The sequence below is a fragment of the Dipodomys merriami genome, unplaced genomic scaffold (assembly GCF_024711535.1).
Source record: "Dipodomys merriami isolate MVZ:Mamm:240054 unplaced genomic scaffold, mDipMer1.0.p SCAF_22, whole genome shotgun sequence".
Classification (NCBI taxonomy): Eukaryota; Metazoa; Chordata; class Mammalia; order Rodentia; family Heteromyidae; genus Dipodomys; species Dipodomys merriami.
In genome coordinates, this window is record NW_027203604.1 from 19,201,513 (window position 1) to 19,265,000 (window position 63,488).

At 42.3% G+C, this 63,488-nt stretch overlaps 1 protein-coding gene across 1 annotated transcript; it reads left to right on the forward strand.

Annotated features, from left to right (window-relative positions):
• Positions 1–24,803: 24,803 nt before the first annotated feature.
• On the forward strand, positions 24,804–45,934 carry LOC138834840 (cytochrome P450 3A9-like). Its single transcript, XM_070033606.1, has 13 exons — positions 24,804–24,943; positions 27,070–27,163; positions 28,037–28,089; positions 28,883–28,982; positions 29,623–29,736; positions 29,959–30,047; positions 30,820–30,968; positions 31,873–32,000; positions 33,582–33,648; positions 35,766–35,926; positions 39,046–39,272; positions 42,176–42,338; positions 45,051–45,934. The coding sequence occupies exons 1-13, from the start codon at positions 24,861–24,863 to the stop codon at positions 45,144–45,146; spliced, it is 1,524 nt and encodes a 507-aa protein (XP_069889707.1). The 5' UTR covers positions 24,804–24,860; the 3' UTR covers positions 45,147–45,934.
• Positions 45,935–63,488: the final 17,554 nt, after the last annotated feature.

Sequence of the window (63,488 nt, forward strand, 5' to 3'; positions counted from 1 at the left end):
ATGTCTGTAAACATGTTTTCTTGCATCTGTTGTATTCCATATTGAACTCTAAAGATAAATATGGTTGACAGACCAGGATGGGATCTCAGGCCTAAAAGAGCTTGTTAGTTTCTTGTGGTATTAGAAAGTGAACAAGGTTCCTCTTTTCCTCTTCAGGTCATTCCTTTGCACTCCTGGGTCTTTTGTTCTAAAGCCATTAGGTGGAGTAAGCAAATTGTCTCCACCTTGGGGTGGAAGTCAAAGCTATGGTGGCTCAAAGTCGGGAATTTGGGATGAGAAGGCATGTTTATGGAGGTAAGTCTGGCCTGAGTGTGGGGGTCCAAGTAAGGTGATAAACGGTGGGTAGCCTCTCATAAGCAGCCTTTGCTTAAATGGGGTGAGGAGAGGAAGGTATCCATGAGATGGAGGTAGTAGGTTGAAGTTGACTAAAAATTTACCATATAGCTGGGCACCAGTGACTCATACTTCTAATCCTAGTTACTCAGTAGGTTGAGATATGAGGACCATGGTTCAAAGCCAGCCTGAGCAGAAAAGTCCTGTGAGACTCCTATTGACAGTGAACAAACAACAACAACAACAATAACAAAACCAACTTAAGCTGTGGTTCAAGTGGTAGAACACTAGCCTTGAGCAAAAACAAAACAAAAACCCAAAACCTCAATAACAATGCCCAGGCCCTTGAGTTCAAGTTTAAGGACAGTTGCACATACAAGCACACACACACACACACACACACACACACACACACACACACAAAGATAATAAAAAATAATAAAATAATGTCATAGATTGGTGATATTTCAGAGTTAAAGAGGGTTATAAAACCCAAAACCATTTGAGAAGTACCCACAGCTAAGGAAGCTAAGGAGATGAGACATGGAGACATGCTTGGGCTGGATGCTTCTGCTACACAGGACATTACTGAGACAGTAGGGGCCAGTGATTTGAGTGAGGACTAGAGGGCAGTGTTGCATTAGTGTTCCTTTCCTGCTTCTGAAAGGTTGCTTTGTGGAGATTTAGCAGAATGGCCCTGTTTGTAGGAAGTTAATGTGTTCTACAACTTGGGGGACAATTTACTTTCTGATCTTTGAGGGAAAGTCTTTTCTTTGAACAAACTGCTTGTGGTTTTGTCATTCTTCAGGGAGGAAACTGGTACACAGCTATATGTTATTTATTTTTCAGACATCTTTTTAGTTAATTGGTTCATTATCTTGAAGTGGTTGGACAGAGGAGTTAAGATTCAGCATGTCACTTTGGGAGTACAATGCATCTTATCAGAGTCACCCCTTGTATTATTTTCCACCATCTCTCCCAACCCCAGCCATCCTCTAAATTTACCAGATTTCATTCTCATATACATTGATTATTCCGAAATGCATTCATCCATTCTTCTCCCCACGTATCTCCCCTTCCTCCCTTTCCCCTCACCCCTTCTTCCTAAAATACATGTTCCAGTTTCTTGATATTTGTTTTGTTAAACTGTTAAGTTGTTTAAGGACTTATTCCACTTAACTTCTCCCCTGTATCTACCCTATATCTACTTTAATATGTGTGTGCATATGTTCATACAACCCTGTATATGTTTATATATATATTTATATATTAGTTTTAACTTCCACACTTGTGAGAAAACATGAGTCCTTTGTCTCTCAGAACCTGACTTCTTTCACTGTGCATGATTTTTTCCCCTCTGCAAATGACAAATTATCATTCTTCCTGATAGAGAAGTAAAACAGTGTCTTTTCCTCCACTTTGGCTTCCTGTCTCCCACCTTGGCCTTGCAGGTCCTCTTCAGTCCTCTATGGAGACAGCACCCCACTGTCACGGACAATGTGAGCTTTGAAGTGTGGCGTTCCTACATTTTGAATCTCAGCTTTGGGCCAAAGCTCTCAAGTCTGTACTAAATAGTGTAACTCAGCCCACAGGTTTGGGCTGAATTTCTGCTTCTATCTGCCCGTTGAATGAGAATACTATTGAACATGGATTAGTCCCTGCCTGAGACAGGGATTCTTTGCCTGTGGTTTCTCAAGAGAATCCTCCCAGGAGGAGAAGGAGAGGAGCTTAGTAGGGCCAGGGCCCAAGGGAAAAGCTGGGTAAAGAAGATGTTGTCTTATGGGACATGAGTCAGCCTCACCCCATGGCAAGCTCTTTAGCCACAGTTGAATTCAAGTTCACTGTTAAGAAAACAGGGCCCATGTAAAGACTACAGACATATAAACTCTTACTTGAAGTGACTTTTGTTTAGTCAAGGATGATTCTCTAGGAAGTGGCACTGTGGCTCAAGTGGTAGAGCGCTGGCCTTGAGCTGAAGAGCTGAGGGACAGCACCCAGGACCAGAGCTCCAACTCCCACAACTGACAAAAAAAAAAAAGGATGACTCTCTAAAATATGGACCCACCATGAACTGTGGGCAGTTAATACTGTGACTGGGATAATGGTCCTTACGTAGTCAAAGGAATCTGGTGTCTTCTCTACACACATTGATAAGCTTTGTTACATTGAGAAAATCATCCACTACCTTATAACATTTGTGGTATGTCACCTCCCCCATCTCCTGGCTGAGACAATGCTATAGACTGTGACACTTGATAAAAATCTGATGATCATGCCCATAATCCTAGCTATTCAGGAGGTTGAGATCAAAGGATCACTGTTAGAAGCTCAAGGCCTGCCTGGGGAAGGAAAGTCTGTGAGACTCTTATCTCCACTTAGCCACCAAAAGCAAGCGTTGGAATCAGAGCTATACGTCAAGTGATAGTGCACTGCCTTTGAGCACAAATGCTCAGTGCCCATATCTTGAGTTCAAGACCCAGAATCAGCACAAGAAGAGAAAAAAATGTCTGATGATTGTGTAATGTGTTTAAGACATGGACCAAGTGTAATGAGGAGGCCTCGAATATCCAATATTCATTTCCAAGACTAGATTCCAGCATTGTCAACTTCAGATTCGATTTCTTTTTAGGAAATAACGTTACAGAAACTTTCCATGGAGGTTTAAATATGAAATTGTTGGTGCTACAGAATCACTCAATTCTCTATCATTAATTCAGTCCCTTCCTTCCTAGCTCAGCCATTGTGGAAGCCTTAACTTAAGCCCATGTCCAACCACAGGAAAGTGCTCCAATGGATGTGAGCTCATTATATTTTAGGAAGCTTCCACAGAGACTTTTCCTTCTAAATTTTGTTTTCTGTCCATGTAAGTGGCCATCTCTAAGAGCCGACAGCAGCAGTGTGCTCCAGGGAGAGCTAGTTTTCTATTCTTAACCTGCCCACAACTGTCTGATTATAATGTGAACTTTCTAAGTTTTCAGAGGTCAGTAGAGGTCTTGGTTTAATGTTCTACAAGGATTATGTCAGTCAGCCAGGATAGAGAAAGTACAAGATAAATATTATGACTGCCAGCTGTCAAGTGTTGGCTTTTTAGGGTAGCCAAGTCTGCTGAGATTACTTCCTGCTCTTCTGCAGTGAGGTTTGCTGTTTCCTCCAGATATCCTGTCTCAGTCTCCCAAGTGCTGGTATTACAAGTGAGACTACACCATACCAGAGAAATTCACCCCTTGATATGGTTAATATATGCTAATGAAACCTTTGATACATTTTACAAAAATGATCCAAACATTTTTTATACTATCTGACCTTACCTTTCTCTTCCAAAACAACTTATTTTTACCTGTTATTTTCCTTGTTTATTATTCTAAAATATGATGTGTTTGGAAAAATGGGCTAGAAATCAATGTAGGTAACTGTTTTATTTTTCTATTTATGTAAGTTACATTTTATCATATATATATTTATATAATATATATATTTTTTTGTCAGTCGTGGGGTTTGAACTCAGCCTGGGTGCTGTCTCTCAGCTCTTCAGCTCAAGGCAAGTACTCTACCACTTGAGCCACAGCTCCACTTCTGGTTTTCTAATGGTTTATTGGTGATGAGTCTCACAGACTTTCTTGCCTGGGCTGGCTTTGAACCCAGGTACTCAGATCTCAGCCTCCTGAGTAGCTAGGATTATAGGTGTGAGCCACTGGCACCCAGCTAATATATTTATAAAGTTACATTTCTTCACTTTCAGGTGTTGTCCAAAGGGGTTACAATTTTGTTTATGAATACCATGCATCTTGATAAACAACACCCTTTCCATCATTCTCTCCCATCTCTCTCATCCTCACCCATTCCCTCACTTTTCCTAGTTTCATAGGATATGATGACATTCTCCTCCTTCAGTTTTCCTAGTTTTATAGGATATGACTGCATTCTCCTCCCCTTCCTCTCTTTATTCATTGATCTACACCTACAACTCAAGTACCAGCTTCCTGGTATTCATCCAAAGCAATCTTTTAAGATTTATGAAGACATTTTGGCCTCATATATGGCATCTTCTAGAGAATATTTCATGGATACTTGAGGTCTGTTTGTTGTGGATTAAGGCCTCTGTTTCCTAATTTGCCTTCTGTCTTGTTTTTCTGTTGAAATCTTCTACCATGATTGTGTAAACTAACTAGAGATTTTTCTATTCCATCCTCTTAATTTCCTTTTTAATTTTTCCAGTGCTGGGGTTAAATTCAGTGTGTTGCACGTGGGAGACAATCTATTTAAAATGAGAGATTACTAATAGATGCAAAGTTACTGGTTACTATTGTAATTTTGTTCTTTGTTCTCTGTGTGTAATAACTTTTTATCCTTCAATCCTTACCCCCTATCCTGCTGTGTATTTTGTTGATATTTTCTAGGCCATTTTTAAATTTCTTTCTCATTGCCTATTGTGTATATTTGGTAGATATTTTCATTTTGGTCATTATGGCCAACTACAGGAAACATTCTATACTAACAGTATTTTAAATGGATTATTATTGTTATTTATTTATTTTTTGGGGGTCTGGTTGTGGGGCCTGAACTCTGGGCCTGGGTGTTGTCCCTCAGCTCTTTAGCTCAAGGCTAGTGCTCTACCACTTGAGCCACAGAGCCACTTCTGGCTTTTTTCTTCTTGCTTAAGTGGTGCTGAGGAATCGAACCCAGGGCCTCATGCATGCAAGGCAAGACTCTACCCCTGAGCCACCTTCCCAGCTCTATTATTATTATCATCATTATTATTATTATTGGTCAGTCTTGGGGCTTGAGCTCTGGGCCTGTGTGCTGTCCCTAAGCTCTTCAGCTGAAGTCCAGTGCTCTACCACTTGAGCCACAGTGCTACTTCCAGTTTTCTGGTGGTCATTTGGAGATAAGAATCTCATGGAATTTCCTGTCTGAGCTGTCTTTGAACCATGATCCTCAGATCTCAGCCTCCTGAGTAGCTGGGATTATAGGTGTGAGCCATGAGTGCCTGGCTTTTAAATGGATTATTTCTTAACTTCAGTTGTTTCACCCTTCTTCTTTATGCCTATGATGTCCAAACTTGCATCTTTATTGTGTACTCATTAAAGAAACATATTTATTGCTTCTATTTTTTCACATTAAAAAATGTAGCTATTGCCAGGCACTGGTGGCTAACACCTGTAATACTATCTACTTAGGAGGCTGATGTTTGAGGATGGTGGTTCTAAGACAGCCTAGGCAGGGAAGTCTGTGAGACTAATTAACCACCAAAAATGCAGAAGTGGAGTTGTGGCTCAGTGGTAGAGCAATAGCCGTAAGTGAAAAAGCTCAGGGACAGCGCCCCAGGTCCTGAGTTCAAGCCTCAGGACTGGCACAAAAATGAACAAAAGTGGAATGCACATGAAAATTACATTATATTTAGTATTATTCACGTATTTGGTATCATTAGAGAGCTGTATGATTTATATGGTTTGAAAGAATCTGGCTTTTGTTATTACTAAAGAAACTTTACTAGCATTGAGTTTTTATCAATTAAAGTTTCCCAGATAATGCAGTGAGTGTAGATCTACTACTTTTTAGGAAGATTTTATGTTTACTGGGCATACAGGTGTCAGCCTTTACAAAAATGAGAACTAGTAGAGTTCCCAAATTTCTTCTTCTCAACCTGCCTGAACATAGTCTGATTGTAACTTGAACTTCCTAAAGTTTGTGAGGTCAGTTAAGGTCTTTGATTAATAGTTAACAAGGATTATGTCAGCCAGACAGTGTTAGGATATGATCAGATAAATGTTATTAATCTGTGTGTGTGTGTGTGTGTGTGTGTGTGTGTGTGTGTGCGTGTGTGCGTGTGTGTGTGTGTGTGTGTGTGCGCGTTTGTGCGCGCGCTCGTGCTTAACAGCCAGTCCTAGGGCATAAACTCAGTGCTCGATACTTTTTATTTTCTCTCAAGAGTAGTACTTGTGCTGGGAATGTGGCCTAATGGTAGAGTGCCTGCCTAGCACACATGAAGCCCTGGGTTGATTCCTCAGTACCACAGACACAGAAAATGTGGGAAATGGTGCTGAGGATCAAGTAGTAGACCACTAGTCTTGAACTGAAGAGCTGAGGGACAGCGCCCAGACCCAGAGTTCAAGCCCTATGACCAACAACAGAAAGTTAAAAAAAAGAGTACCACTTAAGCTAAAGCTCCATTTCTGTTTGTGTGTGTGTGTGTGTGTGTGTGTGTGTGTGTGTGTATGTGTGTGTGTGTGTGTGTGTGTGTGTGTGTGTGTGTGTGTGTGTGTGTGTGTGTGTGTGTGTGTGCGCGCACGCGCGCTTGGGACTAATTGGAGATAAAGCCTAGTCTGGCTTTGAACCATGATCCTCAGATCTCAGCCTTCTGAGTAGCTGGGATTATAGGCATGAGGCACTTTTGTCCAGAAAATGTTACATTTTTGACATGAAAGTAATTATCTTTTTAGGTTATCTTTTGCCTGATTATGATTATTTTTTCTTTTGCTACATTACTGTCAGAGGATTGAAAATGTCCAAGTAATGTTGGCATCTCTAGCAAATACCAGCATAGCCCCTTCATGGAGTGTGCCAGCACATATTTGTAATCTACCAAAGGTAGCTTGATTACAACATGAAGTTCTTGAACTTGATGTGGTCATTGGAGTTCTTTGTTTAATATTCAGTGAAGAATAAGCAAGGGAGACAGGGCCATAGAGGACAGAAGATTCCTGTTCTTACTGATGGCTTCTTGTAAATGGCAAAAGATTCTAGCTGGCTGATTCCATCATCTGCCTTTTATATCTCTTTTCTTTATCTGCAGTGATGGAGGTTTTTCCACTCCATGCAAACAATGTGAGTACCTAGAAGCTAAGGACATGAAGTTCTAAGAAGCAGACAGGGAAGCCACACATCAAAGCAGCATTCCATTGTCAAGTGTATTGGTGATGGCTCTGGAGTCGGATGCCAGGGTCTGAACCTCCATGATGACTGACTGATTCTCCATAATACTGTTTCATTTGTCCATTTATTGCCTCCAGATTCAGAGGTGTTCTGATTTCTCCATTCCCACCCTCCTCCATTCTCTGCCTTCTCCCATGCCCCCTTCTGGTTGTCAAAAGAGTAGTGGCTCAAGTTGGGCACTGGTGGCTCATACCTGTAATCCTCTGCTACTCAGGAGGTTCAAAGTCAGCCCAAGCAGGAAGTCCATGAGACTCTTATTTCCACTTATCCACCAATAATAAAGAAGTAGAGCTGTGGCTCAAGAGATAGTGCACTAGCCTTGAGTAAAAAGCTCAGGCTTCACCAAAGCCCCGAATCCAAGTTTCAGGAATAGTACAACACACACAAAAAGTGGCCATTACAAGTGGCTGGGAAGGTGGCTCAGTGGTAGAGAGCTTGCCTTGCATGCATGAAGCCCTGGGTTCGATTCATCAGCACCATATAAGCAAAATGAAAAAAAGCCGGAAGTGGCGCTGTGGCTCAAGTGGTAGAGCGCTAGCCTTGAGCCGAAGAGCTGAGGGACAGCGCCCAGGCCCAGAGTTCAGGCCCCACAACCGGACTCCCCCACTCCCCCCAAAAAAAGTGTCCACCACAGCTCAGATACAGACTCATCTAGATTCCAGTCAGTGTATGAATAGATAGACATTTTGTGCTATAAATATACAATAGAGTATTATTTATGTGCAAAGTGCTATTTGGTTGATAACAAAACGGATGGAACTGGAGGACACTGTTAAATGAAATATACAGAAAGATAAATTCTTCATGTTCTCTTTCACATGTGGATGCTAAAAAACGTGTACCCAAGTGCTGGTGCTCAAAGTGCTGGTGGCTCATGTTTATAATCCTAGCTACTCAGAGTCTGAGATCTGAGGATCATGGTTCAAAGCCAATGTGGGCAGGAAACTCCATGAGACTCTTTTTTTTTTTTTTCGGTCCGGTCATGGGGAATGAACTCTGGACCTGGGCGCTGTCCCTCAGCTCTTCAGCTCAAGGCTAGCGCTCTACCACTTGAGCCACAGTGCCACTTCCGGCTTTTTTCTTTTTACTTATGTTGTGCTGAGGAATTGAACTCAGGGCCTCGAGCATGCAAGGCAAGCGCTCTACCACTGAGCCACCTTCCCAGCCCCTCCATGAGACTCTTATCTTCAATAAACTACCAGACAAAAGCCAGAATGGAACTGTGGCCCAAGTGGTAGAGCACTAGCTTGAGTAGCTGAGGATTACAGGTATGAGCCACCAGTGCCTAACTGGAGCCACTGTATTGACACCCAGAACGATGCCAAGCAGTATTTGCTGGAAGATGGAAAGACGGGTAGGAGGCTGGAAACAATACCAAACCCCCACAATATCCAAAACACCCTTAGCATAAGCTCTGGATTCCTGTAACATAGTGGGAAATCAGAGGCTACAGTTACCTGCTGTATATGTCATAAATAATGGACATTTTGATGGGTCAAAACTCTGGATAACCAAGAATTGATTTCTAATATCTCTTCTGCCTATGCAATGCTGTATATTAACTTACAGCTGTTTATGGAAGACTGATTTTGCAATGACTGACACGCACATCCTTGGAGCCCTGTCTACTCAGCACTTAATGAAGCAGCATTACACAACAACAGGTATGGGAGAAAAATTACTGAAAGCATGATTTCTTCCTGTGCCAATTGTCTCGCACACATGATGGTGTCCTGGGCTGTCTTTTTTCCTCTCCTTTCTTACTTTTCTGGTTGTTAACTGGAGCTATTAGTCTCACCAACTTTCCTTCCCAGTCTGGCTTTGAAGTGCCATCCTCAGGTCTCAGCCTCTCCTTAGTAGCTGGGATTCCAGGCATGTGCCACTGGTACCTGGCTCAACCTCAGTTGTTTTGAGCTGGTTCTCAACATGCTGGTTCCCCCTGAAGTGACAATCCAGTCCCTTCCCTAATTGCTGTGGCTCTCTGATAACAAGGTCAATTGAAAATTTCAGCATTTGCCTAATGGGAATGAACCTTATTTGCCTCCTCTCCCAATTTACCCCATACCTAGTATGACAGCACTCATTGCTGGGTCCTTTGGCTCCTGTAACAAGTTACATTAAATGACAGGAATTTATTTTGAGCATCAATGGGTCAAGACACAGATGATGAATCTTTATGGGTCAAAGTAAAATATTAGCATCTTTTTAGGATGGGCCACGTGAGCATCTTCTAGCCAATGAGGCTAGCCAATGAGTCAGCCAAGGATCCTGAGTAATGTTTCCTTTCACCATAAGAAATACCGCTGGGAAAATTCCTTGTCTTCTCACCTTCCCTTTCTATGTCTTCACATTTTTGTGTGAAGATGTAATGCTCAGAGCTACAGCAGCCATATTGCAAGTATGAGGAAAGATGTATAATCTATAAAACAGGGGCTGGTGATTCTGTCTTTCTCCAAAAGCCAAGATAGACCCAAACTAACCTGTAGTGGGCTTGAGACCTACATGCTTAAAAAACAAAAATCTTTGTAGAGATGAAAGTAGCCAGCTAAATGTCTGACTCTTGGCAGTCATTCTATAAATAGTCATTTTATGTCAATGTTCAATCAGCATCTCAGAGAGGACAAAGTTACAGAGTAACACCAAATTGCACAATATAGTTTGTAGTTTCTTTTTATCAGCAAGAGACATAAGTTCAAGTTATTTTGCTGAAAATGTGGTCAAGTTTGGGAGTTGGTTCAGTGTGGACTGCTGGCCTTTTATGGTCTATTGAACCAACTATGTCACCACAGGTGGTCAGGGTGGCAGCCTTCATAAATGTGTCAGGACTTAATTTCCTGGCCTCAAGTTCGGGCTCAGCTTGTAGGAACACTCACACATTTGGGAATACCAAACCCTACATTCTCTGATGCCCTTAGGATCTTGAAGTTCTCTCCCTCCCCCCTCCAGCCCAAGCCCAAATGTTCTTCCCTATTTCTTTTCATCTAGGGTAAGATTCATTTTAAAATATATGATAAAAGGAAGAAGGAGCCAGGCGCCAGTGGCTCACGCCTGTAATCCTAGCTACTCGGGAGGCTGAGATTGAGGATCACAGTTCAAAACCAGCCCAGGCAGGAAAGTCTGTGAGACTCTTATCTCCAATAAACTAATAAAAAAAACTGGAAGTACTGCTGTGGCATAAGTGGTAGAGTGCTGGACTTGAGATGAGCTCAGGAACAACTCCCAAGCCCAGTGTTCAAGCCCCACAAAAACAAAAAACAAAAAAAAAAAAAAAAAAAAAGGAAGAAGGCTCTCAATGCATTTAGTGAACTATTTCATGCACATAATAAAAGTCTCAGATTTGTCAGAGAGCCACCAGTGTCCTAATTTACCCTCAGGCCAACCATGCTCTCCACCCTCTAGGCACTGGGGTTTCTTTCTCTTATCAAGAACAAGTTGTATTCTGTTTCAAGGCCTTTGCCTAGTAAATTCTGCCATGGGTAAATCTCTTACCCTGGCTGTTCATAGAATAGATGCCTTTGTTTTTTGTGAAACTGGGGATTTGAAAGTAGATCCTTATCACTTATTCAGCAGGAGTTCTACTAATTAAGCAATACCTCTAGCCTGTATTGGACAGATTATTTATTTATTTATTTATTTATTTTATTTTTTATTTTTGTTGGTCATGGGTTTTGAATTCTGGGCCTGGGCACTGTCCCTCAGCTCTTCAGCTCAAGGCTAGCATTCTCCACTTGAGCCACAGCACCACTTCCAGTTTTCTGAGTTTATTGGAGATAAAGTGTCTCATGGCCTTTCCTGCCCAGGCTGGCTTTGAACCATGATCCTCAGATCTCAGCCTCCTGAGTAGCTAGGATTATGTGGGTGAGCCACTGGCACCTGGCAGTTTATTTATTTATTTGTCAATTGTGGGGCTTGAACTCAGGGCCTGGGCAATGTCTTTGAGCTCTTTTGCTCAAGGGTAATGCCCTAACACTTTGAGCCACAGCTCCACTTCTGGTCTTCTAGTGGTTCATTGGAGATAAGAGTCTTGTGGACTTTCTTGCCTGAGCTAGTTTGTAACCTCAATTCTCATATCTCAGTCTTCTGAGTTGCTAGGTAGCATGAGTCACTGGTGTCTGGCTCTCTCTTTCTTTCTGTTGATACCAGTTATGTGGATGAGGAATTTAATAAAGGGTTAAAAGCTATTGTCTTTGTGGCTACATTGTGTACTATATTATCACTACAGTGGGTATGTTCTAGAAGCTTCATAGAGTAATATTAATAATCCCCTGTTCATGTGTGTGTGTGAGCACACATGTGTGTGTATGTGTGCTCGTCTGTGCCTGTGTGCGTGTGTGTGTGTGTGTGTGTGTGTGTGTGTGTGTGTGTGTGTGTGCTGCTATTAATACTTAAACTCAGGACCTCATACTCATTCTTGACTTTTTTCACTCAAGGCTGGTGTTCTATCACCTGACTTACACCTCCACTTCTGGCTCTTTGTTGATTAATGGGAAACAAGAGTCCATCAAATTCATCTTCCTAAGCTGCTTTTGATCCTCAGATCTCAGATGTGAGCCCCCAGCATCCATTCAGCAGGAAGAAGTATTAATCTCTCCTCTATAAAGTATTTTGTTGCAATAACACATTAGCCATGGGACTGGGAAGGTGGCTCAGTGGTAGAGTGCTTGCCTTGCATGCTTGAGGCCCTGGGTTCCAGCTTGCCTTGCATGCTTGAGGCCCTGGGATCAATTCCTCAGCACCACATAAGCAGAAAAAGCTGGAAGTGGCACTATGGCTCAAACAGTAGACTGCTAGCCTTGAGCTGAATTGCTGAGGAGCAGTACCCAGACCCAGAATTCAAGCCCCCTGAATGCCAAAAACTAAAGAAACCAAAACAATAGCCACTAGTAGTGAACAGGGCTCCGTTTCTAATCTTGGTAACAGGAAGGCAGTATCTCACAATCCTGCTTGGCAGTGCCCAGTCAGACCAGTGAATGGTGGCAGGAATAGCATCAGAATTCCCTAAACTTTCATCTTTTTTTTTTTCAAAGGGATTGATCCTCCAGCTTCCAGGGTCTATCTTTTGTTGATTTTCACGCTTCATGCAATTTCCTCCTGTACCTGAAGAGTATGATAGTGTAGAAAAGGAGCTGTGTGGCTTCCACTATACTCTGGGTATCATATCTAAACATGACATATGTACACTTGTCACTGAATCGAGAATGAAAAATGTGTGTGTGTGTGTGTGTGTGTGTGTGTGTGTGTATGCCTTTTAAATTTCTTAAGCAGAGCTATGGGTTTTATTTGGTGATTTGTGGAGATGGCCATCACCGAAGAGTAACAAGTATGATGGTAGAGATGTCAGGCTGCTCAATGGGTCCCCCAAGGAAGAAATTCAAGCAGGAGTGACAGTTATGAAGGAATTCATATAATTCTGAGGGGTGGCATGGAACACCCAAAGGGGATTTGCAGGCCAGCAGTATGGGAAGAATTGGCAAAGACAAGATGAAACCAAGCTTTTGCGGAGTGCCAATGTCCTATTGTGAAGATTTTGGGGCTTTTTCCTGCCAAATAGCCCCCATGTCACTAGGTATCAAGGTTCATGGTGTGAGTTAGCTGGATAATATGGCTGGGAAAGAATTTTCCTGTGGGCTTTGATGGCTCCCAGATTCCCAGTCTCACCCCTCTCCCTTGAACTCTCCTGTGTGGCTCTTTCTCTCTTCTCATTTTCTCCATTTTTAGATCTCTACTCCCTATGTGGAATCAATGATTTCAGCTCCTTCTATTTTTTTTTTTTTGGGTCCGGTCGGAGGTTCTGAACTCTGGGCTTGGGCACTGTCCCTCAGCTCTTCAGCTCGAGGCTAATGCTCTACCACTTGAGCCACAGCGCCACTTCCAGCTTTTTTCTTTTTGCTTATGTGGTGCTGAGGAATCGAACCCAGGGCCTCATGCATGCAAGGCAAGCACTCTACGACTGAGCCACCTTCCCAGCCATTTAGCTACTTCTAATATGTGCTCATAAATGTATGATGTCACTGTTAATTAAAAGCCAAAACTGCTGTATATAAAATATGTATTTAACATATACTTCTGGGGGAAAAGACTTAGAGATATAAAATGCAGAACTGAAAAACCCTTAAACTCACGTGTTTTCTTTTTTTTCTCTGAAAGTATAAATGTTTATTTTACCTTCATTTGGTTTTTAAAAAATTATTGTTATTACAAAGGTGATATACAGAGGGGTTACAGTTATATAGGTCAGGTAACGAGTATATTTCTTTTTGGACAGTGTCACCCCTTTCCTCACACTCTCCCCATTTAGTTTTAAGGTAAGACTCTTCCATAGAATTATGCACAATATCTTTTTCTCTACTTTGTTCTACTCACTTTCAAGAGCTTGTGTAGGGGTCTGGGAAGGTGACTGAGTGGTAGAGCACTTGCCTTGCATGCATGAGGCCCTGGGTTTGATTCCTCAGCACCACATAAGCAGAAAAAGCCAGAAGTGGCGCTGTGGCTCAAGTAGTAGAGCGCTAGCCTTGAGCTGAAGAGCTGAGGAACAGCGCCCCGGCCCAGAGTTCAGGCCCACAACTGGCAAAAAACAAAACAAAACAAAACAAAACAAAAAGAACTTGTGTAGGGCTGGGTGCTGATGGCTCATGCGTATAATCTTAGCTGCTCAGGAAGCTGATATCTGAGGATTGTGGTTCAAAGCCAACCCAGGCAGGAAAGTCAGCGAGACTCTTATCTCCAATTAACCACCAAAAAGCCAAAAGTAGAACTGTTGTTTAAGTGGTAGAGTGCTACGTCTGAGCAAAAGATGCTTAGAGACAGTACCCAGACCCTAAGTTCACGCCCCAGGACCAACACACAGAACTTGAGTAAGAATCAGTCACACATGGCTCATATATAATCCTAGCTGCTCAGAAAGTTGAGATCCAGTAGTTTGAGGCTAGCCCAGGCAGAAAAGTGCATAAGACTTCATCTCCACAAAGTGAGACTGGAGGCCTGGCTCAAGTAATAGAACACCAACCAAGCGATCGAGCTGAGCACATGTAATGCCCTGTGTTCAAACTCTGGTGTCAATAAAGAAAAAACAATTTGTGTAGAGTATAGTTCACTACTAAGTTCTCTGGGGACCTTCAGGTGGGGTAGCCTTAATTATAGTATCTGTTGTCTTTCAGAGCTGCTGCAAGAGCATTGGAAAAGATCATCTTTTTTGCTTCTATGTTCCAGGCAAGTGGAAAAGACTTTGCCATTTTTTATCTCTTTATTTTTCATCCATCATCACATAGACTGGGTCTGGCCCCAGGTCTGCAATGTCCCCATAAAGACCATGTGCTCCCTAGCAGGAACACACAACCGGAGACCAGGGCTGTCCCAGACCTGACTGCCCCCTTGCAATACTTAGGACTTTTGAGTGTTAATCAAGTAATTGCCTTCCATTTGTTATTGGACCTAGTAATCCCTTTTATAATCCAGTATTTTGAACATGTGAAAGGTCCATGGGAAGCCAGGTGCTGGTGGTTCATATCTGCAATCCTCGTTACTCAGGAGGCTGAGATCTGAGGATCACAGTTCAAAGCCATCCTGGACAGGAAAATCCATGAGCCTCTTTTCTCCAATTAACCACCAGAAAACTGGAAGTGGTAGAGCACTAGCCTTGAGCAAAAGAGCTCAGGGACAGTATGGAAGCCATGAGTTCAAGCAAAACAATTGACAAAAAAGTTCATGGGAAATAACAGACCATTGTCATGGATGCACCACTGAGGTGTAAGAAAAATTCCAATATAATTTATGGACAGTGTCTTTGAAGAACTGTTTTGCATTTAGATACCCCTCTGATTGAGCCATATTACCTTTCGTTTTGTGCACTCTAGTGGCTCCTGTGTTTGAGTCCCTCACTTGAACTACGAGCTAATGTTGGGTCTTACAGTATGGGGCCTGTGGAGGTTGTAACAACAGGACCAAAGGCTGTCATTCTTAGGCACAACCCCAGCTGCTGAATCTGCTGAGGTTTATCAGTTGTTTCCTCAACCCATGTTTTATGACTTTTTTTTTAATCATAGCATGGAGATATCTATTTTTAATAACATTTCAAGATGCATATATTAATGCTATTTGTATCATGAGAAAGAGAATCACAGGACATCACCAACCCCACTGTAGTCCCATTTCCCCTTGTACCTGTGTGTTCCTGTTGCTCTAATAAATTCTTGAATTTTCTTTTGAGGTACTGGGGTTTTGAACTCAGAAGCTGGCATGATACGACCAAGCTACATCTCCAGCAATTCTCATGTCTTAGTCAGTATGCATCAGTTATTTGTTCTGTTTTGTTTTGTTTGTGCCTGTCTTGGAGCTTGAACTTGGGGCCTGAGCACTGTCCCTGGGCTTTTTTGCTCAAGGCTAGTGCTCTTAATACTTGAGCCACAGCTGCACGCCTGTCTTTTTGGTGGTTCTTTGGAGATAAGACTCTCACAGACTTATCTGTTTGGGCTGGTTTTGAATCCAGATCCACAGATCTCAGCCTCCTGAATAGCTAGGATTTCAGGTGTGAGCCACCAGCGTGTGGCTAGTGTTTATCAGTTTTATTATCTCTCATTTGTGTGTATCTCTACATAAATTCATCACATGCACACACTTATGCTATGATATACACTAGCTAAGTTACAAAGCTGCTCCTTCATTATAGGCTATTGTTTTGTCTGCCTTCATCTGTTTGTTTATTTGTTTACATATGCATTATTATGTCAACATTATGCAGAGCAACTCCTCTCACTTTACTTACTTTTTTCTGAAGAATTTCTTCTATTCTTGTTCCTTTGCTTTCTCCTTCAGATGAGAAATAACCTTGTTTGTGTCTACAAAAATGTCCCTACATATTGGTGAGGATTGCATGGAAACCACAGGTCAATTTGCAGAAAAATCAGCACTCACTCTGCTGTGCATCAAGAGATCAAAAACTGTGAAAGCCCTGGGAATTTACAATGAATCAGTTAAGGATAGGTGAAGAAATGATAAAAGAAGGAAGAGGGGCAGCGGGTCGCTGGTGGAATGAGAAAGCGTAAGAAAAAATAGTGTGCAAAGAACACAGTAGAATTGTGAAGAATGGTAATATAATCAGAGAAAATTTTTAAAAAGATAAAAATAGTAGTATATGTACTTCAAATAAAATAAATACCAAAACATTCCAAAAAGAAGGAACATCAGCGTGTGTTCCTTGGCGAGCAGCAGAGCACATTCCAGCTGTGCTGTGTCCCTGCAGAATGCGTGTGCTAGCTGTGCAATATCTCTGCAGGAGGTGTGCTTCAGCTGTGCTATGTTCATATACCCGCAGTGTTCCAGATGTGCCAGCCACTGCAGGAGGTGTGCTCCAGATGGGCCGAGTCCCTGCGGAAGGCATGTCCCAGCTTTACCATGTTCCTGCAGCATGTGTGTTCCAGAGGTGCTGTGTCCACGAAGCAGGTGTGTTCCAGCTGTGGTGTGTCCGTACTGCAGGTATGTCCCAGATGTACTGTGCCCACGTAGCAGGCATGTTGCAGCTGTGCCATGTCCATGCAGCAGGCATGTTCCAGATGGGCCATGTTCATGAAGGTGTGTCCACAGCAGGTGTGCTCCTTCAACTTCTGGCCCTCAATGTGCCCTGTTGTGGCTCTCTAGGCAATCACTCTGGGTACTTTGGGCCTGGGATTGCATGTGATTCCTCTGGGTTCAATCTGGGTAAACTAGCTGATGGTTGGCTGAGACTATAAGGCAGGGATAGTGGGTGGAGGGCCTGTGAGGGGCAGCAACTCTCCAGATAATGGCTTAGGGACCCATGGCAGTGATTCTGGTAGGGACGGGCTACAGTGGGTGGAGGCTAGGTAGAGTAATCTCTCATGCACAGCTAGTGCTGAGTCCTGCTCCATGGCTTGCCATGCTGAGGCTCTCTGGATCATCACAGTGAGGCTGGGCATTCTCCCCTACAGGACCATCAGTCCCTCGTGTTTTGTTTGTGCTGCTCTCTTGGAGCCCCTGGTCCATCCCACACCATCACTATGCCAAGGCTGGGTCTGTGTAGGGACAATATCCTCCCAACACCTCTCAGCAGTGACGGCCCCTCCCACATCTCACTGAGAGGGCTCAAAGCTTGGGACTCTACCCCAGGGAAATGTGTTCTTTGTTCCTCTTATAGCTCTAAAGTTTTAAGCTTCTGATTTTTTCCAATCTATATTCTTTTTGTTAAATATTGTTAATGTTATCGTTGTTATTAAGATGCTGTCCAGAATGGTTACTGTTTCGCAAGTCAGGTGATGAGATCATTTCTTTTTTTTATTGCTATTATAAAGGTGGTGTACAGAAAAAGTACAGTTACATAAGTCAGATAACAAATACATTTCTTTTTGGACAATCTCACCCCTTTCCTTGCTCTCTCCCAATTTTTCCTCCCGTCCTCACCCACAAGTGATATAGTTCATTTTTAACATAGTGTCTAATGAGTACGACTGCTGCATTTGTTCACCTTTTGTCTCTCCATTTCTGTACCTCCCTTATACTACCAAAGGTAAATGGACAAATAAGACAGAAAAGAAAAATAGTAGCAAAGAAAAGAAACCTCTTTTTTTCCATTTCCTGGAGTTCATTTGATAAATATTATTTTATATGATCAGAGACATATAGGCATTACACCTTTGAGTTCCTCTCCTAAGAGTATCCTCTTTTGATCTCGGTGTGAATGCCTAGAGTCCTGTACATTTTATCCTGTTCCTGTGTATTTTAGGTCTAGCTTCCACATATGAGAGAAAACATGCACCATTTGTCTATGTTTGGCGTACTTCACTTGACATGATCAGCCTGGATTTTGCTAGATGGTGTCTCATAATTTTTTTTTTCTGCCCAGGCTAGCTTAAAACCATGATCCTCTGGGTCTCAGCTTCCTTGGTAGACATGGTGATCTGCTGGCACTCAAATACGTAACTGAGGTTTCATTTCAGATTTGGATGTTCAGGAATATATTGGCATCTTCAGACTTAAACTGTTCTTTTAGTTCATCATGTGTTTTTCCCCAATTTACAATTCAATATTTATTTTTGATGTTTACTTGGTTAATATTTTCTACCCTGTGAAAGGTTGTAGTTCATGAGGTCAAGGATTCAGACTCTCCCATGTTTAGTGCTAAATACGTATTGTGAACATGGCAGGCATGCAGCCAAATCTCATCCAATACTAAGAGAGGTTGTATCTGCACTTGACATTCTCCATGGCACCCCTAAATGTGAAATTCATAAGAACTGTGTCTTCCTGTCCTCCAGCCACCAAAATGGGAACCTAAAATTGGCCAGATCAGGTTTCACCCAACTGTGAAGAACGGGCACCTAGCTAAAGGAAAGAATCTTGTTTTCATTTTCCTGGAGCAATTAGAGTTATGACTTGTGAAATTTGAGTCTAGTATGTCGAATAGTGCTTTCTCTCTTATTTTCTCTCTCTCTCTCTCTCTCTCTCTCTCTCTCTCTCTCTCTCTCTCTCTCTCACATGCACATACACTGTATACAATTTATTCATTTGGTGGAAATCAAGCAATTCATTCATTCAGTGGAAATCAAGACAGGCTTCCTATTAGAAGGACTGTTTGAGTGAACAGCACAAATCCTTGACACTGTGAGATTATGGATCAATAATCCAAGTAGCTGAAAAGCTGAGTCTAATGTTTTCTGTGTGTTTTCTGAAACTGACCTTTCACCTTTTGTTAAAGAGACAGGAAAATAGTGTCCATGTGAGCTGTATGTTTCTAATACCTGCATGATTGGTACTTGAATATGCTTGAATGATCTCATCTGTGTGTATCTGAAACCCAGCATTTTATCTGATTGTTACTCATCTGTGTACTTGATATAGAATCGATCTTTAAAAGTACACCATGTCCAGATTGGAGAACATTGCTCAGTTGGTAGAGCGGTAGCCAATGAGTGAACATGTTAGGTACTGAGTTTGAGTTCCAGTCTCATACCAAAATCAAAAGAATATGCAATGCATTCAATGAGCATACAGGCCAGTGAGAGAACAGATGCCATTAGAACATTCTTCTGGCAAAGACTAAATTCCTGAACATGTGCAGTGCAGCTCTTCATATGCCAGTCTTGGCATGTTCATAGTCCTTATCTTATATAGAGTTAAATTCACAAAGGATTTCTCTCCCTTTATCGTCCTTTCTAGAGGAAGACCTTTTGTGTTGGTTAAGGAATAGAGCAGGTTCTGTTTGTTTTGGTATAAAAATTTTATTCTTAATTTTATATATATATATATATTATTTCTTGCCTTGTTTTTGTCATTCATGGGGCTTGATCTCAGGGCATGGGTGTTGATTTTGGGCTCTATTGCTCATGGCTAATGCTCTACCACTTTGAGCCACAGCTTTACTTCTAGCTTTCTGCTTGTCAATTGGAGATAAGAGTCTCACAGCCTTTATTGCTCAGGCTGTCTTCAAACCAGGCAACTCAGATCTCAGGCTCCTGAGCAACTAGGATTACAGGCATGAACCACCAGTATGGGGACGAAAATTTACTCTTTTCCTAGGTATTTTTCAATTAAGTACATGAACAATAGAGCAAAAATCTCAACCATAGCAAATTGTTTGTTAGTTATTAGCTTTTTTTTTTTTTTGTCCGTCTTGGGGCTTGAACTCTGGGCCTGGGCGCTGTCCCTCAGCTCTTCAGCTCAAGGCGAGCACTCTACCACTTGAGCTACAGTGCCACTTCCGTTTTTCTGATGGTTTAATGGAGATAGGAGTCTCACGGTCTCTCCTGCCCGGGCTGGCTTTGAACCGCGATCCTCAGATCTCAGCCTCCTGAGTAGCTAGGATTATAGGCGTGAGCTCCAGCGCCCGGCTAGTTTTTAGTTTTTCTATTTTAGTATTTTTTAAAATAAGTTTTTTTTATTGTGAAAATACTGTACAGAAGGGTTACAGTTACATGAGCAAGGTAATGAGTACATTTCTTATCAAGCACTGTTGCCTCCTCCTTTTTTTTCCCCCTACCATCCCTTCCCTCCTTGTAAAGTTAGTTTTTCAACATAGTATCTTCTACATCTCATTGTTACAATGGGTCAAACTATATCCCTATGTAAACATTTTGGTTTTTCCCTTCCCCTCCCCAAATTATTCCAACATCAAATACAGTGAAAACAGGGATTATGCCATGGGGGAGGAACATACAAGGCAACTAATAAATCACATGGTATCTTATAAATACATTAGAAACAATAGCAAGAAAGAAAAAACCACTTGTGTCCCTATCTTGAGATTCATTTCGCTTAACTCCATCTTATCTGGTCATATAATGCACATATGTATATTGACCTTTTCTACTTGTCCCAGACATATACTATGTATTGCAAATAAGGGAAACCATGGGCCCTATGTTTCTTTGGGCCTGGCTTACTTCACTTAATATAATTTTTTCGAAGACTTTACATTACCTAACAAATGGGGCGATGTCATTCTTTTTGATGGAGGTATATAATTCATATATATATATATATACATATATATATATATATCCCATTTTCTTGATCCATTCATCTACTGAGGGGCATCTGGGTTGGTTCCATATCTTAGCTATGGTAGGTAATGCTGCAATAAACATCGTTGTGCTGGTAGCTTTCTTATGGACTTGTGTGTGATCCTTCGGGTAAATGCCCAAAAGTTGGATTGCTGGGTAATAGGGGAACTCTATGTGGAGTCTTTTGAGGAACCTCCATACTACTTTTCAAAGCGGTTGAACAAGTTTACACTCACATCCACAATGCAGTAGGGTTCCCTTCTGTCCACATCCCCTCCAGCATCTGTTGTTATTAGAGTTCTTGATTATAGATATTCTAACTGGAGTGAGGTGGTATCTCAATGTTATTTTGATTTGCATTACTTGTATGGCTAGAGCGGTTGAGCATTTCTTCATGCATCTATTGGCCATTCTTATTTCCTCTTCAGAGAAGTTTCTCTGAAAAGGAGTTGGGGATTTATTGGGCAGTTGTTTCTTTGAGTATTTGTTGTTGGGCGATTTAATTTTTTGAGTTCCAAGTATATTTTAGATATGAGACATTGTCTGTTGTATGGCTAGTGAAGATCTTCTCCCTATCCATGGGCTTTCTATTATCTTGCTAGCTATGTCCTTTGCCATGCAGAAGCTCTGCAGCTTCATGCACTCCCATTTGTCCAACCTTTCTTTGATTTGCTGTGTTTCTGGGTCTCTATTAAGAAAATTTCAGCCTGTGCCAAGGAGACCTAGGGTTTCTCCTATTCCGTCCTGTAATGTTTTTAGGGTGTCTGCTTTGACTCAGAGGTCTTTGATTCATTTGGAGTTGATTCTGGTGCGGGTAATATATCAGAATCTAGCTTTAGTTTTCTATAGCTGATTAACCAATTTTGCCAGCACCATTTACTGAAGAGGCTGTCTTTCTTCCATTCTATTTCTTTTTTAGCTCCCTTATTGAAGATTAGGTGGCTATAGGCCTGGGTTTTCAATTCTAGTCCATTGGTCCTGAGGTCTCTTCTTGTGCCAGTACCAACCTATTTTGATTACTATGGCTTTGCAGTAGAGTTTGAAATTTGGTATTGATATTCCTCCAGCACTGTTCTTTTTGTTAAGGATCCATTTTGCTATTCAGGGTCTTTTATTGTTCCACATGAATTTTTGAAGTGCCTCTTCTATTTCTTTGAAGAATGAGGTTGGAATATTGATAGGTATCACATTGAATTTGTAGATATCCTTGGGAAGTATTGCCATTTTCACTATGTTGATTCTTCCAATCTAGGAGCATGGGAGGTTTTTCCACTTTCTAAGTTCTGCTTTGATTTCCCTTTTCAAGTTTTTCAAGTTTTCATCATAGAGGTCCTTCACTTCTTTGGTTAATTCCTAGGTATTTAATTTTTTTGTGGGGATATTACAAATGGAGTTGCTTTCCTGATTTAAGCTGCACTCTTCTTATTGTTGGCATACAGAAAAGCCATTGATTTTTGAGGGTTAACTTTATACCCTGCTACTTTGCCAAAATTTCCAATTAGCTCGAGTAATTTGGGAGTTGAGTCTATGGGATTCTTTTTTTTTTTCTCAGTCGTGGGGCCTGAACTCTGTCCCTCAACTCAAAGCTCAAGGCTAGCTCTCTGCCACGTGAGACATAGCGCCACTTCCAGCTTTTTCTGCTTATGTGGTGCTGAGGAATCAAACCCAGGGCCTTACGCATGCAAGGCAAGCACTCTACCAGTGAGCCACCTTCCCAGCCCTCGTGGGATTCTTTAACTACAAGATCATGTCATCTGCAAAGAGGGAGAGTTTTACTTCATCTTTCCCTATTTAGATCCCCTTTATGTCTGCATCTTGTCTTACTGCTGTAGCTAGGCATTCTAATACTAAATTTAAGTTAAGTGGAGAGTGTGTACATACTTGTCTTGTTCCTGAGTTTAGAGGAAATGGCTTTAGTTTTTCACCATTAATTATAATGCTGGCTGTAGGTTTGTCATATACAGCCTTTATTGTATTGAGGATTGTTCCATGGATTCCTAATTTTTCCAGAGTCTTCATCATAAAGGGGTGTTGGATCTTGTCAAATGCTTTTCCGCATCTATTGGGATAACCATGTGGTTCTTATCCTTGCTCTTGTTGATGTAATGAATTATATTAATTGATTTGCGTATATTGAACCAGCTTTACATCCCTGAAATGAATCCTGTTTGATCGTGGTATATAATTTTTTTGGATGAATTGTTGAAGTTGATTGGCCAAAATTTTGTTGAGAAGTATTGCATCAATGTTCATCAGAGAAATGGGTGTATAGTTCTCTTTCTTTGATGAGTCCCTGCTTGGTTTTGTGATGAGAGTTTTGATGGCTTCATAGAAAGAGTTTGGTAGTGAACTTTGTCTTTCAATTTTATGGAAGAGTTGGAGGAGTATTGGTGTGAGTTCTGCTTTGAAGGCACTGTAGAATTCCGCTGTAAATTCATCTGGTCCTAGGTTTTTCTTAGATGGGAGGTCTCTTATTGCTGTTTCTACTTCAATGCTTGATATGAGCCTGTTAAGTTAGTTTAACTTCCTATTTTAGTCTTAAGGAATACCAAGCCCATCTTTGTTGGTATAAAATCTCAACTAGTTTGACCATGGTGTAGAGATGAGTAGAATGGCAAAAATGTCATATTAGCTTTCATCAGCAGCCAAATATGTGTTTTGGAAGAAGATGATGTAATTTTAGTTCCTCAGAGATTCTGTAGCTTAAAAAAAGTTATACTGGAGACTGGTGGATCATACTTAGAGGGCTGAGACCTGAGGATCATGGTTCAAAGCCAGCCCAGGCAGGAAAGTCCATGATACGCTTATCTCCATTTAACCACCAGAAAACCAGATGTGGTTCAAAGTGGTAGAGTGGTAGCTTTGAGCAAAAGAGCTTAGTAACAGTGCTCAGGCCCTCAGTTTAAGCTCCACATCTGACAAAAAATAATGTTGTATATAGGAAAAGCATGGGGTTTGGGTGAATTCATTAAGCCATCAATAGCAACCAATAATGTAGTATTCTCCTGTTTGAAGTATGGTAGTATCCACTATAATGTATTTCCTTGTCTACTGCTCTGATGGAGAAAGTGGAGGTGAATGTCTTACATGCCAGTACCCTTTCTATTCGTATGATTTAGATTCTCTCTATTCTTCCTGCTGAGAGAAAATGTTGCCCTTCATTGTGGGAAACGTGTTGGAACTTCTGGAGGATCCTTTGAAGGAGGAATCAGAATTTCAACTCAAGGTGCAGCTGCAGGCCTAAATCCTACTATTCCTGCAAGTAGCATCTATCAAGGAAGTATCTAAGCCCAGATGAAAAGTTTTCTATTTCTTTTGTGTTTTAGGAACTTTGAGGCCTTATCTGTCACCTGATCCTTTATTGCTCAAGACATAGTATAGGTAATTAAGTAATGAGCCAGTATTATTCTTACACAAATAGTTGTGACATCTCTCCCATCAAGAACCTGGGGGGTGGCGAGGAGTGGGAGCTAGAATAATTGCTCTTTCTAGCCTATTCCATTTTTTTTTTGTTTGGGACCAGGACTTGAACTTAGTATCTGATGCTTTTGCTCATTGGCTGGCACTCTACCATATGAACCATGCCTCCAACCATAGCTCCTGGGGGCTTGCTTTCTACCTATGGAAAACTTACCCATTCTTCAAAGAACAAACTTTGTAAGCAGAACTGATTCTTAAACACCTGTGGGTATCATTTATTTGGGTGCAGTTTCACGTATGTTGCAATAAGAGCCACCTTGGATATAAGAGCTTAGAGGACCGAGTGCCTGCACTTGACTTTCTGCCAGGCAATTTGTAACCTTTGGCCCTAATGATAACAGTGATTGCATTTATTTACTGGTACATTTATAAAATGTGAATTCAAAGTTCAAAGTTTACACATCCATGATTCCTTGTCCACTGCCCATACTGGGAGAAGACGATTATCTGACTCACATGCCAGTGGGGTGTGTGGGCACAGGTAATTTTTCTATTGGCTGTGCCATCAGCCCCACCTTCTCTCCCAGTCATAAATGACAGCAGCCTCAGCTCTGATGCCAGCACAACCCAAGGCTGAATGGAAAAGTCAGAGGAGAGAATTACTGGATGAGAGTGACCATGGACTTGATCCCAAACTTTTCCATAGAAACCTGGATCCTCCTGGCTACCAGCTTGGTGCTGCTTTATCTGTGAGTAATTAATTGTCTGAACTCTGCTTCTCCTACCACCCCATAACCTAGGATTCAGGATGAGGATTATTATGGTTTGTTGATTGGGAATATCTAAAAGATAAACAAATGGGACAATTGCTCAAGAGTCAGATTTAACCAACACCTTATGGAATTATACTGTAGAGATCCCAGGAGAGAGTTAATAAATATTTCTCTTTCATGGAACTCTTAAATCTGTCTCTGTCTCTGTCTCTCTCTGTCTCTCTGTCTCTTTCTGTCTCTCTCTGTCTCTCTGTCTCTGTCTCTCTGTCTCTCTCTGTGTGCTAGTGCCATTGCTTGGAAATGGTCTCTGAGTTGATTTTTGGGTCTGAATTAAAGACTCAAATTCAGCAGAAGCAGAATATGAACTGATCACCGTTGGAGGGACCTCAAGATTCTTGGGGTAGAAGGTCTCTATTGTTTGTTTTGGTGCTGGACTTGGGGCTTTAACACATGGCCTATGGGTTGTCCCAGGGCTTTTTTGCTTAAGGTTCTCACTCTACCACTTGAGCCACAGGTCCACTTCTGGATATTTTTGGTGGCTAATTGGAGAGTAGAGTCTCACAGCCAGGTGCTGGTGGCTCACGCTTGAAATCCTAGCTACTCCAGAGGCTGAGATCTGAGGATCATGGTTCAAAGCCAGCCTGGACAGGAAAGGTTGTGAGACTTACCTCCAATTAATGAGTATAAAACTGGAAGTGATGCTGTGGCTCAAAGCATCAGCCTTGAGCAGAAAGAGCTCAGGGACAGTATCCAGTCTCCAAGTTCAAGCCCTACCCGTGAGTTCAGGCCCCACAACCACACACTCTCTCTCTCTCTTTGTCTCTGTCTCTGTCTCTGTCTCTGTCTCTGTCTCTGTCTCTGTCTCTCTCTCTCTCTCTCTCTCTCTCTCTCACACACACACACACACACACACACAAAGTGCATCTTACAGACTTTCCTGCCTAGGCTAGCGGCTAGCTTCAAACCACAATCCTCAGATCTCAGCCTCCTTAGTAGCTAGGATTATAGACATGTACCATCAGGCTCCTGTCTCTCTCTGTCTCTCTCTGTCTCTCTCTGTCTCTCTCTGTCTCTGTCTCTGTCTCTGTCTCTCTCTCTCTCTCTCTCTGTCTCACTGTCTCTCTGTCTGTCTGTCTGTCTGTCTCTCTACACACACACACACACACACACACACACACACAACTTACCTCATAAGCACATTTTTTTAATTCATCGATTGTTTAAATTTACTTTTATTTCTGAATGAACATAAATTGATAATACAGGGGGTTTTATTATGATAATTTCATACATGGGTGCAATAAACTTTGAACACATTCACTTCCTCTATTCTATCCTCCCTTCTCTCCTCCTTCCATCTTTTCAAACAGTGTTTACTGCACCCATTGTGTTATCTTTATACATACACATATACAAAATCTAGCATGTGGAACACATGTACCATCTTTTAATACTCATCAGTCTTTGGTATCCTTTCTTTCCCTCTCTCCCCATTCCATGCATCCCCCCAGACCTTCCTCCTTTTAATTATATCCTGTTCTTATTGCTGTCATCATCATCATCATCATCACTACCATCATCATCACCTTCATCATCATAAAGATCATTTCAGAGATGAGCGATACCATGTAATGTTTGGCATTTGGAACATGACATATCTCACATCAATAAGACGTTTTCCAGTTCTATTTTCCTGCAAATGACATTATTTCCACAGTAATATTCCAAAACAAGGTTATTGACTTTTACTGTAGGTTGAGGAGCCTAAAGACTCCAGCTACCTTTAGCTCATTTTTGTGACTTCTGGGGTTCTCTCAGAGGCCATAAGAAAGGAACTGTAGAACATGGGTAATCATTGCTGTTTGAGTTTCTGGTTTTTATTATTTCCGACGTGTTACTATCCCAGTTTGACTGTCCTACTTCTTGAGTTAGTAACTGGCAACTTTCCATATGTGTACAGTGTGTGTGTGTGTGTGTGTGTGTGTGTGTGTGTGTGTGTGTGTGTGTGTGTGTGTGTGTGTGTGTGTGTGTGTGTGTGTGTGTGTGTGTGTGTGTGTGTGTGTGTGTGTGTGTGTGACCTGGATTTCTTTTAATATTTATAGATATGGGACCTATCCACACAGAGTTTTTAAAAAGTTGGGAATTCCTGGCCCGAAACCTCTGCCCTTTTTGGGAACTATTCTTGGTTATCGTAAGGTGAGTGTTGTTTGAGCTCTACATTTTGCTTTTCTGGTTGCAAAGACTGGCTTCCTTCCATCTATAGAAAGTGTTGTTGGTGGAGAGGAAATGCTGACTTTCAGAAGCTGTGTGTGCGCTCCCCCTAAAGTATGGCCAGGTGTACTGCAGGGCTCTGTGTTGAGCTGTTCAGAGCATCCAAGGGGCATCAGTGGATCCACTCAGATTTTCAGCATCTTGGCACTCATGTTGAGAACTTGAAAGTTAGACTTGGTGAGCACCAAGGATTTTTCCCTACCAGAGCTAATTCCAGGAAGAGTCATTCTCAGCTCTAGGGACTTTTATTTGCACAGTTAAAATACCACAATTGAGTATCTCATCAGGAAGTTTTCTTTTTCCTTTTTTTTTTTTTTGTTACCTTCAGAAGTCAAACCTCAGAGGAAGTGTTCTAATTATGGTGTCCTATGGGTAGAGGTGGCATCACTCTTATCTTTTCATATTGAGCAAATTCACTTTGCCTTCACTTGCACTCTGACTTCTGCTGGAGTCTTACATTAATTTTCTATGCCAAAAGAGGTGACTTGAACATCTTACCTCGAGGGACCTCATTTGGTAAACTAAAAACAAGTTGCATGAGGAGATAAAAGATAAAAGATTGGATATGTCTGCTGGGTACTGTGCTTAAATATATCATCTTAGTTCCTAGACAACCAATGACCTGGGAATTACAGTTTGAAGCCAGCCCAGGCTCTCCCTCCTCCCCGCAAATGCTTGGATGAAAGCCACTTCAAAGTGACATACTGCATATACAAACTTGTTCTAGAATGTGATCAAGGGGAATGTACTTGGATGAGGTCTGAAACATGTAACATTTACCTTTATTTCTCTTCCCAGGGCATTGTAGTTTATGATGTAGAATGTTATAAAAAATATGGAAACCTTTGGGGGTAAGTATTCTGGAAACTTCCATGGGGTAGATTGGTGAAGATAGATAATCCATTCTGTTGGGACACTATCAGCCCAGAGTGTCTTGAGCCACACTGATGAATTACGAATTTTGTGGAGGCTTTTCCTTATGAAGATCTCACCTGTCACTATTTGTGTATGTACATGTTGTGACAGTCCTGGAGCTTGAATTTAGGGCCTGGTCACTGTCCCTCAACTTTTTCCGCTCAAAGCTAGCACTTGTCCACTTGAGCCACAGCTGCACTTCTGGATTTTTGGTAGTTATTTGGAGATAAGAGTCTCGTAGATCCTGCCCATGTAACTCCTCTGTACAGTATGTTCACAAATAAAAATAATTAAAAAAAAAAGAGTCTCGTAGAATTCTTCTCAGGTTGGCTTCAAACCATGATCCACAGATCTCAGCCTTCTGAGTAACCAGTATTACAGGAGTAATCCACCGGTACCAGATATGTTTAATGTTTTTAACATATTAAAAGCCGTGGTGACAGGCATGGATAAAACTCATGTATGCACTGCCAAATGTCTCAATGATTATGAGCTTTTGGAAGATCTGTTTTGTCTTTAGGTGTCTCCTCTGTACCTCAGTACATTGGCCTTCATTCTGTAGACCCCTGTGGCATCTGTGTTCAAAATCCCTAGGTTGAACAAGGATCTATTACTGGCATATATTGAGGAGCTTGAGTATGATCAAGGTCTGGATTTCTTTGTTCTGGCTCAAGGTGCAGAGCCTGGCAGGTTAGGTTTTTCACACAGCTGTGTTTGGTACATACACAGGTTGTACGATGGACGGCAGCCCTTGCTGGCAATTACCGATCCAGATGTGATCAAAACAGTGCTGGTGAAAGAATGCTACTCTACCTTCACAAACCGCCGGGTAGGCATCCATTAAAAAATATTGTAATATTTATTTATCAACAAAATAGACATTTATCCCTTTTTATTATGAAAGAAGTATAAACTCTGGGGAAATGAGGGAGTGGGGAAGAACATTGAAATCAACATGTTGGATTGAACCCTTTCTGTGTAGAAGATAATTATAAGGAAGACAATAGATAAGTGTCGATAGAGAAGTGTCTAAAATATGAAATCCTGAAATCACATGAGGTAGTTGGGTCCCTCAAAAGGAACTAAGCATTTGGGCTGAATATCTGTTGAGTTTCTTAGAGAGGGCAAACTGCTCACTTAGACAGCAAAAAGTTCTTTTTTTTTTTTTTTTTTGGTCCGGTCATGGGACCTGAACTCTGGGCATGTGCGCTGTCTCTCAGCTCTTCAACTCAAGGCTAGCGCTCCACCACTTGAGCCACAGCGCCACTTCTGGCTTTTTTTTCTTTTTGCTTATGTGGTGCTGAGGAATCGAACACAGGGCCTCCGGTATGCAAGGCAAGTGCTCTACTACTGAGCCACCTTCCCAGCCAGCAAAAAGTTCTTTAAATGCTGCCAATTCACCAATTTTATACAACTGTGCAAGATCTTCAATAGAAAAATCGCAAAAATCTGTTTTTCTTTGAGTCTAGTCTTTTGGACCAACGGGATTTATGAAAAATGCCGTCTCCATTTCTGAGGATGAGGACTGGAAGAGAATAAGAACATTGCTTTCCCCCACCTTCACCAGTGGGAAACTGAAGGAGGTAATCAAACCTGAGAACATGGTGCTGGAAACTTACAGAATGAGTCAGGGGACAGGCAGACAGCCAGACAGTCAGACCAAAAAATGGTGTGTTGTCTTTATGTCCTAGAATTCCATGGTTTCTCATAAATGTGATGTATTTTTCATCTTTTTTTTGGGGGGGGGCTGTCATGGCCGCTGGGATGTAAGTCTTCTCTTTTAACTTCTCTTGTTTTGTGTCTAGATGTTCCCCATCATTCGTGAGTTTTCTGATGGGTTGGTGAAAAACCTGAGACCACAAGCAGAGAAAGGCAAATCTGTAGCATTGAGAGAGTGAGTACTTGCTGGGCAATGGTAGCCCACACCTGTAATCCTAGCTGCTGAGGCGACTGAGATCTGAAGGTTGTGGTTTAATGCCAGCCCAGGCAGAAAAGTCTGTGAAACTCTATCTCCAATAAACTACCCTCAGGAAAGCTCGAAATGCAGCTGTGGCTCAAGGGGTAGAGTGCTAGGCTAGAGTAAAAGAAGCTCCGAGATAGCCCAGGCTCAGTGTTCAAGCCCCAGGACCTACAAAAACAGACATAAAGAGAGAGAGAGAGAGAGAGAGAGAGAGAGAGAGAGAGAGAGAGAGAGAGAGAGAGAGAGAGAGGAGAGAGAGAGAGAGAGAGAGAGAGAGAGAGAGAGAGAGAGACTATCACTCCATTCTTGGCTTGCCCAAGCCCCAGTCTATTACCTATTACAATCCATCACTATATACTATAAGCTATTATTGTCCACGTAGCATTTGTACTGCTGTGATTTGTCTGTTGGGGTGGAGGTATCTCTGTTTTCTGAGACTGAGTTCGTTGAACTCCCAGATAAGTCTGACCCACCCAGTTTTCCTTGTAAATCCTTGCAGTAGGGTTATGGCCCCTGGTAAAAACTTTGGGAGTGGAGTTCTGGATCCTTCTGATGACCTCTCAAGCAGTTCTGACAGAGAACAGCTTCCAATTCTCTTGTCTTACACAAGAAGTCACCCCTACTTTTTGCTTCGTGTGTAGGAAAAAGGAAAGAGGGGGGAAAAGAAGTACAAGTTTTAATTGTCCGGTGTCTTTCTCTTCTTCAGCATCTTCGGAGCCTACAGCTTAGACGTGATTACAGGGACATCATTTGGGGTGAACATTGATTCCCTCAACAACTCACAGGACGTATTTGTGGAAAAAGTCAAGAGGCTCCTAAAATTTAGTTTCTTTGATCCAGTGTTGTTCTCAGTAGGTTCGTGGATCTCTCTCTGTTTCTCTGTTTCTCTGTCTTTCTCCCTTCCTTGTGAAAAAATAGTTCATTGAGATATAGTTCATTTAAACACATAAGTATCTCACTAACTTGTATAACTCAATGATTTTTTCACTACATTTAAAGATATGTGTAGACATTACCCCTGTTAATTGTAGAACATTTTGTCATCAGATGCCCTGTACTGGGCTAGGAATATGGCTCAGTGGTTGCTAGTATGCATGAAGCCCTGGGTTCAATTCTTCATTACCACATAAATAGAAAAAGCTGAAAGTAGTGCTGTGGCTCAAGTGGTAGAGTGCTAGCCTTGAGCAAAGGAAGCTCTGGGTCAGTGCCAAGGCCCAGAATTCAAACCCCAGGACTGGCACAAAAGAAACCCTGTAGCTGTTGTCTGCTAGTTTCTGACACCTATAATCCTAGCTATTTTGGAGTCTGAGATCTGAGAATCGTGGTTGGAAGCCTGTCCAGGGCAGGAAAATCTGAATCTCTAATTTCCAATTTGGAGCTATGACAAAAGTGGTAGGGTACCTGCTTTGAGACAGAAAACCCCCACAAGATTAAAGAGAGTATTTAGACTACTATTGACTAAAGAAAGAGAGAGAGAGAAAGAAAAGGAAGGAAGAAAGAAAAGAAGGAAGAAACTCTGTACCTTTTATCTGTTTTTTACTTCTCTCAGGCCTGAATGATCACTTAACTATTTTCTCACTGTCTCTTATGGACCCTTTCTATAAATGTGTCTGGCTTCTGTATCATGCTTTCAAGTTTCATCATCTTGAAGCATGTATTAGTACTTTATTTCTTTTTATGGCTGAATAATATTCCATGGTGTAGACAGCGCATTTTGTATTTTCACCATGTATTTATTTCTTCTTGCTTTCTCCTTTAGCACTCTTTCCGTTCCTTACACCTGTTTATGAGGCATTAAATATCAGCGTGTTTCCCAAGGATGTTACAGATTTCCTAAGAACTTCTGTAGAAAGGATGAAAGAAAGTCGCCTCAAGGACAAAGCAAAGGTAAAAGCTGGTGATGGTTACTTAAAGCTGTTCATGGTTCAAAAGTTATTTGGCTCTAGATGTATGTTTTATCTGTCTGTTCTTTTCTAAAGTTATATGGAAAACCCTAGATTGAGATAAATAATTTTTAGATTGGAAGGGAGAATGAAGTGTGTAGTGGTTGGGAATGAAGGTATAAAATATACCAGAAAAAAAGAATTAAGTTATAAATGCTAGCTATCAGTGGCTCATGCTTGTAATCCTTGCTCCTCAGGAGGCTGAGATCAGATTTGAGGATCATGGTGTGAAGCCAGCCTGGGCAAGGAAGTCAAGGAGACTCTTCTCTCCAATTAGCCAGAAGTGGCTCACATGTTATAGTGCCAGCCTTGAGCAAACAAGTAGAGGGACAGAAACTAGGTTCTGAGTTCAAGTCCTAGTACACACACACACACACACACACAGACACACACACACACACACACAGACACACACACACACACACACACAGTGATATTTCATTTCCAAACTTCACATTGGCTATTTCAGGCTATCTATTGTAGTGTGTCTAAGTTGAATTTTAGCCCCTGAAGGCCTGTCTGTTTTTTTTTTTTTTTTGGGTCCGGTCATGGGGCCTGAACTCTGGGCCTGGGCGCTGTCCCTCAGCTCTTCAGCTCAAGGCTAGTGCTCTACCACTTGGGCCACAGCGCCACTTCTGGCTTTTTTCTTTTTGCTTATGTGGTGCTGAGGAATCGAACCCACGGCCTCTGGCATGCAAGGCAAGCGCTCTACCACTGAGCCACCTTCCCAGCCCCTGAAGGCCTGTCTGAATACTGATTCATACAGCTTAGATGTCACAAAAAGGATGTCTGTAGGGAAGAAAGACATTACTGGGTTCCTCCAGGTGTTACTGAAAAATTTCTAGCATTCCAGAATTGTGACATGTTTCCAGATCCTTGAATCTGTGGGACTATCCTTTAGGAAGTATGTCCACAGAAGAAAAGTCTGAAGTCCTGTTGTTGTTTGTGAGTAAACAGAAGTGATGGGAGTAGAAGCCAGATCCTACCTGGGCCAAGAGTCTGCACTCAGAAGTCAGAGAATGTCAGAGCTGGGGAGAGCAAAGACCAAAAACTGTTTATCAGGATAGCTGGCTTTTTTAAGGAAAAGGTCCTGGTCACTCCATAATGTATAAATGGATATTCTCATTCACTGGTGACTCAGGCAATCTTTGAAACATTTGTGTCCAGGCATTGGTAGCTCATGCCTATATCTTGCAAATCAGGAGGCTGAGTCAGATCTGAGGATCGTAGTTCAAAGCAGCCTGGACAGGAAAGGCTGTAAGACTTATTTCCAATTAACCACCAGAAAAGTGGAGGTGATACTGTGGTAGAGTGGCAGCCTTGAACAGAAAAGCTCAGGGAAAGCACCCAAGCCCTGAGTTCAAGCTCCATTACTGACAAAAAGAAAGAAAAAAAAAGGAAAAAGAAAGATGTGTGGAGTTACATGGGATATATTCACAGAGGGAGGCTAAGCTCTGCTCTTCTGATTTACTTCTCATTTCATGGATTACCTTCTGTTTTTGAAATGTATCTGTCTTCTTTCCAGCACCGAGTGGATTTATTGCAGCTGATGATTAACTCCCAGAATTCCAAAGACATGGAGTCCCAAAAAGGTAACAGGGAGTCCTTTGGGTCTATTCACAAGGGAAATCTGAAGTCAGTTTTCCACATAGAGGCATATTTCTGCAGAATTTCACAAAGGCCCACACTCTGCTCTTTTATATGGCAGCCAAAGGGAATCTCATGCTCAGTACCATGACCTTACATATTATTACATTTACAGCCAGACTACAGTGGCTCATGCCTGTCATCCTAGCTACTCAAGAAGGGAAGATCTGGTAATCATGGTTCAAAGCTAGTCCAGGTAGCAAACTTCATGATACACTGAATTCCAATAAACCACCAAAAGTCCACAAGTGGAGTTGTGACTCAAGTGGTTGAGTGCCTTGTGCTAAAAGGCTCAGGGGACAGAGCTCAGGCTCTGAGTTAAGCCCCGGAATCACACACACACACACACACACACACACACACACACACACACACACACACACACACACACACACACACACACACACACACACACACACACACACACACACACACACACACACACACACACACACACACACACACACACTTACTCTCTTCCTATCATCATTTATTTTGATATTCAATTTCTTTCATGTTTGTTCACTGAAAACCCTTTCATGTGGTTTCATGTGGTCTCCATATTTTTAAGTAGCTGGTATTTTAGAGAAATTGTAGCTTCATAGACAATTGAGGTAAATGCAGAAAGGTTACCCATATACTCTTGTACCTACATATGAATAACCTCTTATCTTCCTATTATAGTGATTTCTTTTTTTTGTCCACTCCTGGGGCTTGAACTCAGGGCCTGGGCATTGTACTTTAGAATTTTTGCTCAAGACTGACATTCAACCATTTGAGTCATACTTCCACTTCTGGCATTTTGGTGGTTAATTAGAGATGAGATTCAAGGTTGGCTTTAAACTTCTATCCTCAACTCTTTTTTTTTTTTTTTTTTTTTGGGTCCGGTCATGGGGCCTGAACTCTGGGCCTGGCTACCCCTCAGCTCTTCAGCTCAAGGCTAGCGTTCTACCACTTGAGCCACAGCGCCACTTCCGGCTTTTTTTCTTTTTGCTTATGTGGTGCTGGGGAATTGAACCCAGGGCCTCATGCATGCAAGGCAAGCACTCTATCACTAAGCCACCTTCGCAGCCCCTTCTATCCTCAACTCTTAACCTCCTGAGTAGCAAGGGTTACAGGAATGTGCCACTTGAACCTGGCAACCTATTGATTTCTCCACCCTTAGATCCTATGGTTCCCTTAGATCCTTCGAATATGTTTCAATGGAAAAGATCCCTCCATGCTCTTTTCTTGCTATTGTTATTAAATAGTTGTAAAAAGGGGTTTTGTCTTGCTGTTTCCATATGTGTATGCAATGATCCCCAATCAGACAGATGGGGTCACACTGCTCTGGTGGCACCTGTTAGATAGAATATGGTCTCTTAAATGACCCAGCTCTAAGTGGCAGAAATGGAGAACACAGACAAAATGGACAATGGTAATGCAGACCTTTAGGAAACTGGATTGAACTTAGTTTGTCTCTTTAGCTCTTGTCATATGTGCTGTCTAGGTGACATTACCTTGCTTTTCTATGTCTTTTTTTTTTTTTTTTTTTTTGCTGAACGTGGGACCTGAACTCTGGGCCTGGGTGCTGTCCCTCAGCTCTTCAGCTCAAGGCTAGCTCTCTACCACTTGAGCCACAGCGTCACTTCCGGCTTTTTCTGCTTATGTGGGGCTGAGGAATCGAACCCAGGACCTCATGCATGCAAGGAAAGCACTCTGCCACTGAGCCACCTTCCCTACTTTTCTATGTCTTATCCTTAGGTATTAGTGGTCTTATAATCCATGATTGTGGCATTGTGTACTGACTTCATTGACCTAAAATGTGGGGCCAGGAAGGTGGCTCAGTGGTAGAGCACTTGCCTTGCATGCCAGAGGCCCTGGGTTTGATTCCTCAGCACCACATTAGAAAAAAGCCGGAAGTGGCGCTGTGGCTCAAGTGGTAGAGTGCTAGGCTTGAGCTGAAGAGCTCAGGGCCTGCGCCCAGGCCCAGAGTTCAGGCCCCACGACCGGACCAAAAAGAAAAATTAATTAAAAAATAAATAAAAAAATAAAAATAAAATGTATGTTTCTTTTCCTTTAGGTCTCTCTGACCTGGAGCTAGCAGCCCAATCAATTATCTTTATTTTTGCTGGCTATGAGACCACCAGCCTCACTCTTTCTTTTGCTATGTATCTATTGGCCCTTCACCCTGATGTCCAAAAGAAGCTTCAAGAGGAAGTTGACAGGACTTTACCCAATAAGGTGAGGGCAAGGCACCTGGGGAGGGTGGGAACTGATGAGGCATTACAAGAATGTCTCCTTATCACTTCTGGTGAGGAATTCTGTACACGGTTGTATTTGGGAAGAATCTGGAGGGAAAAATGAAAGGGGGTGAGGGAAATAAAGGTATTCGGTGCTACTCAAAGACATATAAGATCTTTGTAAAAAGCTAATTTTTCCAATTGAATCCCTAATTTGTAATTAAAATAACATGGCCAAGGTAGACACTGTTAGCTTGAACCTGTAGTACTTTGGAAGCTGAGGTGTGAAGATCATGGTTCAAGGTCAGGCAGGCCAAAAAAGTAAACTAAACTCTTATCTCCAATTAACCACAACTGTGTCTGAAGTGAGTAAAAAAAGCACAGGCTCAATGTCCATGCACAGAGTTTAGCACAAGGACTACTTCCCCGCTTTACACCCCCTACCCAAATAAGGCAAAAATCTCAGTGGCACAGAAGTATAAGCACATAGGAACTAAATATTTAGATGCTGATAGGTGCTAGATATGCTGTGCCCAAGCCAGGATGGACTTGGTTAGGCTGCACAGGATGACTCAAGATTCAGTCTTCTGTGTGTATGTATATCACATTTTCTCGATCCATTCATCTACTGAGGGGCATCTGGGTTGGTTCCATATCTTAGCTATGGTAAGTAATGCTGCAATAAACGTAGTTGTGCTGGTAGCTTTAGTATGGTCTTGTTTGTGATCATTTGGGTAAATGCCCAAAAGTGGGATCGCTGGGTCAAAGGGCAACTCTATGTGGAGTCTTGTAAGGAACCTCCATACTGCTTTCCCAAGTGGTTGAACAAGTTTACACTCCCACCAACAATGCAGTAGGGTTTCCTTCTGTCCACATCCCCTCCAGCATCTGTTGTTATTAGTGTTCTTGATTATAGATATTCTAACTGGAGTGAGGTGGTATCTCAGTGTTGTTTTGATTTGCATTTCTTTTATGGCTAGGGAGGTTGAGCATTCTTCATGTGTCTATTGGCTATCCTTCTTTCTTCTTCAGAGAAGTTTCTCTGTAAGTCTTTAGCCCACTTATTAATTAGGTGGGTGTTTCTTTGAGTATTTGTTGTTGGGGGATTTCATTTGAGCTTCAGGTGTATTTTAGATATGAGACCCTTTTCCATTGTGTGGCTAGTGAAGATCTTCTCCCAATCTGTGAAATTCTATGCCTCCATAAGAAAGAATGACATTGCCACATTTGTTAGGAAATGGAAAGACTTGGAAAAAATTACATTAAGTGAAGTAAGCCAGGCCCAAAGAAACATAGGTCCCATGGATTCCCTTATTTGCAATAACTAGTATATGTCTGAGACAAGGAGAAACGGTCAGATAAGTTGATGTTAGGCGAAATGAACCTCAAGTTAAGAACTCAAATGGTTTTTCTTTCTTGTTATTGTTTCTAACATATTTATAAGATGATTTCTTTGTTGCTTTGTATGTCTCTCCCCCATGGTATAACCCCAGTTTTCACTGTATTTGATGCTGGTATAATTTCTGGAGGGGAAGGGAAAAAGCAAATTGTTTAAATAGGGATATAGGTGGACCCATTGCAACAACGACATTATGTTGAAAAAGGAACGTTACAAACTTTGGCGGGGGGCGGAAGGGTGGGGAGAGGGGAGAGATGGAAGGGCAGGGATGGTAAGGGGAAACAAAGGAGGAGGCAACAATGCTTGATAAGAAATGTATTCATTACCTTGCTCATGTAATTGTAACCCCTCTGTACAGTATTTTCACAATAAGAAAAAACTAAAAAGAAAAAAAAATTCAGTTTCCTGAGTCAGAGCTAATGTTGAGGAAGCTAAGCTAAGACCCAGGGGCGTCTGGCATCTAGGCTAATCTTCATTAGAGCACTGAGTGACAGCCGCACATTGTCACACTGTGTTTATATCTCTGTGTTCACACTGAGATTCTATGGGCAGCTGGACTGGCAGTCAGGAGAGCGCATGGCCCACAATCAAGCTCTAAAGGAACAACTGTGGACTGGTCTAGCTGAGGCTGAGTCTGTGCATTTGTATCCTCTTTAGAACTTTTACTATTACTGAAAGTATGTGTCCTGGTATGTCCCTCCTTTTTATTTTTAAAACCATATCATTTTTTTCCTTGATTAGTTATAGAGTTGCATATGAAATGTGATTGTGTATATCTAGAATATAAGTATTATAATGGATCCATATTTATTATATAATTGCAAAAGTGGCCACACAGCCTATTTAACTTAATAGAACAGGAATTCTCTTTTCTAAAGACCATACCTCTGTTCTCTCTCTGGTGAGCTGTAACACTGACTTTGGTGTATTTGACTGGAGGACCATTGTCTTCAGCTATTGGTCACATTCCCTCACAGGAGAAAGAAAAGCAGTACAGGGCACCAAAAATGAGCTTAGGCCCCAGGGGATTGACTAGCATAGCCATCCCTCCTATTTGTATGTGTGTTTTTTTTTTTCCATGGGCCACTGAGCAGATCCTAGGACTTGATCATTAGTTAAACACCTGTGGCAGAGTGCTGGCGGCTGTAATGCTAGCTACTCTGGAGGTTAAGATCTGAGGATCACAGTTCAAAGCCAGCCTGGGCAGGAAAGTGCATGAGATTCTTTTTTTTTTTTTGGGGGGGGGTCCAGTCGTGGGGCCTGAACTCTGGGCCTGGGCGCTGTCCCTCAGCTCTTCAGCTCAAGGCTAGTGCTCTACCACTTGAGCCACAGTGCCACTTCCGGCTTTTTCTGATTATGTGGTGTTGAGGAATCGAACCCAGGGCCTCATGCATGCAAGGCAAGCACTCTACCACTGAGCCACCTTACCAGCCCCCATGAAATCCTTATCTCCAATAAACCACTCAGAAAACTGGAAGTAGAGCTCTACTCAAGTGGTAGAGCACTTGACTTCAGCTGAAGAGCTCAGGGACAGCATCTAGGCCCAGAGTTCAAGCCCTACAACTAACAAAAACAAACAAACAACCACCTTGTGAACGTTAAGGTTCACTCAACAGAAGTTGGTAAGAGCATTGGAGTCCTAAGAGCATTGGCAGAATTTCATAGAGTTCAGACTGTATCCCAAATAATGTAATAATGAACATCTGTTCCTTGCTTGCCAGGCACCTATCACCTACGATGCCATGTTGGAGATGGAGTATGTGGACATGGTGGTGAACGAGGTTCTCAGGCTGTACCCCATTGCTGGCCGACTTGAGAGGGCCTGTAAGGCAGATGTGGAAATCAACGGAGTGGTTATTCCCAAAAACACCGTGGTGATGGTACCAACCTACGCTCTTCAACGGGACGCCAAGTACTGGCCAGAGCCTGAGGAATTCCGCCCTGAGAGGTAAGTGGGGCAAGAAAGATGCCTTCCCAGATGGGGGTCACTTCTAGCACCTGCGTGGTCCCTTAACACAGTGGGCATAATGATCTTGTTCAATGATTTGCACAAATGTGTTTATCTTCAGCAATTTTTTTTTTTTTTTTGGTCATGGGGCTTGAACTCTGGGCTTGGGTGCTATCCCTGCACTCTTCAGCTCAGGGTGAGCCCTCTACCACTTGAGCTACAGAACCACTTTGGGTTTTCTAGTGGTTAATTGGAGATAAGAGTATCACTGACTTTTCTGCCTGGGCTGGCTTTGAACTGTGATCCTCAGATCTCAGCCTCTTGAGCTACAGCACCACTTTGGGTTTTCTAGTGGTTAATTGGTGATAAGAGTATCACTGACTTTTCTGCCTGGGCTGGCTTTGAACTGTGATCCTCAGATCTCAGCCTCCTCAGTAGCTAGGATTACAGGCGTGAGCCACCGGCACCTGGCTTTCAGCAATTTTTTTTTTATATTACAAGCATGACAAATGGACAAAATTGTAAAAATGGACCAGAAAAAAGGATACAAATCCCAAGTCTAGAAGTAATCATTTGTCAGTGATATGCATGTAATTGTACTGGATTTTATTTTATTTTATTTTTTCTTGTTGTCTTGTCAGTCATGGTGCTTGAACTCAGGACCTGGGCACTGTTCCTGAGCTCTTTTGTGCTCAAGGTTAGTGCTCTACCACTTTGAGCCATAGAATGACTTCTGGTTTTCTGGTGGTTAATTGGTGATAAGAATCTCTTGGATTTTCCTGCCAGGGCTGGCTTTGAACTGTGTTCCTCAAATCTCAGCCTTCTGAATAGCTAAGATGACAGTCATGATTCTCCAGCACCCAGCTGGTTGTTAATTTTAAAGGACAAATATGAAACAGTATCAGATATATGCAAAATATGAAACAGTATCAGATATATACAGCAGTATTGAATATATTCCAAACAGTAAAATATAAGAATTATGCTGAATTTATATTATAGGAGTACCTATAATATAATAATGTAGAGATGTTTTAAAGTATATGCTAGATTATACTTAAGTCTTTTGCAAATAGTCTGCCATTTCTTTTTGTTTTTGGTAGGCAGAACTTGAGTATTTATAATCTACCGGTACATGACTGGTGTTCAGTTGAATTGTGATTTTTTTGGTACGTTATTATTGTAAAAGATGCTGTACAGAGGGGTTACAGTTACATAAGCAAGGTAATGAGTACATTTCTTATTGAGCATTGTTGCCTCCTCCTTTGTTTTCCCCGTACCATCCCTTCCCTCCCCTCACCTACCTGTTCCCCCACGCCCCCGCCGAAGTTGTAAAGTTCGTTTTTATGTTATAATTTCTTATCAGGGCCTTGAGCATCTATGGATTATGTTTTGTTTGGATGTTGCAACTAATCCTGAATAGACAGGCAAAGTGTGTGTGTGTGTGTGTGTGTGTGTGTGTGTGTGTGTGTGTGTGTGTGTGTGTGTGTGTGTGTGTGTGTGTGTGTGTGTGTATGTACGTGGGTGAAAGGTAGGTGTCTATGAAGATTTAGGATGACTGTATGCATCTGCCATCATTTATTCTATACTCTCTGCATTTAGATGTTTTGGATTTTTATTCCCTCTCGTTTTGTGTGCCATCCCCTTTAGCTGTCTAAATTTACCACACCACCCCATTTTGGGAAACATAGTTGTCTTGCACTGATTAGTCATTGGTCCTTGACCCTCCAGGGTGATCACTGAAATGCAGACTGAGGACCTGAGATGTCTTGGGCCTGATGGTTCAGGAAACCTCGCTGAGGCCAGAGCAGACTGTGGGTCCTCATGGCCCCATGTGTGGCTGCTATCCTGGGGCAGCTCCTGAATCATCCTTCCTCTGGTGTTGATTGAGCAAGCTCTCCTGGAAATGTGGAGCTAAGGGCAGGCTTTGGATTCAGTGTACAATCTAGAAATAATTTCATTGTTATGTTGGTAAACAATTTTAAAATGGGATTTTAAAATCAGAAGATGTGGATCTTGATCTCAATTGTCCCTGAACTGGGGTCTTCCTGGTGGCAGGGGCCTTGTCTTGTGGGCGGTGCTGTCTCTAGAGCCAGCATGAAGTGTGCCCCTCGCTCTGGTTGAAGGAGCGAGAAGCAATCAAAGTGCAGATCAGAGAACCCTCCGTTCACAACTGCACTGTGTTGCTTGTAAACACACCACTTTTATGTCCCCACAGATTGAAAACTTCTAGGGTCAGGGGATAGGAAAAGATGTATAGCTTACAATTCTTTCCTTTTGTTGGTTAGACATTTTAAAAATACAATTTCATTGTTGTTACTGAGGTGTTGTATAGCAGGGCTACCTTTTCCTAAGTCAGATAATGAGTACATTTCTGTTGTTGTTGATGGTGGTGTTAGTGGTATTTGTTTTTGCCTGTGGCTTAAAAAGTTTTTTTTTAGAGGCAGTGCAGAAAGGGAGGGAGGAAAGATGAACTAATACAATCATGCTCTTCAGTATACATTATAAGTTGGAGTTCTTAGAGCAAAACCACAGTAGGAGACTGGTGCTGGTGTCTCACACTTATAATCCTAGCTACTCAGGAGGCTGATATTTGAAGATCATGGTTCAAAGCCAGCCTTGGCAAGAAAGTCCCCATGATAGTCTTATCTTCAATGAACCATCAGAAAAGCAGAAGTGGCACTGTGGCTGAAAGTTAGTAGAACACTAGCCTTGAGCTGAAGATTTCTGGGACAATGCTAAGGTCCTGAGTTCAAGCTCCATAATTGACAAAAAATAAAACTAAACTATAGCAGGATTTCATTGGCCAATACTATCTAGTACTGTTTATGGATATCTGAAGTTCAGCCACAAATAGTTGGGTTCTTGAGATGTTCATGTTTTCCCCACTTTTGTTGCTTCAGGTTTAGCAAGAAGAACAAGGAAAGCATCAATCCTTACATCTACATGCCCTTTGGAGTTGGACCCAGAAACTGCATCGGCATGAGGTTCGCTCTCATGAACATCAAACTTGCTCTTGTCAGACTCATGCAGAATTTCTCCTTCCAACCTTGTAAGGAGACCCAGGTCAGTATACTTCCTAGGTAAATAATACTTCATGACATTTGTTCGGGACTGAATACTAGGGCTTGAACTCAGGGCCTCACAGTCTTCACTGTGTTGTTTGCTCAAGGCTGGTGCTGTACCACTTGAGCTATAACTCTACTTTCCACTTTTTTTTTTGTCGATCATGGGGCCTGACCTCTGGGCCTGGGTCCTGCCCCTCAGCTCTTCAGCTGAAGGCTAGTGCTCTATCACTGAGCCATCGCTCCACTTCCAGCCTTTTCTGCTTATGTGGTGCTGAGGAATTGAACCCAGGGCCTCATGCATACCAGTGAGCCACCTTCCCAGACCACAATTTCCAGTTTTTTGCTGTTTAATTGGAGAAGAGTCTTAGGGACTTTTTCTATCCTGGACTCACTTTAAAGCGTCATCTGAACCTCCTGAGTAGCTAGGATTATAGGCATGAGCTAAGGGTGCCTGGCTTTATGGGAGATTTTTTTTCTTATTTTTTTTTAAATTGAGAGGCCTATTATCATCTTTTAATATTTGATTAACCAAAAAATCTTTGTTGTTATTGTTGTTCCATTTCTCAGATTTCCCAATTTGGGAACCAGATCATTTATTTGATAAAATCAGAGTAGGAAACTGATGTCCACTCCATGTGGATTAGCATGTTGTGGTTCTGCTGAGGATTTTGGACCTGAGTGCATTTGAACTTCCTGTCAGCTGGAGTTAGGATGCATGGCATTCGATCATGACATAGAATGATCTCGTGATCATGATATTTGAGGAGGTTCTTCTTTGCCAACGCTTACAGCTGTTTCTTGAAGGATAGACTTATTTCCAAGGCTCATGTATTTAAAATTCTGGTCTTGCTTTACAGTGGGATTGCTGCCTGGGAGAGGGGATGTAGATAGATGATAGATAGATAGATAGATAGATAGATAGATAGATAGATAGATAGATAGATAAATAGATAGTTTCTGCTTCATATATGGCTTTGGGAGTGCTGTGTCACTTTCCTCTTAAATGTGCAACCAAGCAACTTAACCTTAAGACAAAGTATACTTGAGATGGAACAAATGCTCAGCAGGTCCCCAGAGCATCTTTTTTCCAGATTGGAGAGTGTTCACTTTCATAACAACGTGCCTCTCTTCCCTGTTCTGGGATGGGCAGGCCACCCCTCCACTACTGAAAGACCAACTCACAGTATGGAGTACTTAGTACAGTACCCAGAAATTCCCTATTTCCCACTATGCTGGGAAGCCAAAAGAACATGATAAGAAAATCAAAAGAAAGGGAAGGAGGGAGGGAAGAAGGAAGGAAGCCAGGTACCAGCTGCTCATGCCTGTAATCCCAAGCCATTGAGGATTCTGAGATCTGAGGAACATGGTTAAAAGCCAGCAAAGTTAGGAAAGTCCATGAGACCCATATATCATGGACTTAACTACTGAAAAGCTTGAAGTATAGTTGTGGCACAAGTGGTAGAGTGTTAGTCTTGGTCAAAAAGCTCAGTGACAGTGCTGAAGCCTTCAGTTCAAAACCCAGGACACCTCTACTTCCCCACACACAATTGGGAAGGAAAGAAGGAAGGAAAAGGAAAAGAAGGAAGAGAGAAAAGAAGCAAGCAATCAAGTCCTTGTAGAAGTCTCTCTCGTCATTAAACTGCATTGGCTCAAATTGAAGAATTGATTGGGCTATTTAGAATTTGAAGACTGTTTCTGTAATTGAAATGTATAATACTTTCTCAGCGTTATCCTTGACAGATCCAACAAATCCAAAATGAAACTTTTTATGAGTTTTCAAAAATATCTTGCCTTAGTGGCTAAGAAACTGATTTAAATTTTGTGTGTTTTTTGTGTCAGTCCTGGGACTTGAACTCAGGGCCTGGGTGCTATCCTTGAGCTTTTCCCCTCAAGGGTAGTGCTCTACCACTTCAGCCACAGATCCACACCCACCTTTGGGATTATTAACTGGAGATAAGAGCCTCAGGAACTTTGCTGTCTGGACTGGCTTTGAGCTGTGATCCTCAGATTTCAGCCTCCTGAGTAACTAGCATTTCAGGCATGAGTCACTGGTACCTGGATAGGTAAATTTTTTAAACTCATTCCTTTATCTTAAAATTATATCAGTAGAGTAACATAACATATATACCTATATTTTTTCCCAGTGAACAGATGAAAGAGTGCTTTTCCTACCCCAATCTTGACAGAGCTTAATGAATGAAAGTATTCAAGACAAGCAAAGTCAAAACGTGTTGACAATCATTACCTTTAATGTGTCTTTTTCTTTGCTGCTGTGATTGGAGGTACTTGGTTCCTTGCTTTCTCATTGTGCTTCTTTCTTTTTTTTTTCCAATTTTTTCAATAGTGATTAGTGATTATATAATTTCCCAAATTTCACAGTATGGTGGGATAGTGATGCTTAGTTAAAGTCTCAAACATATTCTAACTTTCATGGGGCAAATTTTCTATCGTGGTCTATAACATTTATGAGTTTTATGAGCCTTTGACAGTACAGTTATTTCTTCTACATTGGGTGATATGTACATTTCTCTTGTTTTGCATAACGTCAGCTGTTCCCTCTTTCCCCCTCGTTCCCTCCTTCCTATTGTTGCCATTGAGTTGCTTAGTTCGTTTTGATCAATGTCCAGTGCAGCTGATGGGTCCCGCTGTTGTATGTTTTCTCCTGATTCCCTCTAGTTCTGTGTTCATTGTGCTTCTTTCACTGTTGCAGATTCCTCTGAAATTAATTGATCAAGGACTTCTTCAACCTGAAAAACCCATTGTTCTAAAGATTATGTCAAGAGATGGGACTGTAAGTGGAGCATGATTTTCTGCAAAGATTTTTCTGCTGTGTTTTTCAAGGACTTTTGTCCAGGAGCACTAGAAAATTGATTGATTGTGTGTGTGGGAAAAAGAACACCTCAGAAATGAAGCCAAGTCTGGTCTTCTGCTGTGAATTTGTGATTAGCAATTCTGGACAATTTCAAGTTTGTTCAATGGCTGTATGTATGGGCTTTTATCTACTGGGTGCCATAAAGGAACTGACTTCCTGTTCTCCCAGGAGTATTTCTTTCTCCCGTCATTATTGCCATTCTCTGATCAGAGCGCAGGCATTTATCACTAATCTTATCAGCAATTAGGAAAAGGAGAGCTCTTGTGATGACCCTGTGGTCAAAGGTCTATGTCCAATGTTTTATTTGCATCATTCTACTATGTGAATTGTGTCAAGAAAGCTGATAACAAACTCCATTCTGCAAAGAGTATGATTATGAGGCCTCTGCCCACAGTAGGGGCTGAAAGAGGATCTTCCATTTTTATCATCAGAACCAGTGATTGTTTGGGGTCTGTTTCAAATCTCCAATTAGATTATTCATCATCCACAGAATTATCTGCTGAGTCCTTCCTCATTGAAGGTGTATTGTTCGTCTGATGCTACCATTTCTAAGTTCATGCTTTTGTACCACTCTACTGAGATGTATTGCATTGGGTTTTGATCTAATGTTTCTATCTCATCTCCCCCCAGTATTCCTTTGTAATCCATTTTCATCTCCTCGCTGTGTTAATATAATGAACACCGAATAAAGATAGTTGCTTGGTCAATTGATTCAACAGCAATGTTAAAAGCACTCACTTATTTCAAACATCATCCTTTCTTCCCCTTCAGTTCCAATGCTTTCACTCAGTGCTTTCTGTTGTCTGTTTTCCTTGTTTGCTCATAATTTAGTCCCAAAGCTTCTAGAGCACACCAAGGTGGTGGGTACACCTTGCAATGGAGAAGGGAGTCATGATGGCTTCAAGTCAGCGATAAAGTAGGACCAGGAACTCCTCCACATGGAGGGGAAGCCTGGCCTGGATGTGGGAACCCAAGCAAGATGAAATGAGGCTACGCAGATGGGCGGCCTGGTAAAGGCAGCTGTGCCTCAAGGAGGGCATGGAGGCATAGAAGTTGGCCCCATAATGGATGAAATAAGAAAATATATCAAAGATAAGAGAGGCTGCACTTACCACTCACTGCTGATGAAGCAAGTCACCTCTTCAGAGAGAAAAAACATGAGAGAGTAGAGTAGAATATGGCAGTGTACATGAATGCTTTTCCAGATAAGTGGATAGATAGATAGTCAGACAGACAAACAGATAGATACTTTTAATAACCAAGCATGCATGTATTACCTATCAATCTATCAATAGTTTGAATTTTATAAGAGCAAGAAATCCAATGAATATTGAGCAAAAGAACCATACAGACACTCAAGAAAAAAAATTTAGAAATGCGAATAGCTGGTGGTTGTATGAAAAGCTATGCAGGGGGGGGGGGAACCAAGATGGCGATGGGGCAGTAGGGAAACACTACAGCTCTCCCCAACCAAAAAGAAAATTCGAGTTCTACTGCTTAATCTCCCCAAGACACTGACAAGAACAAAAAGACAAACACTCAGAGAAAAACAGGAGGTGGAAAATAACAAAAAAGAAAGAGAGGAAAAGAAGAATTTCAGAACAGAGAAGAGCGAAGACCCCTCCCTCAATTGTTACTGGCGGAGCAGGAGCGCACCAAGCCGTGGCCAGCTGGCCCAGCGGGGGCTGCTGGAGTCCCAGAGACACAGTGGGCTGCCCATAGATCACCGGTGCAGAAGCCGCCTGAGGTACTGGTTTGCAGTCCTGATCGCTATGAACAGAGAATCCTAACAGCTGGGAGTCTCCACGAAGATCCCACCCCCACCCCTCACTCCCATCCGAGCAGAGAGGCTCCATCCTGCCAAAGCTGCCCGACAAGGGCAGTGTGTCCAGCTGCCGCCAGCTGGCCCAATGGGGGCTGCCGGGGTCCCAGAGACACAGGGGGCTGCCTGCAGATCACCCGCCTGAGGTACCAGTGTCAGACCCGCCGATTGCGATAAATGGAGAAACCCCCAAGCCCGAAACTTAGCCCCACGAGGGGAGCCCCAGAGCTACATGTAATGCCCACAGAACACCAAAGCAAAAGACCTACAAGGAACTGGTGCTGGTGCAAACCCCAGCACTCAGAACCTGTACGGAGGCCCAGCCCCCACACCTAGTGGACCCGACAGCTTCGACAGAGGCAGAGACAGAAGAGAATCACACAGAGCCAACACCACCCAGCTCAGCCGCAACCACCCCAACTGAACTCGGATTACAACAGCAACTCCATCCAATGTGAATACTATAATGTGCCTAGAAGTGTTTCTCCTAGGATCCTGCTTGTTAGGAGTTCTATATGCTTCTGTAATGTAGGTAAGATGTTCTTTTTTAAGATGAGGGAGATTTTCATTGATAATCTTGTTGAATAGGTGTTGCATTCCCTTGCTTTGATATTTCTCACCTTTGTCCACTCCAATTATACAAATGTTAAATTTCTTGGCAATATCTGCTTGCTCTTGGATTTCCCTTTGGCATAATTTAAGTGATTTTTCCACATCTTTGACTTTTTGGTCCAGTTGGTGCATTCTGTCTTCTGTATCTGACACTCTATGTTCCATTTCGTTCACTCTGTTAACTGTGGCTTCCATTGTGGTTTGCATGGAGGAAATGGACTCATTTATTGATTCAATGTTGGGTCTAAAAGTAATAATCTCACCTCTTAATGAGGTATGTACTACCTCTATTTTTGTACTAATCTCACCTCTTAGTGAGGTGTGTACTGCCCCTATTTTTTCATGCACCTCCTGTTTGAGATCCTGCATCTCTTTTGATATTTTGTCCCTGTGTTCTTTAAATTTCTGGTCTATTTCTCACTTTAGTTCTTGAGTCATTGCCTCCAGCAACCCTTGGATGTAGCTTTTGTCTTCCATTCCTGCTTTGCTCCCACTAGGGGTCTCCCCTGGGTGGCTGCTGGCTTTTGGGAGTAGCTTGCTATCCTGGGTGTTGATAAACCTTGTAATTTTTCTCTGTGATTTTTGCATGGGGATTCAGGGATTATTGGAGACTATCTGAAATTTTGTTTTGGTCAATAAGTGTCTGTCTTTGGTTTGTTGCCATTTCTGAGTTGGTGGAGAGAGTTTGTACCTGGTCTGAGTTCTGTTGGCGGCTGAGCTCCAGCTGCTGGTCTGACCCAGGTCGGGCTCTCGGCTCTCTGCTGTAGATCACTGACCGTTCCTGCCTTTAGAAGGACTGAGCGGCTTAGACTTCTCCTGTTTACTCCTCCTCCAGGTGCTCTTGGTGAGATGAGTGTCCTGGATGTACTCTCCCAGTTGCTAGAATCTGCTATGGGCTCCGGACATTTTTTTTTTTTTTTTTTGGCCGGTAGTGGGCCTGAACTCTGGTCCTGGGCACTGTCCCCCAGCTCTTCCACTCAAGGCTGGCACCCTACCATTTGAGCCACAGTGCCACTACTGTCCCTTTCTGCTTATGTGGTGCTGAGGAATCAGATCCAGGGCCTCATGCACACAAGGCAAGCACTCTGCCGCTAAGCCACCTTACCAGCCTGAGCTCCTGACTATTATCGGGTGCTGGCAGCCTAAATTGTCCAATTCCTGGCCTGGGATATATGGGTCAGGTTCTGGTGGGGTTTGGACTTCTGGTTCTCTTGCCCTGGGCACCCAGGTCTTTTGCTGTCATGGGTGTGATTCCCAGGGGTGAAGTTCCCTGTTTTCCCTCCTCTGCTGAGTTGTATGCTCAGCTTCTGACTTCAATAAGGAAGAGTGGGTTTTGTTGCTCAGGCACCAGATCCCCAGGCCTGGTCCTGGCCTGGGGCACGCCAGTTGGACCTGTGCTGCTCTGTATCCCATCTGGATTACACAGCCTGGAGTACACGGTTCAGGTTTCTTCCACTGTTGGCGGTTGTGACCCAGAGGTGCTGTTCCTGGCTTGGGTGTTTAAGCTCTTTTCCAGGGGTGCTCTTGATCTAGGGTGGCTGGCTGGGTGTGCTCCACAGTTTGGTGGAGCTCCGGAAGAGTTCCCAGTTTTAGTGGATCCTGTAGTTCAGGTGTTGGGGTAGGGGTCTGGGTCAAGCTCTGGGGGTTCCCACCAGCTCTGGTCTCCCTTGAGGAGGGATACACTGTCCGCTGTGGGTACTCACCCTGGAGCTAGTTGTTGTTTCTGTGTGATGTAGGTAGCTCAATCAGAGTTCAGTTGAGATGCTTGTGGGCTCAGAGGGCAGTGCTGGCTCTGTGTGTTTCTCCTCTGTCTCTGCCTCTGTTGATGCTGTTCGGGTCAATGCCATGGGATGGGCCACTCCTCAGGTGCAGGCTGTGCACTGGCCTCTGGCTGAGTAGTGGGGGAGGGGTCTCAGTACAGCTTCTGAGCACTGGGGTTTGTCTCTGTTTGCTTTCTCTGGATCAGCACCAGTACCTTGCAGGTCTTCTGCTCTGGCGTTCTGTGGGAGACCTGTGTAGTTCTGGGGTTCCTGCGTGTGGCCGAGTGGCTTTGGTGGGATGGAGCCCCTCTGCTCAGAGAGTTAGGGGTAGGGGTGGGATCTTTGTGCAGGCTCCCGGCTCAGAGGTTTCTCAGTTCATCACGATCAGAGTCCAAGTTGTGTGCTATTTTGCAACTACATTTTGTGTGTTCTAGAAGCTTCGCAAAAATATTAATAATAGGAGGGTAGTCAGCCTGACAGATTATGCAGGTAGTCCCTTTCTGATCAGAGCAAGCATACCTGAGTACTCCGGACTGTTAACCTAATCTCCTTCATCTTCTAACCCAGTGTGATATCTTAGACCTTCAGCAAAACAAAACTGCCAATTACTTGGACAGGATTTCTGTGTGTTATCTGAAACGGAACTTTTACCTTTCCTTAAAGAGATGGGAAAGTAGTGTCCATGTGAGTTGTATGTTTCTAATACCTGCATGATTAATTTGTACTTGAATATGCTGGAAGATCTCATCTGTGTATCTGAAACCCAGCATTTTATCTGATTGTTCTCATCTGTGTACTCTGTATACAGTGGATCTTTAAAAGTACACAGTGCCCAGGTTGGAGGGCATGGCTCAGTTGGTAGAGTGGTGGCCAATGAGTGAACATATTAGATACTGAGTCTGAGTTCCAGTCTCATACCAAAAACAAAAAAAATACACAATGCCTTCAATGAGCATATGATCCAATGAGAGAACAGATGCCATTAGAACATTCTTCTGGCAAACACTAAATTCTGGAACATGTGCAGTACAGCTTTTCATATGCCAGTCTTGGCATGTTTGAAGTCTTTATCTTATATAGAATTCAATTCACAAAGATTTCTTTCCTTTCATCATTCCTTCTAGAGAAAGATTGTTTGTGTTGGTCAAGGCATCATGCTGGCTCTGTTTGTTTTTTTAATTATATGTTTTATTTATATATTATATATTTTAATATATATTTTAATGCATATTTTAATTATATATTTATTAATTTAATTTGTCACTTTATATTTTGTTGTTTTGGGGGCTTGTACTCAGGGCCTGGTTGTTTTCACTGAGTTTTTCTGCTCAAGGCTAGTACTCTGCCACTTTGAGCCATAGCTCCACTTCTGTTTTTCTGGTGGTTAATTGGAGATAAGAGTCTCACACACTTTCCTGCCCAGGTTGACTTCAGACTGGGCCCCACAGATGTCAGCCTCCTGAGCAACTAGGATTACAGGCATAAGCCACTAGCACAGGGCAGAAAGTTACTCTTTCCTTGGCTATTATTCAATTCAATAGATGAACAACAGAGCATAAACCTCAACCAAAGCAAATTGTTAGTTTTTAGCTTTCCTGTTCTAGTCTTAAGGAATGCCAAGCCTATTTTTGTTGGTAAATAATCTCAACTAGTTTGACCATGGCGTGGAGATCGGTAGAGTTGGCAAAAAAAGGACATTAAATTAGTTTTTGTAATGAAATTATAGCAGTCAACTATGTGTTTTAGAGGAAGATGATAGAATTTTAGCTCTACTGAGATTCCATTGCTTAAAAAAAGATATACTTAGTGCTGGTGTTTCATACTCAGAGGGCTGAGACCTGAGAATCATGGTTCAAAGCCAGCCCAGGCAGGAAAGCCCATAAGATTCTTTTTTTTTTATTGTGAAAATACTGTACAGAGGGGTTACAATTACATGGGCAACCCATAAGATTCTTATCTCCAGTTAACCACCAGAAAACTGGATGTAGAGCTGTGGCTCAAAGTGGTAGAGTGTTAGATTTGAGCAAAGAGCTTAGGAGCAGTGTCCAGGCCCTCAGTTCAAGCCCCACATATAACAAAAATATTATGTATAGAAAAAGTTTGGGATTTGAGTAAGTTCATTAAGCCATCAATAGCAACCATTAATGCAGTATTTCACTATTTGAAGTATGGTAGCATTAGTAATGTAGTAATGCATTCCTTGTCTACTGCTGTGATGGAGAAACTGGAGGTGAATGTTTTATATGCCAGTGCCCTTTCTATTCATATGATTTATATCCTCTATTCTTCCTGCTGAGAGCAAATGTCACCCTTCATTATGGAAACATCGTGGAGCTTCCATAGAAGTCATTTGGTGGAGGAATCAGAATTTCATCTCCAGGTGTGGCTGCAGGCCTAACTCCCACTATTTTCCTCTACTGACATCCATTGGGGAGTACCATCTATCAAACACTGGTAGACCCGAGCAATTTGCAATCTCCTTTCTTTATTAAATACACAGACAGCATTTTGTCTTCATTACTAGATAGCTTTCTGGAAGCCTCTTGCTGTGCCTCTGTTTCTACAAGTATAGTGGGTATGCAAGCATGAGCCCTAGCTGACAGTGCCCGATCAAGTGAATGGGAGGTGGCAGGAATATACTGGAGTTCACTGGCCTTTATGCTTCTGTTCCTCAGTCTTGCCTCCAGGTTCTGACTCTTGCTGATATTCAGGCTTACTGCCATTGTTTTCTTCGATTACCACTGTACAGGACTCCTTTAATCCTTGAAATCACACACACACACACACACACACACACACACACACACACACACACACACACCTTCAGCCAACAGATTTATGTATCTTTCTCACATAGTTGCTTCAGAGAAATAGGGCTCTGTGGCTCCTGCTCCATCCCTGGCATTGTACCCAAGGCATTCACTCACTGGGCCCTGAATTAAGATGAATAAATGCCCTGGCACCAGTCACTCACATTTGTCATCCCAGCTACTCAGGAGGATGAGCTCTGAGGATCACAGTTAAAAGCCATCCTGGGCAGGACAGTCCATGATAATTTTATCTCCAATGAACCACCAAAAAGCCAGAAGTTGAGCTATGGCTCAAACAGTAGAGCATCAGCTTTGAGAAAAGGAAAAGAATAAATAGATCTATCCATGTTCTTTCCCTGGCACTTTCTGGAAAATCCTCACTCAATCCTCACCAAAATCCTCTCCTCATGGTGACTGCCTGTCAGCCTGGAGACTTCAGGCTGTTCCACAAGCTCCCCGCAGAGGAAGCTGAACCCGAAGGCCTAGTTGGGAGTTAACACATTTTGCCAAGGGAACATCCACTTAGTAACTCTGCATTGCTGAGATAAACCCTGTAAAGGAGGAAATATTTTATTTTGAGGGAATCTATTCCCATAGCCTGAGACAAGACTGAAACCTCATAGCAGGAACCACTAGGTGGCATGAAGTGTTCAATTCATGGTAGTTTGGAAGGAGAGAAGGAGAGGGAGGGAGGGGGAGATAGAGAGAGGGTGGGAGAGGGAGGAAAAGGGAGAGAGAAGAGAGAGAGGGAGAGAGGAAGGAGAGAGGAGAGAGGAGAATGTAAGAGAAAAGGGAGAGAGAGGAGAGAGAAGAGAGAGGATAGAGAAGAGAGATGATAGGAGAGACAGACAGATGAAAGAGAAAAGAGGGAGAGAGAGGAGAAGGCTAGAGAAAGAGATTGAAAGATCTGAGTTGAGAGGGAAAGATGAGGGAGAGGGACACAGAACAGAGACATATTCAGGGAGAGGTGAGAGAGAGAAAGAGACAAAGATAAGAGAGAATGAGAAACTTGAAAGAGTAAGAAAGACAGACAAAAGGAGAACAGAGACATATTCAGGGAGAGGTGAGAGAGGGAAAGAGACAAAGATAAGAGAGAATGAGAAACTTGAAAGAGTAAGAAAGACAGACAAAAGGAGAGGAGAGAGAGGGAGTTGAGAGAGAGAGAGAGAGAGAGAGAGAGAGAGAGAGAGAGAGAGGAGAGTATTGATGTGGTATATTTTCTTGCAATGTTGCCCAGCAATGTTCTTCCCACACACAGGTCCCAGGAATTAAATATTTTTGACTACTGTGGTCACTCCTTGCATGGGCCGGTTTCAGATCCATATTTGACTTTTAGACAAAGATTACATTAACCTACTTTGACTTTGTATAGTGCCTAGAAAAATAAATCAAATTTTTATTTTTTTTATCATTTTGAAGCATATATTTAACATAATTCATTTTCTTACTCTTAGTTTGAATGTATCATCACATCTCTGATATTTCTGCATGTCTGTAAACATGTTTTCTTGCATCTGTTGTATTCCATATTGAACTCTAAAGGCTGTTAGAATAGGGAAACTTAGATAAATATGGTTGACAGACCAGGATGGGATCTCAGGCCTAAAAGAGCTTGTCAGTTCTTGTGGTATTAGAAAGTGAACAAGGTTCCTCTTTTCCTCTTCAGTTCATTCCTTTCCACTCCTGGGTCTTTTGTTCTAAAGCCATTAGGTGGAGTAAGCAAATTGTCTCCACCTTGGGGTGGAGGTCAAAGCTATGGTGGCTCAAAGTCGGGAAGTTGGGATGAGAAGGCATGTTTATGGAGGTAAGTCTGGCCTGAGTGTGGGGGTCCAAGTAAGGTGATAAACGGTGGGTAGCCTCTCATAAGCAGCCTTTGCTTAAATGGGGTGAGGAGAGAAGGGTGTCCATGAGATGGAGGTTGACTAAATGATGAAGTTGACTAAAAATGTATCATATAGCTGGGCGCCAGTGACTCACACCTCTAATCCTAGTTACTCAGTAGGTTGAGATATGAGGACCATGGTTCAAAGCCAGCCTGAGCAGAAAAGTCCTGTGAGACTCCTATTGACAGTGAACAAACAACAACAATAACAAAACCAGCTGAAGCTGTGGTTTAAGTGGTAGAACAGTAGCCTTGAGCAAAAACAAAACAAAAACCCAAATCCTCAGTAACAATGCCCAGGCCCTTGAGTTCAAGTTTAAGGACAGTTGCACACACACGCGCACACACACACACACACACACACACACACACACACACACACACACACACACAAAGATAATAAAAAATAATAAAATAATGTCATAGATTGGTGATATTTCAGAGTTAAAGAGGGTTATGAAACCCAAAACCATTTGAGAAGTACCCACAGCTAAGGAAGCTAAGGAGATGAGACATGGAGACATGTTTGGGCTGGATGCTTCTGCTACACAGGACATTACTGAGACAGTAGGGGCCAGTGATTTGAGTGAGGACTAGAGGGCAGTGTTGCATTAGTGTTCCTTTCCTGCTTCTGAAAGGTTGCTTTGTGGAGATTTAGCAAAATGGCACTGTTTGTAGGAAGATAATGTATACTACAACTTGGGGGACAATTTACTTTCTGATCTTTGAGGGAAAGTCTTTTCTTTGAACAAACTGCTTGTGGTTTTGTCATTCTTCAGGGAGGAAACTGGTACATAGCTATATGTTATTTATTTTTCAGACTTATCTTTTTAGTTCATTGGTTCATTAACTTGAAGTGGTTGGACAGAGGAGTTAAGATTCAGCATGTCACTTTGGGAGTACAATGCATCTTATCAGAGTCACCCCTTCTGTTATTTTCCACTATCTCTCCCAACCCCAGCCATCCTCTAAATTTACCAGATTTCATTCTCATATATATTGAATATTCTGAAATGCATTCATCCATTCTTCTCCCCACGTATCTCCCCTTCCTCCCCTTCCCCTCACCCCTTCTCCCTAAAATACATGTTCCAGTTTCTTGATATTTATTTTGTTAAACTGTTAAGTTGTTTAAAGGACTTATTCCACTGGACTTCTCCCCTGTATCTACCCTGTATCTACTTTAATATGTGTGTACATATGTGCATATAACCCTGTATATGCTTATATATATATATTTATATATTAGTTTTAACTTCCACATTTGTGAGAAAACGTGAGTCCTTTGTCTCTCAGAACCTGACTTCTTTCACTGTGCATGATATTTTCCCCCCTGCAAATGACAAATTATCATTCTTCCTGATAGAGAAGTAAAACGGTGTCTTTTCCTCCACTTTGGCTTCCTGTCTCCCTCCTTGGCCTTGCAGGTCCTCTTCAGTCCTCTATGGAGACAGCACCCCACTGTCATGGACAATGTGAGCTTTGAAGTGTGGCGTTCCTACATTTTGAATCTCAGCTTTGGGCCAAAGCTCTCAAGTCTCTACTAAATAGTGTAACTCAGCCCACAGGTTTGGGCTGAATTTCTGCTTCTATCTGCCCGTTGAATGAATACTATTGAACATGGATTAGTCCCTGCCTGAGACAGGGATTCTTTGCCTGTGGTTTCTCAAGAGAATCCTCCCAGGAGGAGAAGGAGAGGAGCTTGGTAGGGCCAGGGCCCAAGGGAAAAGCTGGGTGAAGAAGATGTTATCTTATGGGACATGAGTCAGCCTCACCCCATGGCAAGCTCTTTAGCCACAGTTGAATTCAAGTTCACTGTTAAGAAAACAGGGCCCATGTAAAGACTACAGACATATAAACTCTTACTTGAAGTGACTTTTGTTTAGTCAAGGATGATTCTCTAGGAAGTGGCACTGTGGCTCAAGTGGTAGAGCGCTGGCCTTGAGCTGAAGAGCTGAGGGACAGCACCCAGGACCAGAGCTCCAACTCCCACAACTGACCAAAAAAAAAAAAAGGATGACTCTCTAAAATATGGACCCACCATGAACTGTGGGCAGTTAATGCTGTGACTGGGATAATGGTCCTTGCTTAGTCAAAGGAATCTGGTGTCTTCTCTACACACATTGATAAGCTTTGTTACATTGAGAAAACCATCCACTATCTTATTACATATGTGGTATGTCACCTGCCCCATCTACAGGCTGAGACAATGCTATAGACTGTGACACTTGATAAAAATCTGATGATCATGCCCATAATCCTAGCTATTCAGGAGGTTGAGATCAAAGGATCACTGTTAGAAGCTCAAGGCCTGCCTGGGGAAGGAAAGTCTGTGAGACTCTTATCTCCACTTAGCCACCAAAAGCAAGAGTTGGAATTAGAGCTATGCTTCAAGTGATAGTGCACTGGCTTTGAGCACAAATGCTCAGTGCCCATACCTTGAGTTCAAGACCCAGAATCAGCACAAGAAGAGAAAAAAATGTCTGATGATTGTGTAATGTGTTTAAGACACGGACCAAGTGTAATGAGGAGGCCTTGAATAGCCAATATTCATTTCCAAGACTAGATTCTAGCATTGTCAACTTCAAATTCGATTTCTTTTTAGGAAATAACATTACAGAAACTTTCCATGGAGGTTTCCATGAAATTGTTGGTGCCACAGAATTACTCAATTCTCTATCATTAATTCAGTCCCTTCCTTCCTAGCTCAGCCATTGTGGAAGCCTTAACTTAAGCCCATCTCCAACCACAGGAAAGTGCTCCAAAGGATGTGAGCTCATTATATTTTAGGAAGCTTCCACAGAGACTTTTCCTTCTAAATTTTGTTTTCTGTCCATGTAAGTAGCCATCTCTGAGAGCCGACAGCAGCAGTATGCTCCAGGGAGAGCTAGTTTTCTATTTTCAACCTGCCCACAACTGACTGATTATAATTTGAACTTTCTAAGGGTTCAGACGTTAGTAGAGGTCTTGGTTTAATGTTCTACAAGGATTATGTCAGTCATCCGGGTTAGAGAAAGTACAAGATAAATATTATGACTGCCAGCGGCAAGTATTGGCTTTTTAGGGTAGCCAAGTCTGCTGAGATTACTTCCTGTTCTTCTGCAGTGAGGTTTGCCAGTTTCCTCCAGATATCCTATCTCAGTCTCCCAAGTGCTGGTATTACAAGTGAGACTACACCATACCAGAGACATTCACCTCTTGATATGGTTAATATATGCTAATGAAACCTTTGATACATTTTACAAAAATGATCCAAACATTTTTTATACTATCTGACCTTACCTTTCTCTTCCAAAACAACTTATTTTTACCTGTTATTTTCCTTGTTTATTATTCCAAAATATGATGTGTTTGGAAAAATGGGCTAGAAATCAATCTAGGTAACTGTGTTATTTTTCTATTTATGTAAGTTACATTTTATTATATATATTTATATAATATATATATATATATATATATATATATATATATATATATATATATATATTTGTCAGTGGTGGGGTTTGAACTCAGCCTGGGCACTGTCTCTCAGCTCTTCAGCTCAAGGCAAGTACTCTACCACTTGAGCCACAGCTCCACTTCTGGTTTTCTAGTGGTTTATTGGTGATAAGAGTCTCACAGACTTTCCTGCCTAGGCTGGCTTTGAACCGAGATACTCAGATCTCAGCCTCCTGAGTAGCTAGGATTATAGGTGTGAGCCACTGGCACCCAGCTAATATATTTATAAAGTTACATTTCTTCACTTTCAGGTGTTGTCCAAAGGGGTTACAATTTTGTTTATGAATACTATGCATCTTGATAAACAACACCCTTTCCATCATTCTCTCCCATCTCTCTCATCCTCACCCATTCCCTCACTTTTCCTAGTTTCATAGGATGTGACGACATTCTCCTCCTTCAGTTTTCCTAGTTTTATAGGATATGACTGCATTCTCCTCCCCTTCCTCTCTTTATTCATTGATCTTCACCTACAACTCAAGTACCAGCTTCCTGGTATTCATCCAAAGCAATCTTTTAAGATTCATGAAGACATTTTGACCTCATATATGGTATCTTCTAGGATACTTGAGGTCTGTTTGTTGTGGATTAAGGCCTCTGTTTCCTAATTTGCCTTCTGTCTTGTTTTTCTGTTGAAATCTTCTACCATGATTGTGTAACTAACTAGTGATTTTTCTATTCCATCCTCTTAATTTCCTTTTTAATTTTTCCAGTGCTGGGGTTAAATTCAGAGTGTTGCACGTGGGAGACCATGTATTTAAAATGAGAGATTACTAATAGATGCAAAGTTACTGGTTACTATTGTAATTTTGTTCTTTGGTCTCTGTGTGTCTAATAGCTTTTTATCCTTCAATCCTTACCCCCTATCTTGCTGTGTATTTTGTTGATATTTTCTAGGACATTTTTTTTCCTTCTCATTGCCTATTGTGTATATTTGGTAGATATTTTCATTTTGGTCATTATGGCCAACTACAGAAACATTCTATACTAACAGTATATAGATTATTATTGTTATTTATTTATTTTTTGGGGGAGTCTGTTCGTGGGTCCTGAACCCTGGGCCTGGGTGCTGTCCCTCAGCTGGTCACCTCAAGGCTAGTGCTCTACCACTTGAGTCACAGAGCCACTTCCGGCTTTTTTCTTTTTTCTTACGTGGTACTGAAGAATTGAACCCAGGGCCTCATGCATGCAAGGCAAACGCTCTACCCCTGAGCCACCTTCCCAGCCCTGTTATTATTATTATTATTATTATTATTATCTTGGGGCTTGAGCTCTGGGCCTGTGTGCTGTCCCTAAGCTCTTCTGCTGAAATGGAGTGCTCTACCACTTAGCCACAGTGCTACTTCCAGTTTTCTGGTGGTCATTTTGAGATAAGAATCTCATGAACTTTCCTGTCTGAGCTGATTTTGAACCATGATCCTCAGATCTCAGCCTCCTGAGTAGCTGGGATTATAGGTGTGAGCCACCGGTGCCTGGCTTTTAAATGGATTATTTCTTAACTTCAGTTGTTTCACCCTTCTTCTTTATGCCTATGATGTCCAAACTTGCATCTTTATGTGTACTCATTAAAGAAGCATATTTATTACTTCTATTTTTTCACATTAAAAAAACATAGCTATTGCCAGGCACTGGTGGCTAACACCTGTAATCCTATCTACTTAGGAGGCTGATGTTTGAGGATGGTGGTTCTAAGACAGCCTAGGCAGGGAAGTCTGTGAGACTAATTAACCACCAAAAATGCAGAAGTGGAGATGTGGCTCAGTGGTAGAGCAATAGCCGTAAGTGAAAAAGCTCAGGGACAGCGCCCCAGGTCCTGAGTTCAAGCCTCAGGACGGGCACAAAAATGAAAAAATATGGAAAGCACATGAAAATTACATTATATTTAGTATTATTCACATATTTGTTATCATTAGAGAGCTGTATGATTTATATGGTTTGAAAGAATCTGGCTTTTGTTATCACTAAAGAAACTTTACTAGCATTGAGTTTTTATCAATTAAAGTTTCCCAGATAATGCAGTGAGTGTAGATCTACTACTTGTCAGGAAGATTTTATGTTTACTGGGCATGCAGGTGTCAAAACAAAAGTTAGAAGTAATAGAATCCCCCAATTTCTTCTCAACCTGCCTGAACATAGTCTGATTGTAACTTGAACTTCCTAAAGTTTGTGAGGTCGGTTAAGGTCTTTGATTAATAGTTAACAAGGATGCTGGGAAGGTGGCTCAGTGGTAGAGTGCTTGCCTTGCATGCCTGAGGCCCTGGGTTCAATTCCTCAGCACCACATAAGCAAAAAAGAAAAAAGCTGGAAGTGGCGCTGTGGCTCAAGTGGTAGAATGCTAGCCTTGAGCTAAAGAGCTGAGGGACAGCCCCTAGGCCCAGAGTTCAGGCCCCACGACCGGACCCAAAAAAAAAAAAAAAAAAGTTAACAAGGATTATGTCAGCCAGACAGTGTTAGGAAATGATCAGATAAATGTTATTAATCTCTGTGTGTGTGTGTGTGTGTGTGTGTGTGTGTGTGTGGTTTGTGTGTTTGTGTGCTCGCGTGTGCTTAACAGCCAATCCTAGGGCATAAGCTCAGTGCCCAATACTTTTTTTTTTTTCCCTCAAGAGTAGTACTTGTGCTGGGAATGTGGCCTAATGGTAGAGTGCCTGCCTAGCACACATGAAGCCCTGGGTTGATTCCTCAGTACCACAGACACAGAAAATGTGGGAAGTGGTGCTGAGGCTCAAGTAGTAGACCACTAGTCTTGAGCTGAAGAGCTGAGGGACAGCGCCCAGGCCCAGAGTTCAAGCCCTATGACCAACAACAAAAAGAAAAAAAAAAAGAGTACTACTTAAGCTAAAGCTCCATTTCTGTGTGTGTGTGTGTGTGTGTGTGTGTGTGTGTGTGTGTGTGTGTGTGTGTGTGTGTGTGTGTGTGACTAATTGGAGATAAAGATCTCCTGGATTTTCCTGTCTAGTCTGGCTTTGAACCATGATCCTCAGATCTCAGCCTTCTGAGTCGCTAGAATTATAGGCATGAGGCACTTTTGTCCAGAAAATGTTACATTTTTGACATGAAAGTAATTATCTTTTTAGGTTATCTTTTGCCTGATTATGATTATTTTTTCTTTTGCTACATTACTGTCAGAGGATTGAAAATGTCCGAGAAATGTTGGCATCTCTAGCAAATACCAGCATAGTCCCTTCCTGGAGTGTGCCAGCTCATATTTGTAATCTACCAAAGGTAGTTTAATTACAACATGAAGTTCTTGAACTTGATGTGGTCATTGGAGTTCTTTGTTTACTATTCAGTGAAGAATAAGCAAGGGAGACAGGGCCATAGAGGACAGAAGATTCCTGTTCTTATTGATGGCTTCTTGTAAATGGCAAAGGATTCTAGCTGGCTGATTCCATCATCTGCCTTTTATCTGTCTTTTCTTTATCTGCATTGTTGGAGATTTTTCCACTCCATGCAAACAATGTGAGTACCTAGATGCTAAGGACATGAAGTTCTAAGAAGTAGACAGGGAAGCCACACATCAAAGCAGCATTCCATTGTCAAGTGTATTTGTGATGGCTCTGGAGTCGGATGCCAGGGTCTGAACCTCCATGATGACTGACTGATTCTCCATCATACTGTTTCATTTGTCCATTTATTGCCTCCATATTCACAGGTGTTCTGATTTCTCCATTCCCACCCTCCTCCATTCTCTGCCTTCTCCCATGCCCCCTTCTGGTTGTCAAAAGAGTAGTGGCTCAAGTTGGGCACTGGTGGCTCATACCTGTAATCCTCTGCTACTCAGGAGGTTCAAAGTCAGCCCAAGCAGGAAAGTCCATGAGACTCTTATTTCCACTTATCCACCTATAATAAAGAAGTAGAACTGTGGCTCAAGAGATAGTGTACTAGTCTTGAGTAAAAAGCTCAGGCTTCACCAAAGCCCTGAGTCCAAGTTTCAGGAATAGTACAACACACACAAAAAGTGGCCACCGCAAGTGGCTGGGAAGGTGGCTCAATGGTAGAGAGCTTGCCTTGCATGCATGAAGCCCTGGGTTTGATTCATCAGTACCACATAAGCAAAATGAAAAAAAGCCGGAAGTGGCACTGTGGCTCAAGTGGTAGAGCGCTAGCCTTGAGCCGAAGAGCTGAGGGACAGCGCCCAGGCCCAGAGTTCAGGCCCCACGATCGGAACGCCCCCTCTCCCCCCAAAAAAGTGGCCACCACAGCTGAGATACAGACTCATCTAGATTCCAGTCAGTGTATGAATAGATGGACACCTTGTGCTGTATATATACAATAGAGTATTATTTATGTGTAAAGTGCTATTTGGTTGATAACAACAAAAAGGGATGGAACTGGAGGACACTGTTAAATGAAATATACAGAAAGATAAATTCTTCATGTTCTCTTTCACATGTGGATGCTAAAAAACATGTAGCCAAGTGCTGGTGCTCAAAGTGCTGGTGGCTCATGCTTTTAATCCTAGCTACTCAGAGTCTGAGATCTGAGGATCATGGTTCAAAGCCAATGTGGGCAGGAAACTCCATGAGACTCTTTTTTTTTTTTGGGTCCGGTCGTGGGGCCTGAACTCTGGGCCTGGGTGCTGTCCCTCAGCTCTTCAGCTCAAGGCTAGCGCTCTACCACTTGAGCCACAGCGCCACTTCCGGCTTTTTTCTTTTTGCTTATGTGGTGCTGAGGAATCGAACTCAGGGCCTCGAGCATGCAAGGCAAGCACTCTACCACTGAGCCACCATCCCAGCCCCTCCATGAGACTCTTATCTTCAATAAACTACCAGACAAAAGCCAGAATGGAACTGTGGCCCAAGTGGTAGAGCACTAGCTTGGGTAGCTGAGGATTACAGGTATGAGCCACCAGTGCCTAACTGGAGCCACTCTACTGACACCCAGAACGACGCCAAGCAGTATTTGCTGGAAGATGGAAAGACGGGTAGGAGGCTGGAAACAATACCAACCCCCCACAATATACAAAACACCCTTAGCATAAGCTCTGGAGTCCTATAACATAATGGGCAATCAGAGGCCACAGTTACCTGCTGTATATGTCATAAATAATGGACATTTTGATGGGTCAAAACTCTGGATAACCAAGAATTGATTTCTAATATCTCTTCTGCCTATGCAATGCTATGTATCAACTTACAGCTGCTTTTGGAAGACTGATTTTGCAATGACTGACACGCACATCCTTGGAGCCCTGTCTACTCAGCACTTCATGAAGCAGGATTACAGGGCAACAGGTACGGGAGAAAAATTACTGAAAGCATGATTTCTTCCTGTGCCAACTGTCTCGCACACATGATGGTGTCCTGGGCTGTCTTTTTTCCTCTCCTTTCTTACTTTTCTGGTTGTTAACTGGAGCTAAGAGTCTCACCAACTTTCCTTCCCAGGCTGGCTTTGAAGTGCCATCCTCAGGTCTCAGCCTCTCCTTAGTAGCTGGGATTCCAGGCATGTGCCACTGGTACCTGGCTCAACCTCAGTTGTTTTGAGCTGGTTCTCAACATGCTGGTTCCCCCTGAAGTGACAATCCAGTCCCTTCCCTAATTGCTGTGGCTCTCTGATAACAAGTTCAATGGAAAATTTCAGCATTTGCCTAATGGGAATGAACCTTATTTGCCTCGTCTCCCATTTCCCCCATACCTAGTATGACAGCACTCATTGCTGGGTCCTTTGGCTCCTGTAACGAGTTATTTTAAATGACAGGAATTTATTTTGAGCATCAATGGGTCAAGACACAGATGATGAATCTTTATGGGTCAAAGTAAAATATTAGCATCTTTTTAGGATGGGCCACGTGAGCATCTTCTAGCCAATGAGGCTAAAGGAAAGTCAGCCATGGATCCTGAGTAATGTTTCCTTCCACCATAAGAAATACCGCTGGGAAAATTCCTTGTC

What these genes read in the sequence shown, in the direction of transcription:
- LOC138834840 (XM_070033606.1), top strand. Translation starts at nt 24,861, where the DNA reads ATGAGAGTGACCATGGACTTGATCCCAAACTTTTCCATAGAAACCTGG. An exon ending in AGACATGGAGTCCCAAAAAG is followed by an intron (nt 33,649 to 35,765) that starts GTAACAGGGAGT and finishes CTTTTCCTTTAG; the next exon opens with GTCTCTCTGACCTGGAGCTA. An exon ending in AACCTTGTAAGGAGACCCAG is followed by an intron (nt 42,339 to 45,050) that starts GTCAGTATACTT and finishes TCACTGTTGCAG; the next exon opens with ATTCCTCTGAAATTAATTGA.